The sequence below is a fragment of the Dermochelys coriacea genome, chromosome 7 (assembly GCF_009764565.3).
Source record: "Dermochelys coriacea isolate rDerCor1 chromosome 7, rDerCor1.pri.v4, whole genome shotgun sequence".
NCBI classification, from domain to species: Eukaryota; Metazoa; Chordata; order Testudines; family Dermochelyidae; genus Dermochelys; species Dermochelys coriacea.
In genome coordinates, this window is record NC_050074.1 from 116,605,689 (window position 1) to 116,677,777 (window position 72,089).

Consider the following 72,089-nt stretch of genomic DNA (forward strand, 5'->3'; position numbering starts at 1 on the left):
TGATCTGTATGATGATAATACTTAACAGGTGTTAGGTGGATAAATCCACAAAAACCGGGGAGATGCTTTGGTACCCAGATAGGGGTTTCTTGAAGTACCCAGAAAAATATTAGAATGAGCCTACAATATATTACAAAGAAGATTGCCAAGAATCTACCTACTGTGTACATAATATTCTATGATGTCTTTATGTTAAAGATCTTGTAATTAATGCATATTGATTCAAGCAGTTCAGAATATAGTGCAAGAGCTAATCAATCCAAATACCCTCATGAACAATAATTCAGTCAACTGGCAAACTAATTGAGTGTAGACAAGGAAAAATGAAGACTCCCTACTTTTGTGAACTATTAGCTGGGTTATCTAATTTGCTTTTAATTATCTTTCTCTCCTGATGTATTTTAAAAACCAGCATATGATGAAATTTCAGCACATCAAGCATTTATTTATATTAGCGAGGTCTCGGAGTTGCTGTGTTCCTAAAGTTTAAGATCATTTCTCTTCAGCTTTTCAGCTACGTTATCATCCTTAACATTCCCTTTGTCAAGCAAATGGTAGAGTCACACTGTATTGTTATGACTGGCAACACCTTGGGAACCTTGGGACTATCACTGAGATGGTTCGAAAATAATAGTTCCAGACACAACTTTCTGTTGAGGACTTCAATAGCTCAGACATAGGTGAGGTTTTTCGTAGGAGTGGATGGGTGAGATTCTGTGGCCTGCGCTGTTCAGGAGGTCAGACTAGATGATCAGAATGATCCCTTCTGACCTTAGTATCTATGAATCTCTGAATTGTTTGCCTAGGGCCAGGTTATCCCTGCATCAGATACAGTCCCTTGAGCAGCTTCCTTGGACTTTAAAGAACTTCTGCTCTGTTTCTAGCCCATCCTGTGGCTTTTGATCATGAGTCCGGCTTGCGGGGAGAAACAAAACTTAGCTTGGTGCCCCTCTGCAACTGGAAAAATCTATTATAATTCTGAGTTGACTTCCCATTTATTTCATCTAGGGGAAAGCTATGGGCATGGAAGAGGTCTGAATTGTACTGTGTATCTTTATATCCACAGGCCATATATTGTTTCATAACCAAGAAAGATAATCTCTGCTTTAAACTTAATTACAGTCTGTTCATATATATGATTAATTACTTGACTCACCACTCATTTAATTGGTGTACTCTGCTGTTGGCTTCATCATCCATTTTAGCACAATCCATTTTAATGTCTTATGCGGGTAGTTTCAAAAATAAATCCTATAACTAATTGTTAAGGCTTGTTTTGTGGAACAGAGATATGTGTGTGGTACAAATTGCTATGATACAGATACCAGCTAATCCCTACTTTATGCACAATGTGATAATATCCCTGCAAATAATTTCACATTTTATTGAAAGAGACACAAAGAATTGGTTTTAGATTGCATTAAAGAAAACTATTGGGTGGGGAGAGGAGAAGAGAAATGAGTAATTGGCTAGTAGATACAAATGAGCCAAATTCATCCCTGGTGTTTCAATGACATCAATGGAAATTGATTCCATTGGCATTAGGAAGCTGAATTAGGTAACCTAAAGATGGAGAAAAGCTTCTTAACTTCTGTGATTCTTGCACCAGGGACTAATTTGGTCCAAACTCTTCATTTAGAACCTTTAGACAGCGTTAACTACAGCACATCCTCCTAATTAGAGCACATTATTATAGTGAATAATTTGCAATAAAGAAATGCTGAGACCTTACCAAGATTGAAGTCCCTTTGTGCTTAACACTTTATAAACACATAGTATACCCTGCCCACGGGAGCTTACAGTGTAACAAAATGAGATGTGAGAAGGGGGGCAAAAAAGGGAAAGGGAGCTGCCCAAGGTCACCTAGCAGACCAGTGGCAAAGCCAGAAGCAAAACTAAGATCTCCTGACACCCAGTCAGGTGCCCTTCCTCTAGACCACACTGTGTTCTGTGAACTTGAATGTGATTTTTAATAATCCTAGTATATATTTTAGAACAAGACAAGGCTAGTTAATTCCTGTGTCAGGTTCAAGGAAATATAAATTTCATTATAAACACAGTCATAAGTAGAGTGGTAGAAATTTTTGTTGACCAAGACATTTTGCCTGCTGAAATATCGGGTTTAGTCTAACTAGAATTTTTTTGTATGTGTGGAAAAATGACAATTGAAAACTTTTTGTTTTTTTTTAAATGGGAAAATTGTAAAGGAAAGATGAAATGCTGAAAGGTTTTGTTTTGACATTAGCAACTTGAATGTCTTTGAACTTCTTATTCTGGAATTTTTTCCGTATCTCAGTTTGTCCCATTTTGGGATGAAAACAAATGTCAAAACAACAGATTTTTCCCATTAGATGGAAATTCCATTCTCCAGATAAGTCTAGTCATCAGAGTCAGAAAATTGACTTGGGTTACGTCTCTAAATCCAGTGATGTCTGAACTGTTTGGATTTATCCAAGATGTCCCACACCTCTGAACATGAAAGCATTTAGACAGATGTGTCCCTGAATCAAACTAAGCCTGGTTTTGGGTTTTCAAAACCAAAACCATCAGTGGACTCTTCCCTTCCATTTCTGTGGCTTATCTGCAGTTCTGAATGACTGAGAGATTCACAAACCTTCCAGCAAAAGTGGGCTGAGTCATTTGCTATACAAATTGATTAGCTTAACATATAAGTATCTGTGAGTTTCAACATATGGATATGCACAGTCCATTCCAGTGTCCATGATATACATAGCTGTTGTGGCAGATAGTGATCCCCAAGAGGTAGCCTGAGATGTTATGTGAGATCAGGACTACACCAGGGCCAGGTTCTCCACTGGGGTAAATCAGTATCATTCCATTAAAATCAATGGAGCTAGGGAGATTTAAACCAGGTGAGAAGCTGGTGTCCGGAGCTGGCGTGATTAACGGAGCACAGAGATACATTCCCATTGCCTGGGCTTGTTTAAAAGGACTATTGTGTGCTGTGTCTTTTAGAGCTGCTGCTTTCATGTGTCCCAGCAGACAGGCTATTGCAGTAGTCAAATTTAGAGACGACAAATGGGTGGATCGTGGCAGCCAATCTGCCCTGTGACAGGAAAAAGGCAGCCAAAGTTGATGCTAGGCATTTCTTTGTGAAAACATTGGGGCAAATGGAACCATAGTAACTCCCTACTGTTCTGTGATTGATTATGTACTATGGGTTGAGAAGTCTTTATGAGAAATGGGCTCACTCTGCAAAATTCAAGTCTTCATCTGGATATCAGATGCCCCAAAGTCCAGAAGTATTTGAATCCATTGTTTACAGTATGACTGATTGTACAAACAGGGACCAAATGCAACATTCTGGGGTGTCTGTGAGTTTGTATTTCCAATGTTGCCTCTCCTGTTGAGAGAGGCAACCCCTAAAATTTGAGGGCAATCAGATGCATTTATGTATTTTGAAACATTGTTTTATTTAAAACTTAAACAATAAGAACTATATGTGTATATATATATATATATATATATAAAAAGAAGGAACAGGAAATGCAAAAATCCCAGGTCAGTACATAAGATGTAAAGTTTTTATTTATAAGTCACTGTACTGGTGTTAATGAGTTTTGTTAGCGCTTTAGCCAGTTCACTTTAATTCTCAAATTTGTTTTACAATTATTAAGTGAAGCACATCTTTGCCAGGTGATAGAATACAGAAAGCTATTTAGCTGAAAACAGCAATAAAAATATACAGTTGAGCTTCTGTTTTTTAATTAGGCAAAGAAAGAACTGGGCAGAACATAAACTATGAATTCTGGCTGGAAAAGACAGCTGAAACATTCAGTGTCAGTTATTCACAAGGAAGAAGCATGTGGTGCAAAGCGTGGGCTATGGGGGAAAGCCCCGCAGCAAGTGTAGGGAGAACTTATTCATGTTAATAGGGAAAGTAATTTTAAAAAAGGGATGGGGGCAGCATTAGAAACCAGAGGAGGGGTGTGTGTCTGGGGCAGAAGAGACTGGTAGAAGCAGTGAAAAGAAATGCCATGTTTAATTGTTTTGTAGACTTTCAAATACTATGGATCAGATTCTCCTTCTGCACTATAAAGTAGACAAACTAACCCTAGCTGGGAATACCCCTGGCATGGAGTTCCACAGTCTTTGGTGAATTGTTGCCAGCTGCTGCAAACTAGAGCAGCCCCCAGGCTACTCTAACTTGAATCCAAGCCAGGGCTGAAGCAGATAATGAGAGCTATAATGAGCTTCCTGATGCCCCCTTTTGTGTAAACAGCATGAAGTCTGGCCCTGTATCCCTTCTCCCACAAGGCCTGGAAGGGTTAAGATGGCTATGTGAGCCAATTAACTGCCCGGGCTGCACCTGGAGAAGGAGACAGGGAGCAGGGATTTCATTAGAAGAGGCTCAGCTGGATGGGAACAGGCAGGGCCTATATAAGCCAGGGAGCTGGCAACAGAAAGGGCTGCAGGGAAGGAGTCTGCAGTCACTCCCTGGGAGAAGGGAGGTGTGCCTGGGGCCTGAGGCAAGTAGCTTACAGTTACTCTCTGGGAGGAAGGAGCTTAGGCTGGCAAACCCAGAGAAGAGGGAGAGCCAGAGAGATGAGCAAGGCTCAGGGGCAAAATCAGCAAGGTATGGGATGGGTAAAACCTTGGCTGTCAACAACAAGGCCCCTGAGCTGGGACCTCAAGTCAAGGGTAGGCCCGGTCCTCACACCAGCCGCTGACAAACTAGTACTGGTGGGGCAGTGAGCAGAAACACTGCCAGAGCACCTTTGCCAGGAGGGACTTTGATACCCTGGAAGGGGGACACACGTATGGTGACCCAGCTGGAGGGCCGGGTCACGAAGAAGAGGCTGCAGTTCCTGGAGTGAGACTGTTCTGCAGGGCAGGATGACAGGATGGGTAAAGATGCAGCCAGAGAGGATGCAATGCCTGGCTGGAGCTAATCCCCAGAGCGACCAGGAGAAGGTGCCACCAGTGGTGAGTGAACCCCGTGACAGGGAGACAGTATCAAAGAAAAGAAACTAAGTTTCAGATAAAAGGAGTAATTGTGGCACCTTAGAGACTAACAAATTTATTAGAGCATAAGCTTTCGTGAGCTACAGCTCACTTCATCGGATGCATTTGGTGGAAAAATCAGCAAGGTATGGGATTTTTCCACCAAATGCATCCGATGAAGTGAGCTGTAGCTCACGAAAGCTTATGCTCTAATAAATTTGTTAGTCTCTAAGGTGCCACAAGTACTCCTTTTCTTTTTGCGAATACAGACTAACACGGCTGCTACTCTGAAACCTAAGTTTCAAATGTCTGTGTTTATAGTGACAAAGTGGGTGTTGTTGGACCAACTTCTGTTGGTGAAAGAGACAAGCCTTTGAGCTATACAGTGCATACTATAAACACCCAAAGAAAGACACTATCTTAAAGCCCTGCGTTTGTGGAGTTGCAAGGAGAGGGTGGGAGAAGGCTTCTGTGAGTTTGAGTGGGCAAAAAGTCACCGTTGTCTTAGGAAAGTCTGCTTCCACGGACGGGGGTGGGGTTCACTTCTTGCATTGGCAGCTGATTGGGATGAGACCTCTAGAGCAGACACTAGTCTTCAGTGGAAACCTGAGTCTCTCACGAGTGATACTAAACATTCTGGGTGGAATCCTGGTCCCACTGAAGTCCATGGGATGTTGCCATTCCCCTTCCATAGGGCCAGGACTTCAGCATCTCACAAAAATTGGGGACAGAGCCTCAGGTGGTGTAAATCGTGATAGCTGCTCACTTAAAATCAGGGCAGCACTGACCTTTTATATTAGTTGAAGATGTGACTTCATATTTTAAAGTACTGTGTAAGGTGCCTATAACAACCACCAGATGGGGAAACCTTGCTACAGTGTGATTCCCCAGCACTGTTCTGTCCTGCTTTTGTTATCTGAAACAGACGTGTGTTCCTGAGCTCAGGTGCTGAAGTGAGGGGCACTATATAAGAACCCAAGTAGAATAGCTCTTCTCTTTCTGAAGCTGTACAATTAGTCTTTATCTTGCATAAGTGTGTGTGGACATTGGGGACAATAGAATCTGGAAGTTTAGAGCCCAACTTTCTGAAATGCTCAGCGTCCACTGCTCCCAATGACATTCTCAGCCTCTCTGCAAATCAGATCCTGATGGAGAACACATCATTTACATTTGAAAAGGAGACACTTACAGGGGTGCTGGAACAACTTGTATAGTGGGGGTGCTGAGAGCCATTGAACTAAACTGGAAACCCCCTGTATGATGGAGACCACCTCAAGCCCTGGGGGTGGGCAGCAGCACCCCTAGTTCCAGCATCTATGGAAAATTATGTTTTCAGGATCACTCCCTGGGTTAGCAGACCTGGAAATCTAAACTCGCTCAGACCAGCCTCCACACAGAATTTCTGCTGCGTAATATCCTTTAAATATTAATAAAACAAACCCTTTAAACATCTTATTGGCAATATGCAGAGTCTCAGCAATGATTATGCTATTAAGCTATAATTGCAGTTAAAACTCTACATCCAGATTGCTCATTACTTAGCAAAGCTAAGTAGACAAAGTATTTCTGCTTATATAACTGCAAAGATTTCAAGCATATGTAATTTTGCATGCTGAACTGAATGGGAAGATATCAGCATGGACTGAAGAAGCCAAATTACTAGCATCAGCTGACATAAAACAATATTACAGAAAAAGATAACTGGGAAAGTTACTAACAGCTGTGAATCATTATCACCTTAATAATTCTGATGCGGTGTTTGTGTGTATAGGATGGGACATAAAGGTACTCCCTGGTTACCTGCCTGGTTTCCAGCTGGCACAGAGGCCTGGGTGTCTAAGTCCCATTGTTTGGCACCACTGTGATCCACCAAACCTTTGCTCAACTGCTGCCTAACCCTGTGGATGCCCAAATTCAATACCTGAGGTTTTGCAGTAGAAGTTCCCTATGTGCCTAAGTTTCTGCCTCTGGGGGATTGCACTGTTACCTCCCTCTAGGCATCCAGATGCCCTGAGCAATCCACGAACCAGGGGAAGACAGGTGTAGGTGTTCCTCTGCCTATCTTGAGTGCCAGGCCTGATCTGATGGACAAGCTCAGAGGCCACCCAACTCCACACAAAATAACAAGCATTGGGGAAGAGGAAGCCCTCCCTTATAACCTTTAGCCCAGTGGTGTGGAAGATCCCAGGTTCAAGTCCCCCTTCTGTCCGATGAGAAGGAATTTGGATAGGGATCTGCTATCTCTCAGCTGAGTGCCTGAATCGCTTGGCTAAGGGTTATAAGGTAGTGTGACCCAGGGACCTCTCGGTGTCAGCTGGCAGAGGGGTTCATAGGGCTTTACAAGAATCACCGGGGTTGGATATATGCATAATGGTTCACTGAAGGGTGGCATGTGAGGTCTCTACTGAGAGCCAGTATCCCACTGGTCCTCATAATCATTGTGAGATGTATGTACAGATAATAATTAAGGAGGTATGTATTATTCTGAAAATGATGTTAAAGTCTTGGAGTTAAGACAGGTCACCAGGAGGTGACCTACCTCAGAGGCTAGACGTAAGACAGCTATTTCCCTGCCTGGTTGTTTGAGAACCGCTGTGCTATACAAACTGTGGGTCGGGACCCCAAAGTGCATCAGGGCTGGCATTAGACTGCTCGGGGCCAAAGCCGAAGCCTGAGGCCCACCACCTGGAGCCAAAGCCAAAGCCTGAGGCCTACCTCCTGGGATCAGACTTAGACTACAGCCTGCGGCAGTGGGGCTCGGGCTTTGGCATTTCCTATTGGCTAGTTTAGGCAAGGAGCTGCGGAGCATGCTGGCTTTTGTGGCTCATACTCCAAAACTCCTGTGTCTCCCCATTCATTGTACAGGAGGCTTGGGTGCCTAACTAAGGCTTTGTGGATCATAGTGTTGTTCTGGTGACTTTTTTTTTTTAAGAAACCTAAGAGCTAGCCATTGCCATACTCAGCATTTCAATACCCATGTTCCTTTGTGGATCTAGGCCAGAATGACTTGCTGGACCCTCTTTGAGGGTTTAATATCAAAACTGAACCATTCATTCTGATTGTATTGTAAAAAGTTAGGGAGAGGTTGGAAGGATCTCTATTGGCCAATTCTCTCTCTCGTGCCTAATCTTGCTCTGCATCTTCCTCTGTATGAGTATGAATGTTAACACAGGAGGTTAGGGCCTAACTTTCAGCAATAAACACCTGTGTCTTGTCTGAAACATAAAAATAGTAAATGTTATTTGTTGAGCATGAACAGTAATGGTTGGTGCTTTGCAAATATGTGAGAGATGCAGTGGATGTCCATGTTACAGGCAGTGTTGTATAGAGTCTAGAATATTCAGATGCATTGGGTTAGTTTATTCCTGGTGTCAATCACAATGGATGAAATAGGCTCATTGGGACGTATTCCATCCTTAGGTCAATGTACATTACAATGTCACCTGGAAATACTTCATTCAGTTCTGGTCAACCAACCTTAAAAACGAAAGAGCAGAAATAGATGGGGGTTTTGAAAACAGTCCAGGAAGAGGATTAGTGATGGGGAAAGACTGAATAGCTTGGGACAGCTCAGTTTACAGAGAGACTTATAAGATGGACCAGGATAGAGATATATAAAACAATGAAAGGAAGAGAGACTGTAAATCCGGCATTTCCATTTACCTTCTCCCTAGTACAGCAATGAGGGATCACTTGTTGAAATTGAAAGGCAACCAATTTAAAAGCAATAAAAGAAAATACTACTTTGCACCATGGATGATTGGCTGTGGAAGTCATTTCCATAATATTTCATTGGGAATTCAAAAAGATTAGACATTTCCATGATTATACATTCACAGTGGATAATTACAAATTAAATCTTTGCTATTTAGAGCACAAACTGATCACTAATTAATGAGAATTAGGACGATTGTCCACTAGTGTTTCTTACATCTTCTTTTGAAGCATCTGGTTCAGAGGGGACAAGATGAGTGCCCTGGTCTGATAGCCATTATGATGTTCCCCTGTATTGTATTAAATCAGCAGGTTACATTGATCTCTGGCAAATGCCCATTCATGTCAATGGCGGGATGAATCTAGCCCAGTGGCTCACCAGGGGAAGGGTATATGTGGGAAGGATTAAATCCTGTTAGAACAAGAGGAACAATTGTGAATTTGAGGTGGTGAAAGTATCCTGTAAATATTGTTCTTGAAACGATGTCCATAATGATTGCATGCACAAGTTAGTGTCTGCATATACAATGACATATTCTTGCCTACCTGTGCATATTTTAAGATTGAATTTAGGCATCTATTTTGCAAATGTGGCCTTGATTAGATTTACTGTGGTTTCAAGTGTCATGTACTCCTTTAAAGGGAATACATGACCAGTCTGGATTTGCTATCATTTTTACATATCAATTTTTGAACTACAATTCAGTGCTACACCTGAGACACAAGGGCCATTATTTTCTACAGCTGCATGGAGCAATTAACAAAAATGAGATATCAGTATTGTATTGCAACTGTGAGATGATATCTACAGCAGCATAAAGGCATCTAATTAACATTCACTCCTTTTAATGTACAAATTCATCAGGCTCTTCAAAAACAATTCAATTGGGTAAATATTTAAGATACCTCAGATGTAGACTGCCCTTTCCACACCATATAATGGCATTGATAAATAATTGACACCCTTTTCTTTTCAGTCCTTACAACCATCAGTTTTCTTGGAGACTCTCCCACTTTGAAGTAGCAGTTTTCATGCAGAAGAATGTTCAATATCTATTTTTAATGAACTCATTAATATTTCTACCTCTAATTTTTAACTTATAGCTTTAGTTTAAAAATATTCTATTCTCCCACTTTTGGCCCTGAGTCACCAAGCCAGCAAAGCACTGAAGCAAATGCTTAAGCCCTGCTGATTTTAATGGGACTTAAGCATGTGTTCAGCTTTAAGGATGTCCTTAAGTGCCTTTCTAAATTGGGCCATTGTCGTACTGCACAGTTAGTGCAGCTAAAGCTCAGCAAGGTAATGATTTGTAAAGGGTTAAAAAAAACCCCAAAAACTGCAGAAGTCCTGATCCTGCGAGCTGCTTTGCATGGGCAAACTCCTGCAACTATGCAGAGTCCTAATGAAGTCATTGGCACAGGGGTCCATCAGCATTGAACAACTTGCAGAAGTGGGGCCTTCCATAGCATTGTCATGCTTTACAAAAGTGGGTTATTATCCCTCTAATGGTTTCTTTGGGCTCTAGTACAGTAAACTACCTTGTTATCCATCTGCCTCAGTGAGAGAGATTTGTTGCTGCTAAACTGTGGGTCAGCTCCCTGACACTCTACATAGGGTGACCGGATGTCCCCATTTTATAGGGACAGTCCTGATTTTGGGGTCTTTTTCTCATATAGGCTCCTATTTCCCCCCACCTCACTTAATATAGCAGCACAGAGATGAATTTAAAATAAAAAAGAATGTTTATTAATAAAGAACAGAGATTTAAGTGATACTGAACAGAGATAGTAGAAATAGGAAATGGTTACAAATAAAAGAAAAATGTAACATGTTCCTAAGCGACTACACGTAAGTTTAGTAAGCTTCAATCTTTGTCTAAAGCAGTTTTTTTTTCCACCTACAGCTACTTCTCAGCATCTCCAACTCAGATGGCTGGGGATCCACTGTTCATAGATGCAAAGAGCACGGACCTCTTTGTTCACTCAGTGATGGATAATCAGATGCCCTTTTGTTTCTCTTTTACTCCCCAAAGTTCATTGTTTCTGTCTCCAGAGTCTGGAGGACCCCCGGCGTTGGGATTGTGGTGGTTCCTCCTGTGTGCTGAAAGCCATGGTGTTTCCTGATCCTCTAGATAACTGGTGTTTATCTCAGATGCAAATGAACTGCCCATTGTCTCTGGCGTCACCTTTTTCAATTTACATTAAAGACGCAGGCAAATAAACATTCCTTTGTTTGGGACAAATTTGTTTATCAAGTCTTCCCCCAAAACTTTGTTTAGGAACATATTTCCAGCATGCACAACTCTTTTGACACTCTGCACACATAATTACACACTGTTATTAATGACCGGTATGTCACCAGCAGAGGTTAATGTCTTGTCCAAAGTCGCACAGCAAACTGGAGCAGTCCAGAAGACATGGGTCGCTCTACTTAGTTCATTACTAAGACTATTATACCATGCTACCTTCCTAAAATGGTTAATCAGTGCAAAATTAGCACTTTGGGAATCTATAATTGTTTACTTTAAAGAAACCATCATTTGGGTGCTAGGTATGGACAAAGAGATTGATAAAATGAAATCCACTCACTTTCAATGAATATTCAACCACAACATGAACCAAACCTCAGGTTAAAAAGAAAACAATCATGTTGCTGCTTTGTTTGTTTTGTTTTCTTCTGGTTTAAGCTGGAAGTGGCAGCACTGGGATACATGGGTCTTTCCATGGTGTTTCAGCTCAGCCAGAACAGGAAATAGTGCAAGTCTCATGAGTAAATCTGCTTTTGGATGGATCAGCCAAATTTTGCAGATCTGAGGGCTTTGGGTATTTCAGATGAGGTTCATATAAAGCAATCAAACATTTGGATGCTTATCTGAATGGAACCTCTGAAGTCTGCCCATCACTAATACACTTCAAGCTACCACTACACTTTAAGCATGGTCATAAATTTTGACACTATCTCTTAATAGCCATATTCCAGAGTTTATAAATGATGTTCAGAAATTGTGACCCACAGAATTCCCCCCACCAGCCCCCCTTACCATTAAATTAGCCAACCCTAGCTTACATGTAATAAGTAGAGTTTGTCAAAAGGGCAGAAAAATCTTTTTGAAAATTTTCATGACCATATTTTGTCAAATTTTGACTTCTCAGAAGATGTTCACTACTCCATAAGCTGGTTGCAAAACACCAAACGTTATCTGCCAAAATACTTTTGAAAATTTTGCAACTTTTTTTGTTATGTTTGAAATTTTCCACCAGCTCAAGTAATAAGTAATAATAATACCTAGCTCTTACATAGCTAGGTCTATATGTGCTGTCCGAACATGAGGAGCTTACCAAGGAAGAAAATAATAGCTTTAGTTTATGTGCAGCATACGCTTTCCTTAATTTAGATCATTCTCTTCATAGTTGAAGGGTTAACTCAATTTGAGGGGCAGAAATCCTCTGTGGGTAATAATAATATCTGGCTCTTACATAGCACTTCTCATCAGTACATCACAAAGTGCTTCACGATCTTTAATAATATTTATAACTAAAGTGTTTCTGAATAACACAGAACTATTACATAAACTTTTTCATAAAAGCTATCAATTCCTTTTGGTAGCCAAACACTGGGTATCTATGGAAATAATGGGTAAAATCTTTGCCTTGCTGAAATCAATGGAAGTTTTGCCAGGATTTCATCCAATATTTATTGAGTACTGTTTGCATACGTGGCAAAAGACCACACGACCATAAAGGCAGACCTTGTTTTCTGCCCCAGGTTGCTTATGTGACGGCCACCATGTTGCTCCACAGCAGGGATCGAATCAGCGACTCGAGAGCTAGAAGCATAAGTCTTTACCAATTGGGAGTTAAAGAATCAACCAGTGAGTTATAACAGACTCGTATCTGGGGAGTGTGGGCACAGAGAGGGATACACACATGCTGACCAGTTTGTGATGCTGGAAGCTCAGCCTGAAGTTCTGAGTCCTATAGTCCCTCAAATCACAGGGAAGAAAGGTAAGCAGCAGGATACGGACCCTGGACTTCAGGAAAGCAGACTTTGACTCCCTCAGGGAACAGATGGCCAGGATCCCCTGGGGGACTAACATGAAAGGGAAGGGAGTCCAGGAGAGCTGGCTGTATTTCAAGGAATCCCTGTTGAGGTTACAGGGACAAACCATCCCGATGAGTCGAAAGAATAGTAAATATGGCAGGCGACCAGCTTGGCTTAATGGTGAAATCCTAGCGGATCTTAAACATAAAAAAGAAGCTTACAAGAAGTGGAAGGTTGGACATATGACCAGGGAAGAGTATAAAAATATTGCTCGGGCATGTAGGAAAGATATCAGGAGGGCCAAATCGCACCTGGAGCTGCAGCTAGCAAGAGATGTCAAGAGTAACAAGAAGGGTTTCTTCAGGTATGTTGGCAACAAGAAGAAAGCCAAGGAAAGTGTGGGCCCCTTACTGAATGAGGGAGGCAAGCTAGTGACAGAGGATGTGGAAAAAGCTAATGTACTCAATGCTTTTTTTGCCTCTGTTTTCACTAACAAGGTCAGCTCCCAGACTGCTGTGCTGGGCAACACAAAATGGGGAAGAGATGGCCAGCCCTCTGTAGAGATAGAGGTGGTTAGGGACTATTTAGAAAAGCTGGACGTGCACAAGTCCATGGGGCCGGACGAATTGCATCCGAGAGTGCTGAAGGAATTGGCGGCTGTGATTGCAGAGCCCTTGGCCATTATCTTTGAAAACTCGTGGCGAACGGGGGAAGTCCCGGATGACTGGAAAAAGGCTAATGTAGTGCCCATCTTTAAAAAAGGGAAGAAGGAGGATCCTGGGAACTACAGGCCAGTCAGCCTCACCTCAGTCCCTGGAAAAATCATGGAGCAGGTCCTCAAAGAATCAATCCTGAAGCACTTAGAGGAGAGGAAAGTGATCAGGAACAGTCAGCATGGATTCACCAAGGGAAGGTCATGCCTGACTAATCTAATCGCCTTTTATGATGAGATTACTGGTTCTGTGGATGAAGGGAAAGCAGTGGATGTATTGTTTCTTGACTTTAGCAAAGCTTTTGACACGGTCTCCCACTGCATTCTTGTCAGCAAGTTAAGGAAGTATGGGCTGGATGAATGCACTATAAGGTGGGTAGAAAGCTGGCTAGATTGTCGGGCTCAACGGGTAGTGATCAATGGCTCCATGTCTAGTTGGCAGCCGGTGTCAAGTGGAGTGCCCCAGGGGTCGGTCCTGGGGCCCGTTTTGTTCAATATCTTCATAAATGATCTGGAAGATGGTGTGGATTGCACTCTCAGCAAATTTGTGGATGATACTAAACTGGGAGGAGTGGTAGATACGCTGGAGGGGAGGGATAGGATACAGAAGGACCTAGACAAATTGGAGGATTGGGCCAAAAGAAATCTAATGAGGTTCAATAAGGATAAGTGCAGGGTCCTGCACTTAGGATGGAAGAATCCAATGCACCGCTACAGACTAGGGACCGAATGGCTCGGCAGCAGTTCCGCGGAAAAGGACCTAGGGGTGACAGTGGACGAGAAGCTGGATATGAGTCAGCAGTGTGCCCTTGTTGCCAAGAAGGCCAATGGCATTTTGGGATGTATAAGTAGGGGCATAGCGAGCAGATCGAGGGACGTGATCGTTCCCCTCTATTCGACACTGGTGAGGCCTCATCTGGAGTACTGTGTCCAGTTTTGGGCCCCACACTACAGGAAGGATGTGGATAAATTGGAAAGAGTACAACGAAGGGCAACGAAAATGATTAGGGGTCTAGAGCACATGACTTATGAGGAGAGGCTGAGGGAGCTGGGATTGTTTAGTCTGCAGAAGAGAAGAATGAGGGGGGATTTGATAGCTGCTTTCAACTACCTGAAAGGGGGTTTCAAAGAGGATGGCTCTAGACTGTTCTCAATGGTAGCAGATGACAGAACGAGGAGTAATGGTCTCAAGTTGCAATGGGGGAGGTTTAGATTGGATATTAGGAAAAACTTTTTCACTAAGAGGGTGGTGAAACACTGGAATGCGTTACCTAGGGAGGTGGTAGAATCTCCTTCCTTAGAGGTTTTTAAGGTCAGGCTTGACAAAGCCCTGGCTGGGATGATTTAACTGGGACTTGGTCCTGCTTTGAGCAGGGGGTTGGACTAGATGACCTTCTGGGGTCCCTTCCAACCCTGATATTCTATGATTCTATGATTCTATGAATCTGTTACACTTTAAATTACAGAGACCCCCCTCTACTGTGAAGTGCTATACACAGGGCACTGTATACATATTAAACAATAATAACAACTTCCTGACTATTCCTGTGTTGATGTGTAACTTATTTTATTAAGACTGTGGGGGCAAATTGAGAGATCACATTGAAGTTCATCTGAAAATTCCCAGAGGAAGGTTTCAGGCTTTTATCAACTGTGGTGATGAAACATACTACAGGTATAAGGCACAACATGGATGTTTAGCTATAAGGCTCTTCTCCTCCAGTGGGACTTGGGTGGGCACAGTGATCCATGCTGGTGGATCTGATTGCAGGATTGAGGCTATATCTTGAGTAATGATGCCCAGAAGTGAAATATAAAAGCATCTGAAAGATTCAGGTTAAGTGAATTAGCAATTAAAAAGAAAGCAACCCCCACCCCCAACCTTCTAGGCAGCACATAGGATGAAACATTAGATTAAATATAGCTCTCTTGCTTTGAGTTCCAAAGCAAGGGGCCAACCTGACCTGCTTTTTGAAAGAAGATACCTGCTCAGTAATCTCATGGCATGGGCAATGTGCTGTCATCCACTTGTGTTTACTGTCATAGCTCTGCTCAGGTCATGAGAATGAACGTGTGTTTAGTAGATTATGGCTATTGATTAATTAAGTGTACAGGGACTCTGTTAAATGTCCCTTTATGAGGGGAGCCCAGTCCAAGTTTTAAGATCACTGCAGTATTTGTATCTGGATCTTAGTTGTATATCCTTTAACATAGGCTACATATAAATCCATGAACTATATGTATGCCATGGGGATAGCTATGAAAAGACCTCAATCGTATGTGCTCTGCAAAAGGTGTTGAGTGACATCTGTGGCAAAATGGAAAGAGGGTTAATTAGGATGCTTGTAAAGGATTTCTTTTACTGTTTTTGCAGTTCCCTGCTGTTGTGTTTAAACAGGTGAATTCAAAGGACAATGAAAAGAAGATAGATATCTTACCTGAAAAGAGTCACTTGAGATTAAAGTCAGTATATGTTGAGAAACAGTAACTTTTTTTTTTTTTTTAGGGCACTGTACTTTAAATCTTTATGGTCTCTGCTCTCTGTAGAGGTAGCTATTCTGTGTTCAGGTGAATACAGAGAGTCATAAGCCAGGGGAGGTTGGAGCTGAGCCAATCCTTAACTGCTGTGGTTTTGCCAGATCTAAACTATACCTATGATTTTGCTATGTGGTGTTTGTTTTGGAGGGGGGAAGTGCAACAGTTTAAAATATAAGCATCCAAAGTCAGCTGTGATGTAACTCTATTGACTTTGAGTCACATCAGGGATGATGTTTAAGATAACGTATGGTATCCATTATCTGATAGACACTTTGAGACAGCAGAATGTTAGTAAAGAGTAATATAATACTTCTCTGCTACATTTCCTTTTGTCAGTAGCTATCTAGCTATTTTAACCTTTTGAAGTTGTGTAACGTAACCATCTTTATGAGCTCATGAAGTGGTGAGCTGGACCAAGCATCCGTATCGTGTGTATGCCAGGCACTTCATCCAACCTATCTGTGGGATCCCTAACTAACTTTTCCAGGATCTGCTTAGACTAAGCTTTTAATTCTTCAGAGTAGCAGCCGTGTTAGTCTGTATTTGCAAAAAGAAAAGGAGTACTTGTGGCACCTTAAAGAAATTTGTTAGTCTCTAAGGTGCCACAAGTACTCCTTTTCTTTTCATTCTTGATGACCTCTCCCTCTATAGATCTATGTCCAAGGATTGCAAGCATTCAGTTCTGTAACAATTCACTGAAGTCTGTATGTAATAATGTTATGAAACTAACAATAATGTGATCCTATATTTTACTTCTCTAAGTTAATTAAGTCTTATTTAAAGCAAAAATTTAGTATAGATTTTTTTCCAGGAGGTATAATTAAAAAATGAAGCTTATTTTCAATCCTTATAGCCATCTATTTTTCTTGTACTGCTTCCATTCATTAAAAAAGAAAACATGCCTAGAAGAACTTGTAAATTACACTGAAGACAGATATTGGATCTCATAAATATTTTCTTTGCATTAACAATTGTGATGTGTTTAAATGCATTTTCCTTAAGAAAAGTCCTTTCTTCATTAACTCAATTATTGCAGTCCTGAGGGTTCTCAAACTTTTCTGGTTTTACACCCAAAAGTACGTACGGCTTTTCACTAAAGTATGTTATCCTCTGAAAAGTGACACCATCCATAACAGAACTGTGGAGTTCTATGTTTACCATCTCGCTGGTTTTGTACCAGTATGGAAGTAAAAGGATGGTCCTTTTTTAAATAGCTGGCAATCCTTCAAATTCTGGCTCAGCTGTGAGAGTCGCACTAGGTTCTTTCCCTCTTGTGCATCGCCATCAGTTAATTAAATTAGTTCTAACTTCTCTCTCTAATAATATTTGGCACTTCTAACCCTTCCCTCCCTCAGATGGAAGTTTTACATATTCCTGTTACTGGAGTATTCTGTTTTTATCATGGTACTTTTAAATTGTGGCAAGAAGTGCTGAGAGCTGAGTCTAACTCATTATTATTTTAGGTTTCTTGGCAGTTCTGAAAAATAACTTCAGTGCAACCCAAATAAAAACAAAATTGGCAAACTGAAAAACGCTGGAAAAATGTTTTGACTCAGTTCAAATGTTTTGTTTTGGGTACATTTAATAAAAGCAAAAGTAATAAAGGGCTCGAGTCACAGAAAAGGAGCTGGTGCTGCTGCTACTCTCCTTCCATCTCACAGCCCAGCAGTTGGGGAACTCACCTGGGATATGGGAGGCCCAGATTCAATTCCTCCTCCCACTTTACAGCAGGGAATTGAACCCAGGTATCTCAGGCAAGTGCCCTAACCATCAGGCAATAGCATACGCTGGGGAAGGGCGCGCTCAGTCTCTCTTGTTAAAGCAATTCCACTTGCGTAGTCATTGAGCAGAGAGAGAGAGGATGTCTACACAGTGAAGAAAAACCTATCCTGTGCCAGCCCACTCAGGAGCAAGCTGCAGGGCTGCTTCATTGCTGTGTAGATGTCTGGCCTCAGGCTGCAGCCTGAATTCTGGGAACCCTCCCACCCTGCAGGGTCCTAGAACCAGAAGGAGAGATTGAGATCCACCACAGATCTGAGTGTTTGGGCGCTCACTTGGGAGGCAGGAAGCATGGGTTCAAGTCCTTACTCCACAGTGGGGTTTCAAACTGGGGTCTCCCACATCCCAAGTGAGTGCCCTAATGACTGTACTAAATAGTGGGAAGGGCGTCCCTCTTCTTTCTCCTCTTCCTCAATCCCTTTGTGAATCTAGCCCAAAAAATTAAAATGTGTTTTAATGTTGTCCAAATGGTACATTGCAATACTTTCAAAATGTTCTTTCTTTGTTTTGGCCAAAACAATTGGCTGAAAAAGATGCACATTTGTTAATGTTTCGGTCAACCAGAATCTGAATTTTTTTTTTAATGAAAACATAGTTTCATCCAAAATTAATTTCATTCTACCTGGAGCAAAGGAATTAGTGTACAAATCAAAATGCACACATTCAGTTTTTCATGTCAGATATGACATGGAAACGCCAAGGGATTTGTTCTGGGTCACACAGAAGTCTGTTGTGGAGCTAGGAAAAAGAAATTGTATCTCTGCATTAGCCATGAAACTATCTTATCCCAGTTTCTACTTTCCTTTGCTGGGTCCCATCACACTATCTCCTGTCTACTCCAACATTTTCTCTCTCTTTGGAAATGGAAATTAGTTGACCCTTGCTATCTTATTTATTTATCTTTTCATACCACCTAGGAGCCTTAGTCATAGAAAAGGACCACATTGTGATACCAGTGGTTCTCAATCTTTTGTACTGGTGACCCCTTTCACATAGCAAGCCTCTGTGTGCAACCCCCCTTTTAAATTAAAAATACTTCTTTACATATTTAATACCATTATCAATGCTGGAGGCAAAGTAGGGCTTGGGGTGAAGGTTGATAGCTCGCGACCCCCCATGTAATAACCCTGTGACCCCTGAGGGGTCCCGACCCCCAGTTTGAGAACCCCAGTGATAGGCGCTGCATGAGCTTGTCTCCAGATTTAGTTATGGGCTTTACAAATACATGCTCAATTTTTTTGTTCTCTCCTAGCCTTTAAGATTTGGTCTCGTTTTCTTGATATACTTTAACTAGACTTGAAATGTTTGTAGGTACTTGTGCATGAGGAGTCTGTTCCAATTCAAGCTTGCAGAGATAGAGTGAGTCTCTATGTTTGCAGTGAAGTTTGCTCTCTGCTTTGATGGGGGTTTTGTTTGATGTATGCTTCTCTTATATTCCTCTGTTGGCAATGGGCTTTGTTCTCAATGTTCTTTCCTCTGTGAGTGTGCAGTCAAGACAAATACAAGGAGAGTTTTTGCTTTTCTCATTAGTTTCTTTCATCTGTATCACAAATATTATATGATTATGCAGATATTCCATTGCCAGAGCCTGGGTAGATACACTTTTGTGTAGTATGCAGAGTTGAGGGAGCTTTTTACATAGTTACAAAAAAATAAAGCATCTCAAGCTGAAAGAAAAGAGCTAAAGTGTTGGATATGCAAAGAGAGAGAGAGAGAGAGAGAGTCAGGAAGAACCTGGTTTATACAAAATACTTCAAAAAGGGTGGAAGTGGACCATGACTCACCATGTGGTCACTGCCCTGGTAATGGTAAAGCTATTTGAATGTCAGACTGCTGTGGTCAGAGAAGGAGATATTTTTCATGTCTGAGTATTTGCATTTCAGAGTGTAAAATGCCAATGATGGTGTTTAGAATCATGGGCCTTTCACAGTGAAGTGCTTTATTGAGTTGTTAAGTTGCTTATCTGTCTCCTGGCTATATACCCATGACTCATAGATCTTGTCCAGTGCTTCCGTTATTTTCTATGCTTAGCCAAAGCCAAGGAAATACTGGAAAAGCTATTTAAAAATCCTGATATAATGAGATGTTCAAATCAAAGATGAGCTTTGAATCTTAATATTTCTCCAAAATCAACCTCTAGATTCTGAACTTTGGTCATCACTGCCTGTCAAGGCTGATTCCCCACTCTGGCACTTCGAGTGCAGAAGATGGAGGCCTGCAAGGATTCTAAAAATGAATACTGGCCACTCCAAGCTTGTATTAAACTCCAAGATTACAACTTTTCTCTGACCTTGGATGGGTAGATGCTGCCACCACCCACATTCAAAAACCCTCTTTTGAGAACCCAGGAAGACGCACTTGGGAATTCCTTCCTGTGGGGTACCCTCAAGCCCCTTCCCCTAGGGGAAGAGCTGAGAAAGAAAAACAATGGAAATCAGCTGTTCCCACCAGCTAATTAAACTACATATGCACAAACCTCTTAGGACACAAAAATCCAATCCTGTTCTTATAAAAAGTATATTTTATTAAAAACAAAAAGAATGAAAATATATTTGGAACTTAGGCTTTCGGCTAGATTAAAAAAAAAGCAATTACAAAAATTAAGCATCAAGAGTAGCTCTCTTGAGGTCCAGCTTAAAGGTTACAAGCAAAACAAAAGCACCTGGGTTTAGCACAGAGGAGTCCACAAGCCATAAAGAAATAAGAGAGAGAAACCTAATTGCGTCTTCCTAGACATTCCGTGATCTACTTACATATCTGGGGTTTCAAATGAGTAGTTTCTAGGTGTGATCTGATGATTTTCCATACCAGGCTCAAAGCTTCTTACAGCATTGCTGCTCTGTGTCTCCTCTCTGGGAGACAACCACAGACAGACAAAAGGGGAATCTTGTTTCAATTTTAAAGAAGTTCTAGCCTTCCCATTGGCTCTTTTGGCCAGGTGCCCACTCACTTCCTTTTACGTATGCATGCAGTCAGACTTTTTAACTCTTTACAGGTAAAGCAAGTAGAGAACAGCTACCAAGAGGGATTTTATAGCTAACTGGCTGGCTGGGTGTCCATAAAAGGGAGCTACTCCCCACCCCTTCATTTATCACACGACCATAAGTAGTTATATACTCCATGGCACAGAATTTTTAGTTTAGTAGGGAAAGCACTTCTTATGATGACTAGATGTGTTTTGATGATGATAATCAAGCCCTTTTTAAATTAAAACACAGCTCAATACTGTGCACCAGATGTATATGAGGCATAGCAACAGATTTGTATCAGGTTTCAGAGTAGCAACTGTGTTAGTCTGTATTCGCAAAAAGAAAAAGAGTACTTGTGGCACCTTAGAGACTAACAAATTTATTTGAGTATAAGCTTTCGTGAGCTACAGCTCACTTCATCGGATGCATTTATATCAGTGTAACAGAACAGACTTTTGCCTGTGTATCTGTTTCTGTTGTATCTATTAGTGATTTACATTTTTATAATGATGCGTGGGAAAAATTATAGGTATACTGCAGATCGAGGCCAGTGAATCACTGAGTAAAGGTACATAGTTCAGATGACCAATAAAAACTTGGGATTGTGTGCTAGGCATTACATGTGTGGATTTTCAAAAGTGCTGAGTTTTCACCTGATTCAAACCAATGGTAAACCTTCATCAGTTTTAGTGGGTGCAAATTAACCAATACTGAATATTTTTTGAAAATCCCATCCAATGTTTTTCTTTTCATTTTCTGTTCTGGTTGGGTTCCTATTCCACATCTGTTACTGTGCTATTTGAGCCCCTTCCAGTGATGTATTAACCAACATGACCATGAATTAAGCAACCTGGTAATGCACATAATTGTACATGAGTAATCTAAACTACACTGGGCAGACAACTGATCTGAGTCATCCGTTTTAAAAAAAGATTGCCATCAAGCGTCACTCTTGTTTTCTAACCAAGGAATTTGCCTTCAATGCTTCTATCAAAGCACTCAGTCCTTCTTCTGACTAGCATCCTGAAGGAAATGTTCCTTTGCAAAAGGGTCCTTAAGCACATCCTATTGCATATTTGTTCTATGTCTCAATCCCCACAGCAAACGAGGAGCAGTATTACATGCATGGTGATGCGAGCTGCCTTCTGGCTTGCTCTTTAGAGACTCCTGTGTAGAGTTATTGTTGACATTAAATTTGTTGCAGCAATCATGAACTGAAAACACAGAAAGCAAAGAAGAGTGTCTTGCAATTATCTTTGGAGCACAGACACATAGCAACACCTAATTCACTTGTAAATTAGAAAGGAGCCATTCCACGGATCAGAAACATACCCGCATATTTCAGCGATATGATGAATTGCTAAGAAGTCCTCGGTGTAGTGTCATTTGTAGTGTCAACGCAAATTGCACAAGGTATTTTAATTAGCACGAAACAATTATTAAATGGCAACTATGAACACTTTATCTAACAAGCATAAATCTGTATATAATTTATATGCCTTACTATTTTCCTCCATGGGAAATGGTGCAGAAAAATATCTTACTCACTGCTTCAGAAAAAATACTCTGTTTATATTTCTAAGCAAGCTTGTCCATCTCTATAGGGGGATGTATATCGCTGCCCCCTACTGGATGGAATGTATCAAACGGGCTCGTACTTAGTAGATTGATAGATGCAATCAGCCACATTGTTCACCAACCTAGCTGTGCACTGGAATAGAAGGTAGTGTCTCTTCCCAAATGCGGCCTATGTACAATTAACAGGCACCTGTTCATGAATGCAGCTGCAGACTGTTGTGATGCAAGTATAATAACTGCGCTGCCTCTATTGTGGTGAGAGACTGTGTTCCCTAGCAGTGATGCTTTTGTTGCTTAACACATTTACAGTTAAAGCCCAGCATCTGACATGTATGTCATCACCAGGCATCCCTGGGTCTCTCCTTTTTAAAATGGTGAAATGTCATTTTTCAGTTTTGGGGGCAATAGTGCAACTGGGTAAAATGGGGGAGGGGTAGAGAAGGGAAAAGAAAAGTATGGGGCAGGGGAGAAGGGAAATTGATCTCAAACACAGATGATGCATGTGCATGAATCGTCTCTCTCTGCTGTATTCTCCCTCTTCTGCTCCGTGATTACAACTCCTATTCAGATACGGCTGATGCTGAGAGATGCTGAGCACCTGCACCTCCCAAGGCTCAAACCCCACCCCTATTCATCACAAAGCCCTTTAGAAGTCACTTCATCCGCATCTTGAGGGAGATAAACCAACTGCTCAACACAACACAATGAGGATTTAGGTAGGAAGTTTGCTGTTTGGCCAGGACGCTCCTGTTAATAACCTTACTTTTTTGAAAACTCCTATGGGGTCTTTAATGACCACAAAAAGTTGTTTCCTGTTTGGTATCTCACCAGAAAGGCAGCACCTTTTAATAGTGTGGTGCCCCTTCATTACATGTGAGGACCCTGGTTCTGGACTGACTCCAAAGAGTCACTAACACCATTTCATGCAGGAAACAATTTTTGTTTGAAGTCTCCCAGGCAAGAACTGGAAGTTGGATCAACCCAATATTGCTTAGTTTGTGAGGCAATCCAGGTTGATAGTACAGATGCTCAATTCAGGTTTACACTAAACCATCTCACCATCAGTTCTTGAAATGTTGTAAGCTCTGTTTCTGATTATCTCCTGTACGTTTTACCTCTACATGAATCTGAAATTCCTTTTGGAATAATTTGTTTTGAAACCAGCATGGTCAATACTTTAGTTATTGTGATCAAAGAACATTAGAAGGCATTATGTTCATCCAGTGATTAGGGTCACTTTAGGAGGTGGATTGGCTTAGGGAATAATTTATAGAATTGACAAACTAGTGCACTTGCAGATAACACTGCAGTTTAGAAACACAAATGGTTTTGCAGGAAACTATAGATTTGCCTCTTCAAAAAAAGGCACCAGAGAAATACAGTAGTTACTAATCCCCTGTGTGACAGTTAATTCTAAGGTTGAATTTGAATTACCAAGAAACAATACCTGAGCATAAATAAATAGACTTATAATATAAAGCCACTTCTTGAGCAATTTAAAATAAAAGATATAATACTTAGTTCCCAGTTTCAAAACATTATACAAACCTTAGCTAATTTTCTTTCTCCTCATGAACTTAATACTGAAGCATTTTTTTCATATCCACCTCTGTCATTTTGTGTTAAGAATTTCAATTATGTACACAAGCAATACTTAAGCACTTAAATTGTACATAGAGTACTGAGATTAATTGTTTGGAACAAGTGGCTTAGGGTAAATAATTTTGCAAACCCAAACCAAATACATACATAGTGTTTCTGTAAAATAAACCATCTGGAATTCAGGGATATTTGCTCCAACAATTTCACTACCTCTTTGTGTTTTAATATTCATGATTCTGCACATTTTCCAGCTAAAAATTCAGACTTTGTTTCACACTATGTTCTTACCACCGTAGATTTAAAAACATAGAGCCTGAGTCTCCTCTTACTTAGAGCAATTTTACACCAGTGTAACTCATTAATGGGCTAGATTCTCAGCTGGTGGAAACTGACACAGCTCCACCAAAATCTGTTGAGTGTCTGAGTGTCTGAGCTATCAGTTTCAATGGAGCTACTCTTGCCACTGTGAGAAGGGATTGGGCCTATCCAGTGCTTCTGTCAGCAAAATATATGTCTGTCCCTCTGAGCCACACAGGATGCCAAAGGCCACGGATACCAGCTCCACAGCTGACTGATCTATTCAGGAGAAAGAAACATGGAGCTACTCTGCAAAGTGACACATGCTAGGAAGTATTGTAGCTGTCCTAATAGGCAGAGGAGGAACATAAGTCCTTCACCTTTCGTGCCCCACTAATACTGGTTCTGAGGTTGCCTCTCGTACCTTGTCCCCTTGCAGCCTGCAAGAGCTCTCAGAAGAATGAGGTTGAGTGGTCTGAGCCGCGGCCCAATTTCTCAAAGAAAATTTCTCTTATTATAGGAGTAGGAGGCCTTTCTCCCCTTCAGGTTGCTGAAAATGAGTGGTTAGGCTGCCTCTTATCACTTCTTTGGAGAGAGAAAAGGATAGGAACATCTTTGGTTTGATGTATATCTTTGGACTGACTTCTGGACTTGTTTCTCCCTGGTTACAGTTCACAAACTGTCTAATAGGGGTATTCAGGGTTGCTGTAGCTGTTTTCATCCCAGGATACTAGAGATATAAGGTGAGTGAAGTAATATCTTTTACTGGATGAACTTCTGTTGTCTCTCCCACCAACAGAAGTTTGTCCAATAAAAGATATTACCGCACCCACCTTGTCTCTCTAAACAAGGATATGATAAGCATTTGGGTCACATTATCTGAACATCTTACCCTGCCAGTTCTGGAGTTAGTGAGTCTCTGTGTGTGGTATCCACAGAAGTTAATCAACATTCAGGAGTTTCTCAGTACGATGAGCCAATGAGATCACATAGGACCTGTTCCACAGCCCACTGAAGTCAATGGGAACCTTTCCACTGATTTCACTGGGTTGCATCAGGCCCATAATGATTCTACCTTGTGTTTCACCAGACAAAAAAAAATCATTCCCTTTTCAATTTGCATATGTAGCCACATTAATTTAACCGAATAAGTATACCTTCCCTTCCCCACACCCTAATATCCCTTTGGATTCTTATATATATGTGGGCTTTGACAGCCGGCATGTATTTCGTGGTGTCAACAGGATCCTTGGAAAGAGGCTGTATGTTGTACTGCTGCTTCTGTGCAGACAAAGACCCAGTAAGATTTCCACTGTGGAGAAATTTCTGAGGAGGATGTGGTCAACTTCTTTCATGGCTTGTCTATTGTTTGGAATCCAGGTCCAATAATGGTTGTTGAGGTGCCTAAAATAGGAGCCCATGACAGACAAACCCTCAACGGTGCAGAGTGTCAAAAGCTGAGTGGTATTGTCATTTGGGGAACCTGGACTAAAGGAACCTATCATGGTTTCATCCCCAGTTTGATCCCAGCCAGTCACAACATCTGAAATCTTGGAGCACTAGCAGTGTATCATGCAATGGAGATGATTAGATTTTTGCTGGTTTCAGAGTAGCAGCCAAGTTAGTCTGTATTTGCAAAAAAGAAAAGGAGTACTTGTGGCACCTTAGAGACTAACAAATTTATTTGTTTTTTTATTTTTGCTGCTAGCTCATGGTAGAATGCATCCTTTTCCTCATGTGTTGCGTCTTCTGTTAGCATGTAGGCCACTGTGACACTACACCCCATATTCATCATAGTAATATTATAAGATTATGGCATAATTATAATGCACTCTGTACAAGATGGGTCATGTGATGTGTCATTGAAAAAGTTATGATTTGCTGAATATGATTAACCTATTTGTGTGCATGTATCCTTTTTGGATCTGAAGTTATGAATATTGACTATGTGTCTGGATTTCAAATGTGGTTACATCTGGGTAACACCCACTAGGCAAAATGCTTCCAGACTAGACAGCTGGTCGTGAAGGGCCTATTCAAAGTAACGGGCCATTAGGGGAAACAATAGGCCTTAGGAGAAGCTTATCCCCCACTTGGTAAGCCTTCCTGAGAATGCTTCAGCCAGCCTATGAATAATGGCTGCTATGACTCAGCAGGGCATGTGACCAGACCACATGACACTGCTCTCCATTTTGGGTACCTGTATTTTTCTACAAACTGGGCTGGGAACTATTTTTGGAACAAAGGGTTCCCGCCATATGGTAAAGCTATATAACGTGGGGTGTGACATCATTGAGGGGCCTCATTCCCCACACAAGGACACTCCTGGAAACACCTAAGGAACAAAGACTGAACTGGGGGAAGTGTTGGTCCGAGGCTAAAGGGATTTCTAGCCTGTCTATGGAAACCTGGTGGTCTGCTTGTATCATCAGCCAGGGTGAGAAATTGTTAATTCATATCCAATCTTTCTAGTATTTTATGCTTAGTTTGTAGTTTTGTTTATTTACTAGGTAATTTGTTTTAATCTGTTTGCTCTCATTTATAATCACTTAAATCAATCTTTTTGTAGTTAGTAAACTAGTTTTATGTTTTAATCAAAACCAGTGTGTCTTTAAGTGAAATGTCTGGGGAAAAATCTCAACTTGGTTAATACAAGTTTGTTGCATATTCCTCTCCACATTGAAGGAGGGGCAAACCTGGTAATAAATTCATACTTGTCGGAGTTTCAACGAGGGCAGGGTGGTACAGCTCTGGGGTCTTACGCTGGGAAGCTGGGGGTTATTTTGGCTACAGCCTCTCTATTGTTGGTTCATACAGTGGTTGGTCAAAGCCTGCATGCAACTCCCGCTGGGTGTGTCCCTGCCGATGTGGATGCTGGTGGGAGTGGAGGACTGGGAGCGGTCTACAGCTTGTCACAACAGCACAGTGTGAGAGGGAGTCCAGGCTGGTGAGTGAGAGGGCTCAGTGGTACCCCAGTTCCAGGTGGCACCCCGGGGGGAACCCGTCACAGCCACAGTGGCAGATCAGAGTCCTAGGTGGTGTTGAAGCCAAGCATAAAGTAGGTGTGGAGAGATGGCGTTCCATGGGGTTAACGTCTGGTTGTCTGATAAGTTCCACTCTGTGAATTGAGAGGAGTGGAGGAAGGTTGCTCTATCCATAGTGACTTCCACTTTATAGCAAGTGAGCTTCTGTGATGCTGGTGATGATAATCTTGTAGCAACTGAATTCTTTGAATGGCACTTGGTACAAGACCATGTCAACACTGGGTACAAGACCATGTCAGCACATATAGTGACGTGGAACACACCTCTGAGGTCTGGTTTGGACTTCTGAGGAGTTTCCCCTCCACCGCCCAGAGTGCGTTTGGGTCATGCCCAGTATATGCATGCAAAACACATCCCTCCTTATGGGGTTGGTGACAACTGGCTCTAACCCTGCTGCTGTTGTCATGGTCTGTCATAGCTGGTTTTTCCTTCATTTCACTCTGCGTCCTTGAGAGTGGGAAGATGTTGAGGGTTTTTTTTTATTTTTTTGTGGGGGAGACCATCCCCCTTCCCAGGAACTCTTCTGTTAGATGCTGTTGGTTCCTGAGGGTGTGGATGACCATTTCATAGATTTAGCTCATTTAGATCATATACGTAACCTTGGTATCCCCTTGGACAACATGGAGATCACCTGCGTTGATGCACATAATCCTATATCACTTGCTGCTACTGATGCAATCTGTTTCAGGTGGTCGTGCAAGAAACCTTGTCTTCCTGAAGAGGGCTTTGATATGTTAGCAAAAAAGGCAGAAGCATGCAAGCAGGGAGATGTCCAAGAACATAAACAGTTGAAAGTCATTCTCCGGTGAAGGCAAAATGTGACCATGAGATATACATCAACTTCCTGGCTGACAAAACATAGACGATGATCTAAAGCACAAAGATTTGCATGCTGCCTACAGACCTGCTGCACACCTAGCTGGCAGTTATAAACAGCCTTCTAATATTCCCATGACAAAACCAGATAGCTGCCCCTACTCATCAGTGGACGAGGCCCTGCACAGATGGAAAACAAATTGTGAAAGCATACTGAACCCTGCGCCTTCTGATGATAGTCTAGAGCTATATAACCTGGCAAACCATAAGGCTTTAGACTCGGAAACAAACATTGATCTTCCATTACTTGAGGAAGTATGTAAGGCCAGTTGGAAGTTACAGAATGGATGTACTGCTGGACCGATGGTATTCCATCAGAGCTGCTCAAAGGTGACTTGGGACCACTGAGCATTGGCCTACATGAGTTGTTCTTAAAAATGTGAGCATCAGGCACAGTGCCAGCAGAATGGAAAGATGGCATCTTAGTGTCCCAGTACAAGGAAAAGGATCCTGCACCGAACGTGGCAAGTATAGACCTATCTCATTGCTATCAGTCCCTAGAAAACTTTTTGCTCATGTTCTGTTTAGAAGAATGCAGCCGCTCCTCAGCATTGTCGTCCATAGCAATCAGGTTTCACTCGGCGATGAACAATGGACACTGTTCTTAATTGCTGGCTTCGAGCTGAACTGCACTGAGCATTTAACTATTTGTTTCACGTGGCATATTGACATCAAAGTGGCTTTTGACCAGTATTGGGTTTACAATGGCGCTGTGGGGCAGGGGCCCACATTTGGGAATGGGCCCATAATCCTGGGTGGTGTGTGTGGTGAGGGCAGCAGCTGTCTGTCCCTCAGCTAAAGGCAGAGCATGCAAAGGTAGCTAGTGGGAGGTGGCGCAGTGTGTCCAGCCCCACCTCTCCGCAGCAGCTCATACCACTTGGCAGAACGGGGGGGCCGGGGCTTAGCAGGCCCAGTTCAGGGGTTTCTGGCTGCCGCTTGGACAGCTGGGCTCCCCATGGCCCCTGCCTTGTCCCTGGGCTCTTGGGCCCCCTCTGGGCCTGGGGAAGCACTGGTGGGAGGACGCTGGGTGACAGAGCTCCACCACCCATTCGCATGTCCCGGCCCCACCATTATTCAAATGCAGAGGCTGGGGAGCACGGGGGTCCTGGTCCATGCTGGGCAGGAGGTGGCTGTGGTGCCTTGCAGATGGGAACCCTGACCAGTGGATGTTCATTGCACCAGGTAACCCCTCTTGGCCCGGGCCCCGCAAAGCAGCTGGAGCCCTATCATGCCATCCCCCCACCAGCACCCCAGGAGAGACCCAGCGCCCCCGCCCCATCACCCCCACCAGTGCTCCTGGGGGAGACTGGATCTCCCAGAGCTCCCTGTCTCATCCCTCCCCGACCAGCTCCCCAGGGAGAGATTGGGCATCCCCCTATCCCCCCACCAATGTCCATGGCGGAAACTTGAGCTCCATGCCCCCATGAGCTCCCCTAGCCCACCTGTGCTCCAGGTCCAGTTGGGAGCTGCACCTGGCCTAGCTGCATCCAGGTGAGGCCCAGCCCGGTTCAGTTCAGAGAACAGGGGCCAATCAACTGCAGGGGATGGCTCTGGAATGGGCTGCCCAAGAGTGGTCTGGCTGGGGATTTGGGGGTGGGGTCTGGTTCGGGAACAGAGGTTTGGGAGGAGCCCTGTTCTAGGAGGCAGTGGGGAGATTTGGGTCAAGAGGGGTCAGTTCATAGAGGAGTCTGATCCAGTTCTGGCTGGAAGAGGGCCTGGTTCAGCTTGGGGGTTTAGGTCTGTGGAGGGATGCGGATCTGGTTCAGTTTGGGGGGGTCATTCTGCGGAGGGATGTGGGTCTGATCCCATGTGGAGGGTTGGCCCGGTCTTTTTGGGAGCACAGCTGGTCCTGATCCTCATTTCCATGCATCTCCACCTGGAAGGAAGGACAAGCAAAGCTAGTATGAATAATGACACTGTAAATAAAATGTGTTACATTTTTTTCATATTTTTTAATTTTTAAAATGTTTTAAATCCGCTCCAATTTCATACAAAGATGTAATTCAAACCCTAGTAGTTCATCTGAGAAATGTGAAGGATGAGCTAGTGTGAAGGTTCCTTTTTAGTGGCAGCAGCACATAGCTGGTGTTTTTGGCGGCTTTGGCTTTTCTTAGCTTTTTTTACCAATTGTGTTTTTTATTTTGTATTTTTTCTTGTATTATTTATTTTATGTGCACTTGTGTGTATTCTTTTTGCCCTTGGGCTACCATTGCTGGTACCCTAGTGACAGCCATCTCCATCTGTAACTTAAACTTGTAAATATTGTAAATAAAATCTGTGCATCTGTGTGCAGTGTCAAAGACAACTTCTGTGTTGATCTCCTGTCTTTTACCCTTGTTCCCCATAGAGCCCACAAATATGTTTGGCACCAGGCCCACAAAAGGTTAATCTGGCTTTTGGCTCAGTTGACAGGTCAGCATCTTAGCTTGCACTGAAAAGAGATGGCATCCCAGATGTCCTGCTAAGTATAGTACACAGTCTTCACCCTGGTACCAGTGTTAGATTGCGTTTTGGTTCATATATTTCTCTATAACCTCAGATGTGCAACAAGATGCATTTTCACATCAGCACTATTCTGTTGAGCTATCAACTGGATATTAGCACTTGCCGCTCCACGTGTCAGAATCAAGGTTAATCAAGAAATCTTCATTGGCTGAGACTAGGCTAACAACGCTGCCTTCATTGTGGAGAAGCGGAGAATTTTATCTCTGTCCTTCAAGGTTTCCAAGATTCTGGCTGGACTATGAGGTTGAACATTTTGTGGCAGAAGATCAAGGTCCAGAACCTCTGAGCTGGGCCCCCAAACCTCTGGTACAGATGGAGTCAAGCAGCATGGAGGGCATTGATGTGTTTATCTACCTGCACAAGAAGCAGAAATCAAATGTTCACAGCAAATGGGATGTCCTCCAAAGAATATGGCTCTCCACCATCTGTCTTGCTAATGGATGAAAAAGCATCTCTGCACTGAGACTGGTTTGATAGATCCTGAATTTTGTCTATCTATCAGACTGGTGTACTGCATGTATTGACAGACAGACTTGGCGTATCTAGGGGAATTTCATATGTGCTGTCAGTGCCAAATCCTGACAGTCATATGGTTTGACTTTGTGTGAAATGCCATACTCTTCCTCCAGTCACTCACTAGATTCAGGAGCAGCTTTGCATGCTCTTTGGTTATGTTGCCAAGATGGACAAAAACACTCTAGCACATCATGCTCTCAAACTGTCCATTGACATATGCAGGGGTTCATACCTTCGCTCTTCCTGGCGTCATCCATGGGGCTGCCCCAGAGAGTTGTGGATTTTCAGGATTGAGCCAGGTCTGGGAACTTCACTCTTTGAAGCCTGGTGTGATGCCATCAACTCTGGTCACTCTGACTGGTCCCCTGGCTCTCAGTAGACTGCACACTAAATGATGAGTTTACATACCCTGCTATTTCTCCAATCACAATAGGGAAAGGTGTGGTACTCACTAATGCCACCCACTAACATAACATCCCTGATTCCAGTTGTCCTACACACAGCAATCAGGCATTGCAGAGCTAGCTGCTAACAAATGTGGCATTTAGCCACTATCTGCCAAGGATTGTGGACAGGAGGAGCCCTGCACAGCTCAAGAGATCAATGAAGTCTGTGAGTCAGAGGTCATGAGAGCTGCTTTTCACTTTCAATTTTGACTGTAGGCCATTTCTTCTTTGAGTGATATCTGAAAAAGAAGTGGCTGTAGTTTGGGCTTGGCCCCAAGCCCAGAAAGATACTTTCCTCCAGCAAACTGATTGGAAATGACACTCAGGTGGCACAGCAAAATGTTGTACAACATCAAAGCGTCGTTTCCATGAAAGTTGTTTTTTACTCGAGACATTTCAGATGTGAAGTTAAAGGAATAACCCATGTGAAAAATAGACCCAGTCCCAGTACAACAAGTCCTTAAAATAAAAATGAGAGGACAAGTGTCTCTCTGGTTCTTCCCCTGGTGGAGTAATAGACAAAATGCTCTCTTGATACCTCTGTCAGATCAGTATTATGCCATATTCTAACATCCTGGAAGGATGAAACCATTTTCTCTGACTGTGACTTGAGTGATGTCTCAAGCACACACTCTCAAAATATGCCTCCGATTTACACCTCCGTTCTGCTGACTCAGAAGTTTCACGTGCTGCAGAGCAGAAACAAAGCAATACTATTAACCCCCAACAGTGGGGTGTATAGGTGTTATATGCAGTACTACTGCCAAGTCTTCATGTAGAGTCTGGCTCCTTCCTTTATTGCCCTGTCTACACTAGGGGGATATTGAAATTTTTTCCCCATTGTTGGTACCAGTGGTTCAGCTCCTCTGGAGGTACCTATGTTGGTAGCCCCAGACTAGATTGGGTGCCATCTGCCACCGGTGTTGTAAACACCACGTCAATAAAGACCACTTTGAGCAGGGTTAGATGACATGGAGCTTAAAATGCCAGCAGCAGATGGTGACATTTGTATATGATTCTCATTGTTCTTAAACAATGGGGGAAGAACTGGTGTTGGCAATGGCTTGAACGTTTAATCTTTCGGCTGGCCTCAGGTATTCTGCAATCAGGAGAGGGAAGGAACCAATTATTTCCATCTCTTAAGACACTGCAGCCAAGACTTCCATAAATTACTAGTGATTTTGGGTGCCCAACTTTGGAAGCCTTTAAAGAAGCCTGGTTTTCAGATGTTTCTGAGAACCCATCCTCTCAATCTTCTCTGTAGTTTCCTACCAGTTATGGAAAGTTGTTTTTTTTTTTTGCAGGGTGGGGTGAGGGGGAATAACAAAAAAAAATGTGTTTGAACTATTGTCCCTATACTAGTCCCCTGAAAGCTCCTTTCAGACTGGAATCCATTCATCCATAAGAATAAATAATGGATTTCAGTCCTTCAGAACTTCTTATTTCTTCATTTGGGTCTCTAAATCAATAATGTAATTTACACTGAAAATACTTCTGCAAAAGCAGGGTCATTACTTGTCAGAGAGAGACATCCCTCCTGTATCTCATTAAACTAAATTAATGGTTAAATTTTTTTTGAGTGGGGAGGGGTTAAAAAGTTGAACAACAATTCAAGGACAACCTTTTAAGATGTCTCCCTCTCTCCTGTTAAGTCTGACAAGAAGCAACTGGCTGAATGAGCTCAGTAGAAATGAGCTAACTGATGAGCAGGATAAAGTAAGTATTATACTAAACTTTCAGGCACATTTTGAGATGAAGCAGAACATTTCTGAGGTTCCAGCTAGAACTTTTCACATCCGTGTGCCCTTCCTAACTTCATCCACCAGGAGAAGCAGAAGCACCACCAGAAATGCTATTCTAATAATACTCATAACCTGTTAGAAATTACTAGCCATTTCATGTGATAGCCTGAGCTTGTGAGCTAAAGAGGTCTGAATAACCATCCAAACTTTGGGATGTTTTCTTTGCTGGAACACTGAACATTTTGAAGACCATTATCTATTGCTAACTCTATGTGAACTGGTCTTTGGGGCCAACATAGCTAGATGATAGTAGCAAACTACATGCTTATTGCTAATTATTGTGACAGGTGCAGATTCCAAAGTGGGAATAACTCTGAACTACAGTAGGTTTCGGTGGTGTAAAGCCAAATGATTTACAGTCTCCTTAGTTGTCCTGTTTTCACTTATTATGGTAAGTCTCCAAAAAAGAGGAGATCTTACAAACTGTACAACAGGGGTACAAACATACTGACCCTCTGAGACATATATGACTATCTTCAGAAGTTCAAGAGCTGATATGTGCCTGCCAGAGCTTGGGGCTTCAGCCCTGTGGGGTGTACCTGCTGGGGCTTGAGACTTCAGCCCTGCTGCTGCTGAAGCCCCAAGCCCCTCCTCCCTGCTGGGCAGAAGTCCCTACCCCACCGCCTTGCTGCAAGGCCGAAGCCCCGCGCTCCCCCACAAGTCTGGTAGGTGGAGAATGGAGAGTGGGTTCCACCAACCTCACTTTGACTGTAGAAGAGCTGCAAGTGGCTCATGAGCCATGGGTTGGCTACCCCGCTGTGTAACGTGTTGTTCATCTAAAAAATGAGGTGACAGTGACATGAGAAGAGTTTCTGGGACTAGATATGTGTTTGTAAGTTTAAAACATAGGCAGATTTAGCTGAGCATCACTGGGTCATAGAATGAACAGACTCTAATATCCAATGCTTCTGTTACAGGGACAAGCATCATGATGCTTGATCTAGATCCTTCATGGGCTTAATCTGTCTGGTTGGTCTGAATCATTCACGCTACTTTATTACAACTTTCTTAAGGATGCTGATTATTGCTGCAATTTTCAAATGGTAGGTTTCCAGGCAAATTCCAGAGATCCAATTACATACTCCTTATTACGTAGGGGAGCGGTGTCTTTCAATGTCCATTTGGGCTAGGCCAGCCAGTCTTTTTGTACTAAGCTTCTTGGTTTCCACTTTGTTGGTAGGGCTTTCTGTAATGAGACAGTATGTTTTTCCCCTTAAAAAACAAACAAAAACCTACTGAATTATTCTACAGAAGAAGCCTCAAAACCCTCTTTCAGGGCTAGTGTAATCTGTTGTATCCAGAGCCAATCATGTAAAATACTTGAAATTTCTCTCATTTTTTTAGTTGATCCAAAACACAGCTGGTGCTGCAGATCTAATTATAGATCTACCACTTTTGATAATGTCCCTTCTTTAAAAGGGGGAAAAATAAATTGAAATCATTAAGAATAATAGCTGGCATGCAACAGCACAACTTGTTCAGCATTATAATGAAAAATGGAGGACAATATTTCCTTGGAAACACTGTGAAAAGCTGATATTTTGCTGATCTGCTGTGTACCATTCCATGATAAGGTATTCTATCTCACAGACAGCGCATAACCACTAGATGCACTAGTTACCATGGTGACTATCCTCTTTTTAATAACAATAAATAATTATGTACAACTGATCAAATATATGGTTGCTATTGTTTCAGTTCTGTAGAAGCTCTAAATCTCTCTGGCTTCTTTACACAGTCTTGTTTGATAATGCTCAGGTTGTGCCCTCTCCAGAATCTATATCTATATCTCCAGGAGAAAAATCCACTGGGTGAGTTCATACGGGAGATGCAGTTTAACACAGCAGGGTTGTGACTGTAGGCATAGCCCTGAGCAATGTGCGGTGTGAAAGCTGCACTACCCCTAGGGTCACCCTGGGGGAGACATAGTGCCTCTGAGACACCCCACTGAGTCACAGTTCCTCTCCTGATTTTTTCCTTTTCCCCAAAGAGTAGTAATTTGTTACTGGCTATATAAGAGATGGTGGAGTGTGAAAACACTTAAATTCCATCACTAGTTGGCTAAATGACACACCTCAGGCTATACTGTTCCTAGCAGCATTTGTATAACACTGACAAACCATTCTCATATATGTACCTTTCTGTTAAGTTTCCTAGAATCATAGGAATGGAAGGGACTTTGAGAGGTCATCTAGTCCAGTCCCCTGCACTCATGGCAGGATTAAGTATTATCTAGACCAGTGGTGGGCAACCTGCGGCTTGTGGGTCGCATGTGGCCCATGAGGGTAATCCGCGGGCGGGCCATGAGACACTTTGTTTATAGATTCATAGATATTAAGGTCAGAAGGGACCATTATGATCATCTAGTCCGACCTCCTTCACAACGCAGTCCACAAAATCTCACCCACCCACTCCTACGAAAAACCTCTCACCTATGTCTGAGCTATTGAAGTCCTCAAATCGTGGTTTAAAGACTTCAAGGAGCAGAGAATCCTCCAGCAAGTGACCTGTGCCCCATGCTACAGAGGAAGGCGAAAAAACTCCAGGGCCTCTTCCAATCTGCCCTGGAGGAAAATTCCTTCCCGACCCCAAATATGGCGATCAGCTAAACCCTGAGCATATGGGCAAGATTCATGAGTAATCTGCTGGCAGGCTGCATGACAGTTTGTTTACACTGACCGTCCATAGGTGAACGGTGAACCGTGGCCACTGGGAGCTGCGGGCCGCTGTGTCTGTGGATGGTCAAAGTAAACAAACTGTCACGCGGCCTGCCAGCAGATTTCCCTGACAGGCTGTGTGTGGTCTGTGGACTGCAGGTTGCCCACCACTGATCTAGACCATCCCTGACAAGTGTTTGTCTAACCTGCTTTTTAAAATCTCCAATGATGGAGATTCCATAACTTCCCTAGGCACTTTATTCAAATGCTTCACCACCCTGACAGTTAGGAAGGTTTTCCTAATGCCATCCTAAATCGCCCTGTCAAGGTTTCTTCCCCACTCTGAACTCTAGGGTACAGATATGGGGACCTGCATGAAAGACCCCCTAAGCTTATTCTTACCAGCTTAGGTTAAAAACTTCCTCAAGGTACAAATTTTGCGTTGTCCTTGAACCCTATGCTGCCACCAATAAGCGTGTTAAACAAAGAACAGAGAAAGAGCCCACTTGGAGACATCTTCCCCTTAAAATATCCCCCCAAGCCCTACACCTACACCTTTCCTGGGGAAGGCTTGATTAAAAATCCTCACCAATTTGCATAGGTGAACACAGTCCCAAACCCCTGGATCTTAAGAACAATGAAAAAGCAATCAAGATCTTAAAAGAAGAATTTTAATTAAAGAAAAAGTAAAAGAATCACCTCTGTAAAATCAGGATGGTAAATACCTTACAGGGTAATACGATTCAAAACATAGAGAATCCCTCTAGGCAAAACCTTAAGTTAGAAAAAGACACAAAAACAGGAATATACATTCCATTCAGCACAGCTATTTTACCAGCCATTAAAACAAAAGGAAATCTAATGCATTTCTAGCTAGACTACTTACTAATACTCCATTCCTGTTCTGTTCCCGGCAAAAGCATCACACAGATAGATAGACCCTTTGTTCTCCCCCCACCTTCCAGCTTTGAAAGTATCTTGTCTCCTCATTGGTCATTTTGGTCAGGTACCAGCGAGGTTATCTTAGCTTCTTAACCCTCTACAGGTGAAGAGGTTTTGCCTCTGGCCAGGATGGATTTTATAGTTCTGTATACAGAAAAGTGTTTACCCTTCCCTTTATATTTAAGACATGCCCTTACTGCAATTTAAGCCCATTGCTTCTTGTCCTATCCTCAGATATTAAGGAGAATAATTTTTTTCCCTCCTCCTTGTAACAACCTTTTAGTACTTGAAAACTGTTATGTCCCATCTCAGTCTTCTCTTCTCCAGACTAAAAGAACCCGATATGCAACATAATAGCAAATAACTGCACCTGAATCCTGAATGAAGAAACATGCAGAGAGTTATTAACTATTATTATTTAACTTTATTATTTAACCCAGTCAACATAATGGCTTGTGTTTCTCATGGTTACTCCAGTAGAATGTTTACCTGGCTATTTCCATCTTATTTTGAAAATGTCTGATGCTTTGAGAATCTTGGCTTGACAGAGCTAAGTGACTTCTAAAAAGAATATTTTGGGGAGAGGAGAATGCAAACAAACTACTTTATTTGTAAAATCTGTATGCCACTTAAGTGTATGAATTCCTATGAATGACCATATATAATGTAAAGGTAGTACATCTCATTGGGATTTTTTTTTTTTTTGCATTTTGGTTATACTATGTTTTGGCCCATCTGAGCATAGCCAATCACAACTCCCACTGAAAATAGTGGGAGTTACAGCCACTTATGCCAGGGCTGAATTTGGCCTTACGTGATCCAGAAATAGAGGACCAGATCCTAAGATGAAGTAAACTGATGTTGCTTCTTTGATTTAATGAAGCTACACTGATTTCCACTAGCTGAGGATCTGGCCCCAAGGATCCAAGAAACAAACATTTAGAGCATTGCCTGGCACTTAACTGATAATCTTTCTCAATATTTTCTGAGGGTCTCTCTTGTGTTTCCTGCAGGCAGCAAATTAAAATTACAGACAAACGCGCAAGCTGGCATGCATTGTTTCCCTGAATCAGAGTAGAACATGAGCTCAGTGAACCAAGAATAACATCACCTGAGAGGATTCTAAGGCAGTTTCTTACCTGGATGCTCTTCAGATGCAACTATAGTTTGTTCTGCTGTTGACAGGGTGACTTGTTTACTGAAACTGTTCAAATCAAAATCTTTCTAGTGTTTTCTTCCTTCTATTTTTTTTGTCATTACTACAGAACATTTTTCCTGCCCTGGTCTTTAATGAGCTCTTCCAACTTTCCAGCAGACCTACCTAGACTGTGTCATAGAAAAGGCTAAGAAGATTTACATATATTTGTATACAATTTGCATGCTAGCAGTATGGAATTTTTTTCCACTTTCACCATCTTGAAGGCACAGATGGTAGCTCAGTCCTTCTCACCTCAAGATGGTAATGGACCTCCACCTCCCTCTAAAGTTCCAGTCTCTGTGTCTCTCCTTCTCTTCCCAATATCTGAGCCACACAACATAGAACTTTTCCTTCTTTTTGTCTTTTTTTTCCCCCTTCAGCTTTCTCCCCTCCTCAGGATCATGCCTCCATAAGAGAATGAATCCTCGGGGTTGATTTTGCTGCTTGGCTCTTCTATGGACAAGCAGTGACCTCCAGGAGAGGGTGGTAGATGATCATTTAAAAATAAAATCTTTGCTGCTAGCCAAGAAAATCCAGAGACACAGATGCTGTGCCAGGGAATGGGAGAACTACGTGGACACCTGGGTCTTCCTGCCAAAAAACAGAGATCTGCTTTTTATGGTCCGTTGTCACACTGACCGAAGAGAGGGATGGATGGAGCTCTCATTGACTTGAAAATCACACAGACATTAACAAACAGATATGCTTAAAAATTCTACAACTGCTCTGTGCATGGGATCCCAGGAACCTGATCTACAGGAGCTTTTGTTGGTACCAGGCTTCGGTGCCAGAATGCACTTAGTTCCACTTGAAGCTGGATGAGGCAAAGAATCAGCCCTGTGAATCTGTCCAGGGTGATAAGGCCTTGGGCCTGTGGTTTAGAAGAGTGTGGAAACTGGTAACATTTGTGGTTTAATGTATACCTTTCCAGGGAACAAAATAAGCATGGTGAGTTGCCCTTAGAGTCATGCTGAGCTCTGCCTTGATATGAAGGTGGTACTAGTCTCCAGCACCTGGCATCAGTTGGATATTAAACTCTGTTTTTAGACTGAAGATGGCTGGCTGACTGAGTTGCAGACCCTTTCTGAGTACCGGCAAATGGAGCATTCAGTGTAGACTCCCTACTTATAGAGACGGCTGAAGGAGTGGGATCTCAGGGAGCAGAGTCAGAGGAATGTTTTTCTGAATCAGATGCTTTCCTTCTGGACTTCTCCAGCAGGTGGAGCTTGGGCTGGATATCCCCAGAGCGGGGAGTTCTGGTGGAGAAGGAATGTGACTGGAATGTGGCTCTTGACCAAACAGAACTGTGTCCATCAGTTAAAGGAATAGGTCAGTCACAAAACAGCCATGGCTTGAAGCCAGAGAGTTTAGGCTCCGCCATTCGGTGGGAAGGTGCCAAGTTGTACTTGGATGAAGGAAGGAGAGAGACTATTTCAAGAAAATGAAAGACGGGCTGTTAACAAAGCAGAAATGTCTCTAAACTAGTTATAGTAATTACGACTATGTACAACATTGATTTGATTAAATGATATTATGGGGGAGCAGGTGGCCACTGCCAAGTACCCTGTTGCTACCACAGGCAATAAGAAGCAACACAGAGATCTTTGAGTACACTCTGCCCTCGGATGTTGGGGGCACAAGTCCATGCAGGGTACAGGCATGGCCCCGATAGACATGTGCACCATTAGTGTGGTTTATGTGGACAAATCATCTGGAAGAACCAGTTACTGGGGTTTACATGGACAAAATAGATTTAAGAACAACAGTTACTGTAAGGTAAATAATTGTTCTTTTTCAGCTACTGAATATTGAAACATTGGCTTTTTTTTGTGAGGGGAGGAGAGGAGGGTTTTATGAAAATCTAAAAATTGTCAACATATTGCTTCCCTCCCCAAAAATGTCCATTTAATTGAAAACCCATTTTTCATCAAATAAGTTTCAATGAAAAAATTGCAACCAGATCCATTTCGGTACCTGGGCTCTAGCGCCCTGGAATGGTTGAGATGAGGAGTGACGGAGGGGTACCTACAAGCATGTCCCTTGTGTGACAAAATGAGAATTTTAGTAATAATTCTGATTCCTATCTATGCCTCAGCTTCCCTCTGTGCTTTGCATTGCTCTGCACAGTGTGTAAAGGAGGGAATGAATGGGCTGTTAAAGACAGGCTGGAACCAACCCATATCAATGGAGCGTCCGGAAAGACAATGGGAACCCCGGTGACCTGGATGTTCACTCCTAGCAACCAACCTCCTGGAAGAAGGAGTTTTCATCCCCCCTCACTGCAGGGCGAAGCAGAGCAAAGACCCAGAACTGGAGAACAAAGAGGAAAGATGTCAGGTGGCTGGGCTAAGAGCTGGCCTTGGGAGACCACATGCGTGTTCACGCCTATATGTCTTTGATACTAGCATGGCTCAAAGGAGCCCTGGCCTGGCATTGGCCAGGCAGGCTGAAATCTATCTTAATCTTTGCCTCTCTGTGCTAACCTAAGGACTTTCCGAATCTGTGTGCCAGGTGACTAATTGTTACCTTGTTTAGGAAAGGCTGTCTGGTGTCACTGCAAATGCTTACTGAGAGCACAGTGCCCTTATGGAATACAGCACAAGCCTCCTGCAGGAGTCTGGCTTGGCTGGATTCATTGCTGGGAGCCATGGAGAGAGGCAGGGGTTGCTGGTGCCTGAAGGCCCAGTTTCAGACACTTGTAGGCCAGGGCCTGCCCCTGTGCAACGGTGTGATCTTTGGGGGCTGTAACACTAAAGATGTCACTCCCAAGGGACTGATTCCTAGCTGGGCATACACCAGATCCTGTGGATCCGTGACATCTTGCAATAAAAAAAGCACTGGGAGTCAGATACTGCCACCCTTATGCAGGTTGAATAGTACCCACCTGACTCCTCAAGGTGCCCCATTGGGTACCACGCAGTCTGAGTAAGAGTGGCAGAATCTGATCTGAAGATAGGAAAAGTCCCATGAAGGTATTCCTGGTTTTTAAAGTAGTGGGTCAATATTTGAAGTTTGGCATTTTATTTTCTGAGTGTTGTCTTAGCATTGTTCCTTGCATTTTAGAGTTTGCATCATTGCAAAGAAAAACACCAGAACAATTTTGGCTGTAAATTCATGGAGAGTGGAGTGTGTGGCTTTTTTTAAAATTGGAAATATATCTATATATATAGAGAGAGAGACTGCTTCCTCCCTAACGAGATCTGTCCCAGTACACTGCAACACTGCACTAATGCCTTATCCACTGTAAACTTCAGGAAAAATGTGAGTGGTTGTAAATTGCTCCATTACCAAGCTGGAAATGAGACAGGACATATAAAATAAGATCAGGATATATTATTCCCTTATGGCGATAACTGGCTTAATTCCTTGAGTCTATTCTGCATATCTAGGAAAGGACCCATTTCTCGTGTTGCCATAGAGCAGATGGAGACTGAAATGGGACATCTCATCAAAGGAGCAGGGAGAAGGCACAACAAAAATAATTAATTTTTCTTCTTTTACTTTCGTTTGGCTGAACGAGGGTAGGACAAAAAAACAAGATCTAGAGGCTGTCATGCCAAGTGAGTAACAAGGATGATTGCAATGAATACCTGCGTGGAGCTGTTTTTATGTAGTACTTCTGTGTTACTTTGATGGCTATTTGTATCAGGTTTTAATTCATGGGTCTAAGGCCTGGTTTACACTAGAAAATTAGGTTGGTATAGCTCTGTCAGTCAGCTGTGACAATCGACACCCCTGAGCAGCGCAGTTAGATTGACCTAACCCCTGGTGTACACGGCGCTAGGCTGACAGGAGAATGCTACTGCCTCTCGGGGAGGTGGATTACCTATGCCGACAGGAGAAGCCCTCCCGTAGTGGAAGGCAGTGTCTTCACTCAAGTGCTACAGTGACACAGCTGCAGCAGTGCAGCAGCACCCCCTGCAGCATTTTAAGTGCAGAGAAGCCCTAACGCCTAAGAGTGGTGGTGTTGCTCATGGCTATTGTTTTTCCTATAATGGGTTTTTTGTTTTTACAAGTGAAGTGCAGGCCTGCCTCCGTTCCACTTGCTTCTAAGTCACTAGTTATACAGCCCCTCATTTTCTATTGCCTGAGGTGAAACCTAACTCTGTCAAATGAGTATCAGAAGCCCTGACAACTTTGTGTACTCCCCCCCCCCACCCCGCACTCACACACCTATTTCTGGCTCTTGATGTGACCAGCTAATGAGAATAAAGACAGGGAGTTAATCCTAATGACTTCTTTTTGATTGCAAAAATTCCTCTTACACCACACTCTGCACTCATACACTGGTGGCTGGTCACCAGAACGCTCTCAACAGATTATCAGAATCCCCTCTATAAAGGGTGAATTCACATCCTGCTCTTTGCTACTGCCAAAGTTCAAACCAGAACCCCTGTGGTCCATAGGCAGTGGCCTCCTCTAAGTAAGCCAAAAGTAAGCCCCTCGCCTTCCCCCTGAGGAGAAGAGAGCCGGTCTGCATTAAAGCAGCTTGAGCTGGGAGCCTGCCTCCGATAACAGGAGTAGGTAGACTGAGTTATGCAGCGTACGTCAATACAGTCACTAGTCAGAAGCCCTCTCCCCGTCATGAATGAGGGAGGCAAGCTAGTGACAGAGGATGTGGAAAAAGCTAATGTACTCAATGCTTTTTTTGCCTCTGTTTTCACTAACAAGGTCAGCTCCCAGACTGCTGTGCTGGGCATCACAAAATGGGGAAGAGATGGCCAGCCCTCTGTAGAGATAGAGGTGGTTAGGGACTATTTAGAAAAGCTGGACGTGCACAAGTCCATGGGGCCGGACGAATTGCATCCGAGAGTGCTGAAGGAATTGGCGACTGTGATTGCAGAGCCCTTGGCCATTATCTTTGAAAACTCGTGGCGAATGGGGGAAGTCCCGGATGACTGGAAAAAGGCTAATGTAGTGCCCATCTTTAAAAAAGGGAAGAAGGAGGATCCTGGGAACTACAGGCCAGTCAGCCTCACCTCAGTCCCTGGAAAAATCATGGAGCAGGTCCTCAAAGAATCAATCCTGAAGCACTTAGAGGAGAGGAAAGTGATCAGGAACAGTCAGCATGGATTCACCAAGGGAAGGTCATGCCTGACTAATCTAATCGCCTTTTACGATGAGATTACTGGTTCTGTGGATGAAGGGAAAGCAGTGGATGTATTGTTTCTTGACTTTAGCAAAGCTTTTGACACGGTCTCCCACAGCATTCTTGTCAGCAAGTTAAGGAAGTATGGGCCGGATGAATGCACTATAAGGTGGGTAGAAAGCTGGCTAGATTGTCGGGCTCAACGGGTAGTGATCAATGGCTCCATGTCTAGTTGGCAGCCGGTGTCAAGTGGAGTGCCCCAGGGGTCGGTCCTGGGGCCCGTTTTGTTCAATATCTTCATAAATGATCTGGAGGATGGTGTGGATTGCACTCTCAGCAAATTTGCGGATGATACTAAACTGGGAGGAGTGGTAGATACGCTGGAGGGGAGGGATAGGATACAGAAGGACCTAGACAAATTGGAGGATTGGGCCAAAAGAAATCTAATGAGGTTCAATAAGGATAAGTGCAGGGTCCTGCACTTAGGATGGAAGAATCCAATGCACCGCTACAGACTAGGGACCGAATGGCTCGGCAGCAGTTCTGCGGAAAAGGACCTAGGGGTGACAGTGGACGAGAAGCTGGATATGAGTCAGCAGTGTGCCCTTGTTGCCAAGAAGGCCAATGGCATTTTGGGATGTATAAGTAGGGGCATAGCGAGCAGATCGAGGGACGTGATCGTTCCCCTCTATTCGACACTGGTGAGGCCTCATCTGGAGTACTGTGTCCAGTTTTGGGCCCCACACTACAAGAAGGATGTGGATAAATTGGAAAGAGTACAGCGAAGGGCAACAAAAATGATTAGGGGTCTAGAGCACATGACTTATGAGGAGAGGCTGAGGGAGCTGGGATTGTTTAGTCTGCAGAAGAGAAGAATGAGGGGGGATTTGATAGCTGCTTTCAACTACCTGAAAGGGGGTTTCAAAGAGGATGGCTCTAGACTGTTCTCAATGGTAGCAGATGACAGAACGAGGAGTAATGGTCTCAAGTTGCAATGGGGGAGGTTTAGATTGGATATTAGGAAAAACTTTTTCACTAAGAGGGTGGTGAAACACTGGAATGCGTTACCTAGGGAGGTGGTAGAATCTCCTTCCTTAGAGGTTTTTAAGGTCAGGCTTGACAAAGCCCTGGCTAGGATGATTTAACTGGGACTTGGTCCTGCTTTGAGCAGGGGGTTGGACTAGATGACCTTCTGGGGTCCCTTCCAACCCTGATATTCTATGATTCTATGATTCTATGATTCATGCTGAGCTCTTAGTTCAATTTTTACTCAACTTTTAATGAGGCAACTGTCACTGAAGTTAATGTGGGGTTTTCCTGCAGGAGTAAAGATGGAGCTAAAAACAGAATGAGGGCCTCAGGCTTTGGCCTATGGGGAAAAAGTTGGACGATGCTGATTGCTTTTTGCTAAAGTCTGAGGAAGGCCAGTAGGGTTGTGAGCTTTGCTAGCTGACTGGTAGCAGCAGAAGAGAGAGAGACTGCTGCAGTCCCTTAAAAGAATGCTATCATAAAGTGTTTATTTGCAATGACAGCTGTGGTTTCAAGGTGTTAAATTGTGACGCGTAGGGTAGAATGCAATGGGACTGGAGAAAAAGCAGAGCATTGCACTTACTGATTTCCTTTATGAGATTTATTTCCCACCCCACAAGGAGAGGACCTGCAGTTGGTGCTAAACTGATGGATGTGAACGTGGATTATTTCACTGGTAGAGTTGCATAGGCTGGCACTCCTAGCAAAGCCACATTTGGAGCACTTAAGAAATCTAGTGAGTAAAATTCCATGAGAGCATGTGGAAGAAGGTGGGGAATTCCTAAAGACACTCTAATTAAGGCAAGGTTTCCCCTGAAGAAGAAGAAGAATGCCAGAAACAAGAGGGCAGCCAGAGTGGCTTCAGAATGGACCGCTCCAGGGTGAAAGGTTAACCAACAAATAACAGAACAAAACCCCGTACTCTACTTGGAAAAATGTGGTGGCAACCAACAGCAATACACAACTAATCAAGGCTTCCAATAGAAAGAGAAGACCATCTAAAGAAGCAGAATGAGATAATACTAGCTAAAGGGGTTAAGAAAGACCACGTCTATGTCTTCATTGTCAGATAGGGTGTGTTTTTACAACAAGATAGCTGTCTTGCAGTAAAGTCTTAGTGGAGAAAAGGCACAGTGTATTTACCTCAGTGTAGCTAGTCACGATCAAAACAATGCCCACTCAGCCACCCATCCTGTTTGACCTTACCTAGCTTCATCGAGGTAAAATCTTCAGTGCCTTATTTTCATTAGGATTTTACTGAAGCTTTGTCTACACTGGACTTTCTTTGGTAAAACTTTTGTCGGTCAGGATGTGAAAAAAACACCTGCCCAAACGACAAAAGTTTTACCGATGAAAGGCACCGGTGTGAAAAGTGCTTTGTCAACAGGAGAGCTTTCCTGCCAACAAACAGCAGCTACACTGTACAGCCTTTTAGTGGCACGGCTGTAGCGCAACAGCTGTGTCGCTAAAAGGTGCGTAGTGTAGACATAGCCTGAGAGAGCTAACTCAAGCTAGTTTTCTCTGTAAAAAAAAAAAGTCCCTCATTTTTGGCACTGAAGACATAGCCTACGTAAAACTTTTTATAAATATATGTGTGAGGAAAGTGTGGTATTAGAGTGAAAATAAGTCTGCTACTGAGGACTAGATTCAGATCCCCTTACTCATGGTGAGTAACACCTTACTCTGTGAGCAAGGTCCTTGAAGTCAACGGGAGTATTTGTGGAATAAGATACAATTTGTTATAAGTGAGGAAATCAGGATCTGATTCTCACTGGGGAGTGGGAAGATGCTAATAACTCAAACAGATGAACTATTGAGTTCCTTTAATAAAAAATCCGTTTACAACTACTAAACTAAAGGAAAGAAATCTGTATATTCAGGGGATGAGGACAACCTGGTAATAGCTTTGGGGGAAAGACTGTCACTTTGTTTGTATCACAGGTTTCAGAGTAGCAGCCGTGTTAGTCTGTATTCGCAAAAAGAAAAGGAGTACTTGTGGCACCTTAGAGACTAACAAATTTATTAGAGCATAAGCTTTCGTGAGCTACAGCTCACTTCATCGGATGCATTTGGTGGAAAAAACAGAGGAGAGATTTATATACACACACACAGAGAACATGAAACAATGGGTTTATCATACACACTGTAAGGAGAGTGATCACTTAAGATAAGCCATCACCAACAGCAGGGGGGGGGGAAGGAGGAAAACCTTTCATGGTGACAAGCAGGTAGGCTAATTCCAGCAGTTAACAAGAATATCAGAGGAACAGTGGGGGGTGGGGTAGGAGGGAGAAATACCATGGGGAAATAGTTTTACTTTGTGTAATGTTTGTATGGTGCTTAGCAGAATGAGGCCCCACTCTCTAGGTGCTGCTGCAATATAAACGTTAACCAATAATAATAGCTGCGGATAAAGCACAAATAAGGCAATAAAAGTTAAACATATAGGGCTTTGCCATAACCCTGAAGCAAGTGTTAGCACAATGTTGTACTTCCCCTGGAGCAGACTGGATCTGCCACTTAGGTTCCCCCTTGAGTAGCCTGTGCTGGCCTATATCTGACATAGTACATTGACATGGCTAAGCTAGCGGGGTCATAGGAGGGAACAGAACAAGGGATCCTCCCACTCCCTGCCCTGTCTCACCCACTTGCATGGTGGCATGGCATAGTTGCAAGGGGCTGCTCTGCTCCCTGTTATCTGTGCAAGTAGCACAAAGCAATAAGAGGTCACTTCTAGCCCCTTCTCCTTGCTCCCTTGCATGGCTGTGCAGAACAGGAGGGAGATTGGCTCATAGAAATTGGCTTCTCTGGATGGTAAACATCCTAAGGGACTTGGGAAACTAACTGCACCACTGATGATTGTTCCTGAAAAGTCATGGAAAACTGGGGCAGTCGCATAATTTTGGAGAAAAACAAATACAATGCTGAGCTCTTCTGTGCTGACTGTTGTTGTCTGACAAAGCTAACCTCTTCCCTGGCATTTTTTTTAATGAAAAAGGAATAAATGCTGAGAGACAAAATGCATTAAACATGTGCAAGCACCAAGAGCAATTAGCATCATGTGCTCATAAAGACAAAAGACTGGTTATTGCTTTTGGTAGAATTCAATATGAGTGGATAAAGGAATAGCCTTTGCAAAGCCTAGAGAGGTAATGCAGATTATCCTACCCATCAGTAGAAGATCGGTGGTATCACCCTGATTCAGCAAAGTACTTAAGCATGTGCCTGCATTTAAGCATGTGAGTAGTCTCGTGGGCTTTAGAGGGATTACTTATATGCTTAAAGTTAGGCACATGCTTAAGTGCTTTGCTGAACTGAGGCCTGTTTAAGTAGAACAACATGAGTCCACCTCAACTGGTCTGAGTAATAAATTCAGGGAATTGAATTAAATCTCTGGTGTAACACCGGATGAATGATGATGAGTGGATAACGTGATTGTAAATTAAGTGGCTCTGTTAAAAGTGAAGCTAATGGAAACACAGTGGATTAGAATCAGTGTAAGTGTGATCACAATCAGGCCCCCCTACATAATGAGTGGCAGAACTGCAGCCTTTAAAATAAAATAGAAAAGATGGGTGAACAAAGTTGTGTGTATGTGCTGGGACTAGGCCCCAGTTTGCAATTCAAATGAATGGTTCCTGATTGGCATCTTTGCTGCATGTTGCCCTGTGCCTCACGTTGTTACTACTTTCAGTCATCCTAATGACAGAATGGGCAAGGCAATTATTGGCAATTTTACTATCAATCGTGTGCTTTGAATTTGAAGCCATTTCGCCTGAGATTTCATCTGTAATATGTCTGTTCACAAGTAAAGGCTTGCATGCAGAGGGGTTTTGTTTTTGTTTTGTTTTTATTTAAACCTTTGCCATTGCCAGGCTGTTATTTCAAGGCAGAGGTTTTAAGAGACTCCTGTGATCAGAATCCAGCCCCACTCACTGGTCATGTCTGTATATTGAAAAGGATTGTCATGGGTGGATACAGGACATTTAAAGGCAATCGAAGTATCAGTTCAATCACACTGGGGACAGATACTGTAAATTTGGCAGCTTAACTCATTTACAAATACCTAAGAAGTTACTGTACATGTCCTTTAGCCTTGAAGCATGTGTTGAGTCAAAATATTTAAAAAAGAATATTCCTAGTACTGATTTATATAGTTTCTCTAATTTTGACAGACCATGTGAACAGCTTGACCCTGAATCTGTTCTGCTGTGTGAAGCAGTATTTTTGTGGGATGTAACAAAACTTTTAGTGGGAGGCTTCCTGTAACGAGAGAGCAAAAGGAAATGTTGATAAAGGACTAATTAGTGAAACAACTATATTAATGCTACAAAAATTACGAGCTCTACTGCTCCTTTTAAAATAACATGATTTTAAAAAATGAAGGAAGGAGGATTGGCTTGAGGAGATCTGAGTTCAATTCTCTGCTCTTCCATAGGCTTCCTGTGTGACCTTCATTAAGTCATTTAATCTTGCTGTTTGTTTCCCCCTCTGTAAAACGGAGAGGATGGTATTTCCTTTCTCCCACCCTTTGTCTTGTTTGCTTAGTTCTTTGTGTTGGGGTCAGCTGCATGTGTGTCTACATGTGTACAGTGGCTAGCACAATAGGAACAAAAGTTGGTACCTCTAGAGAATACTATCATGCTTATACTATACAACAATAAAAATGATTACATTGCAAAGTAATATATTTTGGAAAGGGTTTTAGTAGAAAACAGTTAACCAAATAGCACTTTTGCCATTTAACAAGCAGATGTACTGTAACTGCTTGTAATAGAAGGTTTGACAATAACTATAATTAGCCGCTTTTGCTAGAATAGACCTTATAATTGGTCTGATTTAAGTGTTTTTCCTCCAAAAGCATCCCTGGTGAATTAATGAGCACAGAAAATAGAAGTACCTCAAAGAGGTGACTGTAAATTAGTGTCATCGAGATGGTAGCAGCACACCCTATGTCTAGTCTTGAAAGAAATTAAGGTTTATTTTCCACAGCTGACAACCCATCATCTCCCACGTTGATTATATCCATCATGCAAAAGAGACCTTCAGCCTACAACAGCTGTGAAAATCAACCCTGTCTTTTAGGCTTGGCAAATTTGTTGATCTAAAGTCACAAAGCAGAAATAATTAATGTAAGAGATTTTCTCTCACTTGGTGACTTATTGGAGTACTGAGGCTGAGTCTTTTCCTGTGGTTTTAAGAGGCATAGACCGTTTGACTAATTATGAAGCTCAATTGTATGTCTATAGTCTACAAGGCTTGAGCAATCCCTGCAGACCTGCACCCTTTCCCCTCGCCCCATGATCTGCCGATTGAAGCATGGTCAGTATTTGGAAAGCAGACCTGAAAGAAAAGCCTTATAAGTAAATACAAAGCCATGCTCCAGTATGGCATTGGGAACATCACTTTGCTGGATGAAATCCTGACTCTACAGAAGTCAATAACAAAACTCCCATTGAATTAATTGGGGCCAGGACTTCACCAGTGTGTCTCAAGGAGATGCTAATCCCAGGCCCTGCATGCTTATCATTAAAGACCACCTGGGACTTTTCATAAAGATGGGCCTTTGTTAACCCCAGTATCCTGGCCAAATTCCAAAACAGACTCTCTAAATTCCTCCTGCAGTTTTATTTAGACACAATTTACAGCTTAACTTATCTTTAAGCTATTGTGTAGTTCTGTCGTGCACTGTCTGTCAGCTGTTTTGTTCTGTCCCAGAAACGGGTGAAATTATTTATTTCCTTTCCTTTCTTAAGTACCCATCCCAAATTTAGGGAATAAAATCCTGGCCTCATAGATATGAATGGCAAAACTCCCACAGATTTCAGTAGGACCAGGGTTTCCCCTTAGAAACTCAACACCAACTTAATGGGGAAAAAATTAAAATATTTGTACACACAAATTCTAATATGATGTCTGGATGAGGACAGAGTTATAGGCATTATAGAAAAAACTAAGAAGATAAATATCCCCTACCAACAATACCTGTTTCTTTTGTGTTCATGTGCACACACACACACAACAGCTTCTGGGTGGGTGGGGAGACACCAGAAATGTCATCCTGAGGGATATTCAAGATTTCAAATTTTGGCTTAGTCCCAAATGAGGACAAAGTCAGTCTTGGAAATTTTTGGAAATATTCTGAAATGTCTCATTTCAACCTTATCAAAATGTTTCCTTTTTATTCTTGCTATAAATTATAGTATAATTAAATGAAAAGAAAACATTGTCACCTTATCACTATTTTGTTTTGATCGCTTCCCATCAATTTTTTTTTTTTACACACAAAATCAGTACGGTTCCCACAAAACATTTAGATTTAGTCAAGTCAGATTTTCAGATGGAAACGTGTTCTGTTGGAAAATGTTTGACCCACTGTAGTGTACACCCACTGGAATTCAGTGTAAAAGGGGTGGGGTGCACCATTCAGTTCTCTAGTTTTTTGTGTGTACTCAGGGATGCCGCCTCTTACTTAGGACTTGCCAGGGAACGCAAAATTGCAGATTGGCTTTAATAGTTAAAATTATGGAAACAAAAAGTCCATACAAGAGCGAGGGATGGGTGGGAAATGGGGGGGGGGGGGGGGAAGCGGGGCGGGGAAAAGGCCTGGAAAGGCAGAAGGAGCTAAATCGCTGAAACCAAAATGCGGTTAAGGAACTATAAAGCTAATCTCCAGCTCTTATGCAAGTCAGTTTAGATGCCTGTGTATACAGGAACTCAGTCCAAGTTATAGCTTTCCAATATAACCAGCTCTGTGGACTTCCTCCCTTCCTTCATTGACCTAAGTGAATCTATGACTCATAATCCCCATGTTATTGTTGTCTTAGTTCATGTTCAGGGTTAATTGCTGTCGCAGCAGGTCAGTCACTCCTTTAGTGGGGGTAACAATGAGGGCGGTACCTCAAAAGTTTAGGGTGAAAGACAGAGTTCTTGGTTCAGGCAAGGCTCCTGTGGTAGTCGTCTGGTGTCTTGGGGTGGGGGTGGAGGTGACATGAGGGCTGAAAAAGAATGTGCAATAAAAATAGAAGCCTATGCCTGTACCCCCTGACTCCAATCTTGTGATCTTCTGTCCTGGTGTGGTCTCTGGCCAATATTGAATCTGAAGGGAAGTGAAGGATACAGACTTTAACACCAAGTGAAAATGTTTATCACCTCCTTGTTCTGCCTCAGGCCATGACTTTAACAGGAAGTAGAGTGGAGTTTTCCAGATGCAGCCAATACTTTGTTTGCTTTGCGCCTCTAACTATCTCAGTTTACTAGACAATCTAACTGTCACTCTACAGTGGCACTTGCAGTAAAGAATGAATGCACAGAATGAAGTGATAATCGACTCAGGAGGAATATAAATGGACAGGAAAATTAAAGCTGGAAGATACCATGAATCAAATAATTATATGGCAACTGAACAGTTTGTCCAAGCTGTTTTGCTCATTACCCAGCTTTGGGTTTAATTCTCTAGATGTGCCCAACTGATGAAAAGTTCATGGCAATGCTGGCACCAGTGACAAATGGTACAAAATCTGTGTGCTTAAAACTGAAGAGAGATGGGGAGAGGGTGGATCAATATACTTTTTTCTGTTGATTTAAGTATATTACAAAGAAAAAGAGGAAGTTAAAAATAAGTACAAAGAAACATGAACATGCAATTCTAGATGTCACTCCAGAATTTAAATGGAGCTCAAGGCTTCTTGCATGCAGAGCATTTATCATTGTTTTCATTCAATTTTGGAAAGTTGTTTCTGGAAAATGTAACCATTTCCACCAGAGTAGGAGATCAGAATCGAAATTGTACTAACTGTGCAGCAATTTTATTTTTAATATTCATATATTTCACTTACAACAGCAGTAATTACCCTGATGTAGGGCAGTTACTTGAAATGAATAACTAGCTGGATTTTTGTAGCCTAGTGAGTCATAAATCTCCTGGGAATCTCTCATCACCTTGATGATTATTGAGTCAGTCAAGGGCGACTGCAGGAAAAGATCATCTGCCACCAGCAGCGTAACCAAACTCATATGGGCCTGCCTCATTTACACAAAGGCCCCTTAAAGACCACTTAAGACTCCTTTGTACTACCAGGGACCTTGGTATAAACAACTTTCAGACCATGTCACTTCAATGTCCTAACACAGGCTAGTGGATAGATGTGCTATGATATGCATCTTCCTGTGGCATTTAGGCGCAGTGCTTCTTTCATCAGAGCAAAGATTCTGAACCAAGAGTCAATTTTTGCAAGTGAAACAATTACAGTACTTGAATAGTCATGGGATAAGAGGGAAGGTCCTCTCATGGATTGGTAACTGGTTAAAAAATAGGAAACAAGGGATAAGAATAAATGGTCAGTTCTAAGAATGGAGAGAGGTAAATAGTGGTATCCCCCATGGGTCTGTACTGGGCCCAGTCCTGTTCAACATATTCATAAATGATCTGTAAAGGATAAATAGTGAAGTGGCAAAATTTGCATATGATCCAAAACTACTCAAGATAGGTAAGTCCCAGGCAGATTGTGAAGAGCTACAAAAGGATCTCTCAAAACTGGGTGACTGGGCAACAAAATGGCAGATGAAATTCAGTGTTGTTAAATGCAAAATAATGCACATTGGAAAACATAATCCCAACTATACATATAAAATGATGGGGTCTAAATTAGCTTTTACCACTCAAGAAAGAGATCTTGGAGTCATTGTGGATAGTTCTCTGAAAATATTCACTCAATGTGCAGTGGCAGTCAAAAAAGTGAACAGAATGTTGGGAATCATTAAGAAAGGGATAGATAATAAGACAGAAAATATCATATTGCCTTTGTATAAATCCATGGTACATGCACATCTTGAATACTGTATGCAGATGTGGTTGCCCCATCTCAAAAACGATATATTGGAATTGGAAAAGGTTCAGAAAAGGGCAACAAAAATGATTAGGGGTATGGAATAGCTACCATATGAGGAGAGATTAATTAGACTGGGACTTTTCAGCTTGGAAAAGAGACAACTAAGGTGGGATATGATTGAGGTCTATAAAATCATGACTGGTGTGGAGAAAGTAAGTAAGGAAGTGTTATTTACTCCTTCTCATAATACAAGAGCTAGGGGGTCACCAAATGAAATTAATAGGCAGCAGGTTTAAAACAAACAAAAGGAAGTACTTTTTCACACGCACATTCAACTTGTGGAACTCCTTGCCAGAGGAAGTTGTGAAGACCAAGACTATAACAAGGTTAAAAAAAGGACTAGATAAATTCATGTAGGATAGGTCCATCAATGGCTATTAGCCAGGATGGACATGGATGGTGTCCCCAGCCTCTGTTTGCCAGAAGCCGGGAATGAGCAACAACAAATGGATCACTTGATGATTACCTATTCTGTTCATTCCCTCTGGGGCACCTGGCATTGGACACTGACAGAAGACAGGATACTGGGATAGATGGACCTTTGGTCTGACCCAGTATGGCCGTTCTTATATTCTTATAGTGCCTCCAAGATTCCAAATATTTACAAAACAATGCAGAGACCATTGCATGCAATAGGCTAAAAAAGGAGGACACCCTGTTCATCTAGGCATGCCTAATCTGAAAAATTTTAAATTGAAAGATAAACATTTTTATTTAACATGTAAGCTTTTCTGTGGCCTATAGTATCAGAGTATTTCAGATCCATTAATCAATATAACCTCTTGGCACCCCTGTGAATGTTGTTAACCACAATTTTACAGATGGGAAACTGGAACACGAAAAGAAAACTACGGTAGTTGAGTTGTGGGGACCTACTTTCCTTAGGCTTCTTTTGAAAATCCTACCATAAGCATCAACTTCTTAGTTCACAAAGAAATCTGAGGAATACAGCATAGATTCATTGGTTCTCAGTCTGGGCTTACATGCCATATACTCCGAACAGTCTAATGTAACAATGAAGAGGAGCTGCACAAAGGGAACAACATACTGGGTAGAAGAAAAAAAATACTGGCATGTTCAATAGTTTGTTATCTGTGTCTGAATGTGATAGTTAAAAGTGGGGAAAGCCATGTATATAAAACTGTCTGTTACAAACATCCTAACCTGGTCATTACTCTAAGGTGTTCTGGAGCTGTATTTGTTATTCCTGTTTTCCCACAGGAGGAAAATTCTTGACCTTATAGCCTCCCTACACATGCAGCTCTTTCATTAGTCTCAGCACTGCTGCCAGTGCTGCAGTGTTGATGCCTGACAAAGCCCATTGTGCAGTTCAGCAATCTAATTTGCACAGGTTAGGATTTGGAATGTGGAGTGTAGTAGGGTCAGTTGCCTTCCATGTACCCCCTAATGGCCAAGGGTGCCTCTGAGGCATAGGTGCTGGAACTACGGGTGCTGGGGGTGCTTTCATACCCCCTGCCTTAAAGGGGTTTCCATCATATACAGTGTTTTAAGTTTGGTTCAGTGGCTCTCAGCACCCCCCCTGTACAAATTGTTCCAGCACCTCTGCTGTGAGGTGACGTTCTAATAATTCCTCCCCTCTTGAGAGTGTTCGGGGCTCTCCCATTACATTCACACCAAAGAAACCAACAGTCACACAGGCCTTTCTGGCCAGGCTTCTATTCTAATTTAGTTTTCCAAATACAGCAAACTAAAATCAAAAGCAACATAACAATTACCCTGTGTGTCGAGTTCTGTCCTCACGGTTCTCTCTTCCACAGCTTACTCTCAGGCCTTCTACCCCTCACAGTCTCAGCAGCTCTCACAGGCCCTCTTCACTGCAACCTTTCTTTCTTTCTCTCTCTTTCTCTGCAACTTACTTCTTCTTCTTGCTGTTCTTATAGTGGAACAACCTCAGCCAAGTCAGGACTGGCTCCTTTGTAATGAGGATTGGCTAGATGTAAACCCTTCAGTCCCAAAGGGCAAGCCTCCCTCCCTGTTACATGGAAGTATTTCAGAAAAAATGAGACATGAAAATTGGAGGAGGCATAGAGAGGAAAAATAGAGGAGGAGAAAAGAGCACAGACAAATGATTTTAAGGTAATATAAAGCTGAAATAATTGATGGCAATATAAAGGGAGAAAAGAAATGAAAAGGACAGAACAATCTTAAAATGGAAGTGGAGTACATTAAAAATCCACAATTTTCTGGGAAGCAAAGGCAGCACCTAGACATTAAGAATATGGGGGGGAGGGGGAAGGGCAGAGAATTAAATTAGACAAAACTGCTGTAAAATAATGTTAATGATGTAACCTTCCTCGTCCAGAGAATTCAGAGTTCATGTTCAAAATCTTTCCAAAGGGCCCTACACCCAGGCTTTGATTGGCATGAATGGCTCCTGCTGATATGCAGGCAAAATTCATCAGACTTACAGGTATCAAGGCAGCCACTGTGGAATGGAAGACAATAGCTGTAGCACCTCACCAGCACTATATAGCGAATTAGTGTGCTCAGTACAAGATTTGGTTCAGGCTTTTATCAAAGCCCATCTCTATTTTTATTAATCTCAGTTGACACTTAAAATATCTTCCAATGAAAATGGAGTGGAATCGATGGGATTAATTTTTGGCAGTACAGGGCTTGATACAAAGCCTGCTGAATTCCATGTGAGTCTTTTTCCATTTGCTTTGATGGGCTTTGGATTAGGCTCATGATGAACCAATGATTCGTTTATCAGACTGGTGTGAATTGGGGGAAAGCAGAGAGGGAACCTAGCAACGTCTTCGCTGACCAACCTCTTAACTGCAGGGCTACCAGAAAGCTGCTTTATTCTGGAGAACACTTCCGCTAACATAGGTTATTTATCCCATTGTGATAGTCTTGGCACCTTGTTTGCAATTAACCCCAGTATAGTCAGTCAGGTTGCTGCATGACTAACCTTTTTCTTCATAAACTTACATCTACCAGAAATCAATTTGTTGGTAATAATTTTGAAAGCATGTACTTTTATGGATAAGCTGTTTTCTGATTTGCCAAAGCAGCTTGGTAAAGGTATGAATCACAATTATTGTTCTACATCTTTCAGAGAAATGAATAACTCTGCAACAATGATTTGTCATGATAGAAATCAAGACATTATCACTTAAGTTCCATTCAGGAAGGGACTTTTCTTTCTTTCTTTTTCTTTTTTAGCACAGTTAATCTTGTATGAGGGGTGAGAATTTTTACAGTGCTATATAAATAATAATTGCAATAGAATATTGTCACAGATCAACATCACCTGCAATGAAAATTGACAGCTCTTGCATGGACAATAAACCAAGTGTGGTTTATTAATAAGCCAGATCACCAGTTGCCAGCCAGGAGCTCTTGGTGAATTGGAATTGGGAAATTGGAACACAAATGTTCCCCAATCCCAAAGCTGTTCTGTGCCATGGCTGGTCCCAAAATGTATATAGAAGAAGAACCTCCTTATTCTGGAGTGATATGCCTTTCTATCAGTGCCCTGAAGTCTGAATCTCCACTTTATGAGATGTCAGTAAAAATTATGCAGCTGGAACGCTGTATTATACACTGTTCACACATCAGTAAAATCTAATCTTTGTTTCTTTTAATAGAATAGACCAGATCTTGGGCCATACTAATTCCATTTTGTATTGCTCTAGTGGTTAAGCACCACCATAGGTGCTGGAACTAGTGCTGCTGGGGATGTGGCAGCACCATTGGCTTGAAGTGGTTTCTATCATATACAGGATTTACAGGTTTGTTCAATGGCTTTCAGTGCCCCCACTATAAAAATTGTTCCAGCACCCCTCAGCACCACCAAGATTACATACATGTTTAAGTGCTTTGCTGAACTGGGTCCTTAAAGCTGTCCTTTGGGGATGTCTACACCCCATCTGGGAGCAAGTCCGTTAGCCGGGTCCACAGATTTGTGCAAACGGTCTAAAAGTAGCTGTTTAGATACTGAAGCTTGGGCTGAAGCTGGAACTCAGGCTCTGAAGAGTGGAGGGGAAGAGGTGGACTTGAGATCCTGAGGCCAAGCTGCAAAGACCCAAGCAACATCCACACAGCTATTTTTAGAGTGCTAGTGTGAGCCTGGTTAACACAAGTCTGTGGACTCAGCTGGGAGACTCACTCCCAGAGGCAGTGTAGACATGCCCTTAGCAGCCAGCAGATTCACCTAGCAGGAGAGAAGTTTGACTAGTATAGAGGTGGCTTATTTGGCTGTGTGGTCCCACTGGCCCTCTGGCATACAGAGCATGTGAGAGCAGGAGGATTCAGTGACTTCTAGGGCTTCCAGCTAAAGTAATGACCCCTAGGCAACTGTTCCAAGCTGGCACAACTTGGAGCTGCGTTAAAGTGTCTCTAAGTTACATAGGAGACCCAAGCAGCCCCTGGCCTGCTGAACCCTGGGGTTAGGGGATTCGCTGAAAGGTGGTATACAATTATTAGTCACATTTCCTTCCCTTTCCCCCTACTCTTCCCAATCCATGTGAGAACCGAGCCCAGTGTATGTGGTGTTTGTCTATAAATTTAATCTTCATAAAATCTTAATAATTTAAGAAGAAACCCTCGTAGAAATGTACACATTCATTTGGGATGATCTTTGAAACCATTTCCTTCTAGCAGTGGATCTGATCGTGAAATTTCCTTATCTCAATTCACTTTATTTTATTTTGTTGTAATGATATCTGAATTCTTTGGATGAAAACTGGAATTAGAAATCAGACACAAAATGTACGCTGCTTATATTCTGGGGGAAACAGTTCATTAATTTTTATTAAATGCCAAAGCCTGTTTCCCTTCAATGTCAAGCAATAATCTATTCCAGCAAATTAAGATGAACCTAGTTTTACATGACAGTGAGGCTAACATGAAGGAGTCTAACGTCACTGAGCTAGCATTACAGAGCCTGTCTCTGCATTAATATTCTTGGAGACAGGTTCCGTTCCTCCAATGACTAGACCAGTCTAATTTCAGTTTTGATACATTTCTAATTACCAGATACTTTAAAGCTGAAAATTGCAGAAGTTCCCTGGAGAACTATTATTTTTTGTTAAATTTCTGTGAAATTCCTCAACTTATTATCTCACACTGATCTTTTGTTCCGTGAGTACAGTGAAGCTTTTCCCTGCATGCTAGGATATAAGACTTTGATAACTAATCCAGCTTACTTTACTTACTTGTCAATTATGATAGTGCCACTTACATGCCAATTTTGTTTTAGTCAGGTTGAGCCAATATGATAAGAGGATATTTATGTAAATGAGCTTATTATTTCAAAAAATAGAGTATTGTGTTTTTGTAGCATTTACCTGTTTCCCTAAGGTTGTATTGGCCTGTTTTTTAAGCACACGGGGAATGAGGGGAGTAGTACTTGACATGCAAGGTTGTGTGATAAAATTGCATAGAAATGTAGGCTGTTAATTGAAACTAGATCAGGTTCATTAGGTGGTCAACGAAATAGAGGACCTACAATTTTCCATTAGCAACTTGCTAATAGAGAACTATAGAGCAGTAGCTCAATGTTGACCTTTGGAGGGATGATGTAGAAGATGACAGCCTTCCATTTACTTTTCAGAATCTGTTGTTCTCCCCTTTATGGTAGGATATTTATTGGTAATCCACCCCCAACGCAATTTCATGTGAATGAAATCAGAGGTACATTTTTACTTATGGATAAAGAGAAGTTCATAGTTTCATATTTATCCTCTGCACCAGCTGATGCTCCTGATATCGGTATTCAAGGATGGATAATGTACGGTAGTAACAATATTTGATGGTGACCTAAACTTTAATGCAATGAGTTGGGATAATGCAGCTGGCAGCCTTGTTTGAGTTTGGAACCCGGTCCTGCATTCCTGTTTAGGAATAATTCCTATTGAAGCCAATGGGAGCTTCTCTTAATGACTGTCCTGTATCTGTTTAAGTAAAGCGAGCTGGGCCAGATCACGACAACCTTACTCCTGCTGAACTGCGAATGAAAACTTGAACTCAGCAACTGGTACATTGGACCCATCCCGTCATGTGCTGAGCAATCCGCACAAGGTGCTATGTAACTTCAACCCTGATTCAGGGCACGGGTTTCATGGGCATTTAGTACTTTACAAAATTGGGCCCTTAGACACAGCCACATTAAAGGTAGGAAAGATTATCATTGCTATTACATCTTTTCATTTTGCTCCTTGTCACAGTTCAGGGCAGCAGCACCTGTATTTCCCCTCAGTGGCTCAGCAAGGCCACTCAGCCCTCAGGCTTCCAGCTCCTCTCATGCATGAAGTCATCTCTCTCTGTGTGTGTCTCATCTGCCCAGGGTATTTCCAGGCTGGCCAGTTCCCCGCCTTCACTGTGTAATTCCCAGCACAGATAATCTGGCTAACCAGATCTGCTTGCTTTCTCTTCAGAGAGGGAGAACAGATTAATTGCTACAGATATATTACCACACAGTCCATTCTAAGCAAGCCTACATTATTATTAACAAACAAACATTAGAGAGAACATATTAAGAACAATAAAAGAACCTCCCCGCTTGCTAATAAATTTACCAGGCATCGCCCCACCCTGGGGGTTTCTTTCAGAGATTCATCAGAGATTCAGTTCGGAACAAACACACAATTTTATGGGGCCTCTCCAGGCCAAGTCTTTCCAATCCTCCTGTAAAGACTGGGACCCACTATGGACCCTCCAGGATTGTCCTGGAGTCTCCAGGAATTAAAGATGAATCTTTCATTAAAGATTGTCATGTGATGAAAACTGCAGGAATATGTGCAACCAAAATTGGCCACCCTATGTGGACCAGGGTGTCCTATCAATTTGCTTATTCTAAATGTCTTGTTTTGATATGATGCTTAGAGAAATACATTTACAGAAATATTATGTTTATTGCAAACTGAAGTCTGCACCCCAAGATTTAGAGGTGGACAAAACAATTCAGTGATTATTCTCCTTTTAATCTGAGTTGTGATTTGACTCTCTATTGTCCTTTCACACACACTTTCCACAAATATTTGAGTTTTATTGATTCATACTAGTATGCATCTAATGTATGTGAAAAGTGTGTGTTAAGCTTCAATATTTATCCAAAGTGAACTTCAGATTGCAACTTTTGCAATCTCCATTACGTTCATTACATATCCTCCAATCAGGAATCAAAAACAATACTATGTGACTGATGTAATAACAGTATTTCCAATCCCAGTCATTCAAAAATCATAAAAACACGAGGAACTGGCTACCAAGAGGCAGTATGCTGGACTAGATGGACTAACCTAACCCATGGTGGGAGATCTTATTTTCCTTAAGAAAATCTATAGATGCTGGAGTTTAGTTACAAAAGTCTGGAAGCATTTCATAGGAAAAAAATTAATGCCAAACCTGGAGATCCTTCTCCGAAGCTCTCACTAAGGGTGTGTTTACACTGCAGGATTTATTTGGGGGTGTGTAGTATACATACACACATAACCCTCCCTAGCAAGGGTATAAACAGCAGTTTAGATGGTGAGGCATGCATTAACACAGCAGGGTAAAGTTACACTTGAAGGGTGTGGGTATGTACCTGGAGTTGTCTGTATCTGGAGTACAGGTATGTACCTGGGGTTGTCTGTACCTGGAGCTGTCTGCTGGACCAAGTCTGCCTCCCATCTATTATTTTTAGCAATGTAGTGTCCTGCTATCTTTCACTGCTTCGGAAAAGTCCTTAGGAAAAGACTCCAGCAGTGGGGGAAGGCTGCCATGTCCTTGGTCCTGGAGCCCTTCCCCATCAGAGGGAAAAGCTCTGGCTGTGGGGAAAGGCTCCGGCAGCTCCCCTCTACTGGAGCCCCACCTCACCACAATAAAAGGCTCCGGCAGCAGGGAGCAGCTGAAGCCTTTCCTTATTGCCTCCCCTCTCACCGATTATGTGTAGCTATGCACTGCAGTGTGGACATGGTGTGCTTTTGACTGCAGTGTGTAGCTACACAAACGACACGCTGCCAAAAGTCGTGTGTAGTAGCCAAAAGTGAACGAGACTAACACAGATAAATCCTAGTATCTTTTTTAGCAGAAGTTACCTCGTCTGAAAGCCATGAAGCTTTTGCACAGGATAACAGCCTCCTATGAGTGTTTGGTGTGGGCTCACAAAGCATTTTCATTACTTCCCTTGATTTAACAGTGAAACTGGAGAAGTAAACAAATTGAGGAAAAAACTGTTTCACTTGAGGCCCCTAATCACTACCTTTATATTCAGTGAACTGCATTTGGAATGATTCTACAGTCTGATTAAGAAGTCACTGGTAAAAAGGACTTTAAAATTACCATAATTGGTCAGATCAATGGTCCATCTAGCCCAGTATCCTGTCTTCTGACAGTGGCCAGTGCCAGGTGCTCCAGATGGAATTAACAGAACAGGGTAATTAGCAAGTGATCCACCCTCCTGTTGTCTAGTCCAAGCCTCTGGCTGTCAGAGGTTTAGCAATACCGAGGGCATGGGGTTGCATCTTGATCATCTTAGCTAATAGCCACTGATGGACCTATATGCCATCAATTTACCTAGTTCTTTTTTAAACCCAGTTATACTTTTGGTCTTCATAACATCCCCTGACAATGAATTCCACAGGTTGACTCTGTGTGTGTGTGTGTGTGTACTTCTTCCTTTTGTTTGTTTTAAAGCTTGGTCTATTCATTTCACTTGGTGATGCCTGGTTTTTGTATTAAGGGGTAAATAACATTTTCCTATTCGCTTTCTCCATACCACTCATGATTTTATAGACCTCCATCATATCCCCCTTAGTTGTCTTTTCAAAGATGAACAATCAGTCTTTTTAATCTCTCCTCATATGGAAACTGGTCATCTAATCATCTTTGTTGCCTTTCTCTGTCCTTTTTTTCAGTTCTAATATATCTTTTTGTGAAATGGGACAATCAAATTGCACACAGTATTCAAGGTGTGGGCGTATCATGGATTTATAAGTAGCATTATCATAATTTCTGTCGTCTTATCTATCCCTTTCCTAATGTTTCCTAACATTGTTAGCTTTTTTTAACTGCTGCTGCACACTGAGCAGATGTTTTCAGAGAACTATCCATGATGACTCCAAGATCTCTTTCTTGAGTGCTAACAGCTAATTTAGACATCACCATTTTGTATAGTTGGGATTATGTTTTCTAATTTGCATTACTTTGCGTATAACAACCTGGAATCTCATCTGCCATTTTGTTGCCCAGTCACCCAGTTTAGTGAAATCCCATTGTAACTCTGTAAAATTACTCAAATAATTTTGTATCAGCTGCAAATTTTGCCACCTTACTGTTTACCCCCCTTTTCCAGCTCACTTATGAATATATTGAACAGCACAGGTCACAGTACAGAGTCTTGGGGGACCTCTCTCCATGATGATGATTTATTCCTAACCTTTGTTTCTTGTCTTTTAACCAATTACTGATTCATGAGAGGACCTTCCCTGTTATCCCATGACTGCTTACTTTGCTTAAGAACAAAGCAGGACCTTGTAAAAGGCTTTCTGAACGTCCAGATACACTGTACCAACTGCATCACCTTTGTTCACATTCTTGTTCACTCCCTCAAAGAATTCTAATAGATTGATGAGGCATGATTTCCCTTACAAAAGACGTGTTGACTCTTCCCCAAAAGATCATGTTCATCTATGTGTCTGACAATTCTTTTCTTTATTATAGTTTAAACCAGTTTGCCTGGCACTGAAGTTGGTCTTACCGGCCTGTGATTGTCAGAATCATCTCTGCAGTCTTTTATAAAAATCAGCATTACATTAGCTATTCTCTAGTCATCTTGTACAGAGGGGAAGGTTACGTGCCATAGTTAGTAGTGCTGCAATTTCATATCTGAGTTTCTTCAGAACTCTTGGATGAATATCATCTGGTCCTGGTGACTTATTACTGTTTAGTTTATCAGTTGGTTCCAAAACCTCCTCATTCCTACAGATGCTGCACAATGGCTCTGAAATGGCTGTGAAGTGGGAAAATGTACTTTTAATGATATTGGTGCAAAGTGTGAAACCCTCTTTAAACAAGCACGAAAGATTTAAACCTATTGAAAGAAGAGATTTTTAGTCATCATCAGGTCTTTGTGTTTTAGAATCTTTACACTCAGCATTCAGTAGAGCACTGCCCTTATCAAAGTCCCAGACCTGTATATCCCCAACCAGAGGATAGATTTGGATCTAGGTTAAGCTAGCTCACTATAAATAGTAGAGAAGCTGTGGTGATACAAGCCAGCTGCCTGAGTACGTATCCAGATTCCCATCTGGGCTTGTATTCAGGCAGCTAGTATGTGCTGTTGCTTATGCTGTTCTGGCTTCACTGCTGTTTTTAGTGAGCTAGCTTAATCAAAGCTAATTCACATATGCCTATCCATGCTGAAATCACACCTCCCCACTGCAGTGTAGACATAACTTAAGCAACCTAGGACAGAAGGGGAAATGAAGAAGGTTTATATTGAAGATAGCCACATGGTGTATCAGAATCTAACTAACATAGATACATCAGAGCCACAAAGTTTGGACCCAATCCTGCAGTCACACCTCCCCATTGCTGTATGGTTACACTTGCAGGATAAAATGTGTTTTTTAAAAAATGATCATCAGATTAAAGAAAACACTGTACCTCATTCTCTGTTCCTAAGTAATCCTTACAGAAAAATCTTTAGGAGCTTTAAAGTTTGTTTTTTGTTTGTTTGTTTTTAATCTTATAGAATAGAAAATTTTAATTTTTTGATATTGAATTATATAGACTGTTTCAAGAAATCTACAAAAAGGAATCCATTCTCTATTAAACTATATGAGGTTTTAGAATGATTTTATAGATCCCCATTGTATTAAATTCTGTATGAATTCTCCATAAGGGTAAAGCTAAACAAATAGCTTGCAAAGAATAACTCAGCTCACAAATCTAGCATCTTTTGTTCTGTTCATGAAATTTCTACAACTGGATCACAGTTTTTTCAATTAATCCAATATTTAAAAGTATTCTAAGTATTAAAGTATTAAAAGTAGTTTAACTTTAACTCTGTCGCTAGACTGAAAACACCTCTCTGTCCATATACCAAATGCTGCGTCGGCTGTGTTGGTTAGCTGTGAATGGTCAGAAGTCAGGTAGTATTGATATTTCAAGCTCATCTGGTATAAATGCTGACATGTACAATTCTCTCTCCAAACATTTGTATCAGTAGATCTTGATTATGCAAATGTCTCTAGAAAGAGAACGTGATGGAAGGAAGAGCATGGCTGAAACAAATTTAATTAAAAATTAGTGAATTTTGTGGCTCTTTTTTCGCCTTTAGTATTTGCTGGCTCCGTTGGTAACAGCTGCATCTCTCTGCATAGTTTCACAGAGAAAATGATGTGTGAGATCAGAATTCAATCTAATGACCTGAAGATTCTGGGCCTGCCAGTGGAGAATCTTCCATAACAAGTCATGAAATTCACTTAGTGTTTTTCTTTAAAACTCCATACATATTTTGCTCTTGAAGAGACCATTAGAAATATGCAGTGATGTATGGAAATGCAGTGAAAATAGCATGCACATTGTTTGGGGGTATGCTCACTGAACATGAAACACCCACATTCAGTTCTTAAAACTGCTGCCCAGAAACAAACCACGTTGTTCTCCATTATGTTCCCCCCTCCTTTTTTTTTTAAATGGCACTGTCTCACAGTAAAACCAGGTCCATTAAAACTTCACTATTTTCATTAGGAGGCAGAAAAACTCACTTTTTGCCAAAGGCAATTGCACTGGAAGCTTTCAGCTTCTTGAAACTGTAATATGTTTGAATTTCAGTGGAGGTGGAATGGATGATCAAAGTGCAAGCGCAGCATTTTCCTGATCTAAATGTTACCCTGGAGGTCTAAATGGCTTATAGCCACAAGAAAGAGACCTTGATGGAGGAGTGAAGTGAATTATTCTGGAACAACATGAGAAAATACAGCTCTGATCATCAGAAGAAAGGATGGAAGCAGGGGGGGAGGGAGGGGAAAAGGTGAGATAGGAATCTTTACAGAGGGAAAAATACTTTTCTTTATGAGGGTGTGGAGTGACCAAAGGGATGTAGAAGGAAAGGAAATTGAAGGATGTGGGTAGAGACTGAAAAAGGGAGGAACAAAAGCCACCCAGGAAGAAAATAAAAACATTAAAGAACTTAAATTGTTCTCGGTGCAAGGAAAAGAGCAAGAGACATGAAACAGATTGGGCATCAGAGTTTACTAATAACACCATTAGTAAATCTGTACCCATTAATGTCCTGTATAGCACTCTCTTCTCTGAGCAATGATACGGAGATATGGGTTCAAGGCAATGGCAGCAGTAGGTAGGAGAATGGAGTTGGAAGGAATTCCTGTTAAAGACATGAGGCTCCCTTTGAAATGAATGGTTTCATTCGTGTGTATGGGAGTTCTGCATTAGATTTTCAATACCCATCCCAGTTTATGGGCATGCATACTAAGGCTCTGACTTCATGAAGGTAGTCTGCCCTGGTATAACTACATACCACTGTGAATATCCTTAATATAGGCAGGGCCTAACTATCTTCATTATAAAAGGTTGTTCAAAAGTGTCTTAATTATTTCTGTATCTTTCACTCTCCTCTATAACCCTGATGTAAGGGTAACTGGAGAGCTTGGGGCTTGGGCATATGAGACCCTAGTGTAATGTTCTCCTTGGAGAGGGGAGAAACTACACATCTTTACAGCTGGTGAAGACAACCAACAAATAATGTTTATTCTCCTATTAAGGAAGATACAAGTACAAGTAAATGCTTTTGTGCATTTGTTTTATTTTAAAATCAATGGGAATTTTACTCTCAACTTCAGCGGGAGCAGAGTCAGGCTGAATGCTTTTGAAAATGCCATCCATGGTATTTAGCTTTAACCACCTGCAGGCAATATTCTACCACAAAAAGGATAACAGGTTGTCCATTGATACTCTCCCTAACAAATTACAATGCATTAGACACAACTATTTTTCTGCTGTCTAAAATAGAGAGGATTTCACTAAATGAAACAAACAAACAAAAAATGCGGAAACACAATTACTTTGGGAGGGATTTTGCAGTTTCGTTTTTTTGTCTCCCAGCAGCTGGGTGTTGCTTAGCTCACTTCCACCATTTAAGCCTTCCATCAATGCATTAAGCAAGGAATCTAAGGGAATTTTATCAGAAGTAATTGGTTGACAAAAATGAAACATAGTCATTGATGATTATGTATTCTGCTAATGCCACTCTATGATGAACTACACTGGATTCTACCGGCCATCACTCAGTTCACTGGACTCATACATTTTATTCTGATGAATTAAGTGGGCAATGTTCCCCTGTGACCTTGGAAATAATGCTGCTTTTATATCTGGAGAGTTTGCTGTGCATAAATTTGAGAAGCACTCCCTTGTTTATGACAGATCGCTGGCTTTTATATGTCAGAATTTTTTCTGGGTAGAATTGTGAGAAGACTAAACAGTATGATTTCAAAAAAATACTTCCCCAAAGTAGAGATTGTAAAGTTACAACCTAGCCCAGAAAAACTCAATCTTCCCTGAGCAAGAGGCAGTGTACAGCAGACCCAGTCTTCCCAGACCCAGACCCAGGTTCCTCCCCTGCTCCACCCAGCTAGGGTGATCAGATAGCAACTGTGAAAAAATGGGACAGGGTGTGGGGGATAATAGGCGCCTATATAAGAAAAAGTCCCAAAAAACAGGACTGTCCCTATAAAAACAGGACATCTGGTCACCCTACACCCATGGTTGATGAGAGATGGGGAAAGGGGGGACAATTGTACAGAGGCCCCAGGCTCAGCCTTCTCCTCCTGCCCTATCCCTATTTGCTTGCAGGGTGGGTGTATTGGGTGATAGCTCCTGCTGTTCCCCTTGTGATAAGAATCACAATCACGTATTGGCCAAACGGGGAATAGGGCAGGCTTTACTTCTCCTTACTGTCCTGTGCAATTAAGAGAGGGCACAATCGAGCCTTCTATAACATTCTGTGGGAGGAGAAATGAAATGCGCAGAAGGTTTTTGTGGCAGGTTTGGATTTGTTTGGGGGTATTTTTGTTTGTGATCAAACCCCTACATTACTTAAATGAAAAGCGAGACCGGAATGTAAGTATAAGTATTTTTGAATAACGCCATTAGCAAAACTAGGCCAACAAACTATAGGTCTGCTCCTCCAGGGGCTAGGTACTGTCTTAGACTGTAAAAGGGCCTAACTTCAAAGTCTTCATCTAAGGGAAAAACTTCTGTTGACTGCAAGATTGGGCAATACACTATGTGCATAACATCTATTAATGTGATGTACCTGTAAATATGTGAACATAACCTGTACGCATTTGCTAACAATATAGTTTAGAAAAACCTCCACTCTTGATTTAAAAATGGTCAGTGCTGGAGAATCCACCTTGACATACTCTGCACAAGTGGGCACCTGCAGTCATGTGAAGCCCCAATTTACTTGATTGGGGACTTTGAACTGGAGAGGAAGGATGGTCTGATGGTTACAGCAGTAACCCAGGACTCGCAGGAAATGCAGATTCAGTTCCCTGGTTTGCCACAGACTTTCTGTGTGATCTTGGGCAAGTCACTTAGGCCTGGTCTACACTAAAAAATTAGGTCTGTTTAACTACCTTGGTCAGGGATGTGAAAAATCCAACCCCCTAAGTCTCTGTAGACAATGCTAGGTCTATGGAAGAATTCTTCCGTCGATTTAGCTACTGCTTCTCAGGGAGGTGGATTACCGACCCGATGAGAGAATCCCTGCTGTCGGTGTGGGTAGTGTCTATACTGAAGTGCTATCATAGTGCTGCTGTAGTGATGCCACTGTAGGGTTTTAATCTCTCTGATGTCTGTTTCCCATCTGTAAAAAGGAGATGATAGTCTTTCCCCACCTCCCTAGAGCTTTTGTGAAGATAAATACATTAAGGATTGTGAGTCGCTCAGATGCTATGGTAATGCGCACTATATAAGTACCTTAGATGGAATAGGTGCAGAAGTTTGCCTGCATGGGTTCACTGCAGGACTGGGAACTCGAAGTTTAATGAATTCGAAGAAGTTTGTGATGGGGAAAATTCCAAAGGCTGAGACAGACAAGTATCCAAATGTTCAATCAGAGTAGCTTACAGGAATGTTTTGGATTTTATGGCCCGGAAATGAGATGGGGAAATCACATAACAGGCTTTCTTGCCTGACTGCCAGTGCTTCCTGGAGTAATTTTGGCTGCAGTATGTTTGTAGCTAGTCTTTGCATGTTTATACACAAAAATGGTTATCTGGGACCCAACTATGCCCAGTTGTATAAAAAGCAAAAGACACTACAATTTGTGTGTGTGTGTGTGTGAATGCATATTACATATGAAATATAAATTTTCATTTCAGTTAAAAAGGCATGAATCCAAAAGTTTCAAACATTGGAGCCTAAAGTTAGGATTATAGACCTTAATATATGGCTCCTAACTAAGAGGGCATGGTTTCAAAAATGGTGAAGGGCCATGAGAGCTGCTGGGTTCTTAGACCTTTTGAGAATCAACCTGATAAAGCAATTACAAACAAACAACTGAAGTAGTTTTTCCTCTGCTGATACCTTTGTGATGTTTATATAACTGCTTTATTGACTCAGCTACAATTTTGCTCTACCAAAGTGTTGATTCTGATTTGTTCATTCTCTTCCCAAGAAGTTCTTCTGCGTCGTGAACTTAAAGTTTTGATATTTCTGGGTTTCTTGCTGCCTGAGTTCTCATGTATAATATTGAATTATACGCACCATAGTGTTCCACTGAGCCTTTCTCTACAAGTAATAAGCTTCTGTTGCTATGGTCTCTTTTTTCTATGTAATCTCTCTTAGGGATTGTCAAAAGCACTCTGTTAAAATCCCAAATCCCTGGAATTTGAGAGTTTGGGACTTTTTGTAAATTTCAGTAAAAGTTCAAGCCTGTGTTGCAACAACGAGGAATCCCAAGCAAGTCCGGACAAACGGATGTGTGCCCACATGACATATAATAGTGTTGCTTCTGTGGCTGAGGCCATATCAGAGTTAGAGACTGGGAGAAAGCTAGGGAAGAATTGCTGTGAGATTAAAATCAAAATAATAATAATAAAAATTATTAGTAATAAAAACCTTTGTATATGTGGCAAGAGGATCAATTATTTTGGAGGGGAGCTGCAAAGCCTCATATCTAACATTTGGAGGGCCACTAAAGGCAAAATAGACAGTAACCATTCTACTCCTAGAAGACCCCAGGTGTGCTGATACTACAGTGATGAGGGATATATTGCAGATAGATGCCCCTTGTCTTTGGCCTAAGATGCTAAATGGAGTTCCAAAAAATTCAGTTCCAGCCCCATTTGCCCTGTCATTGCCAACTGCTATTTTTATACCTACTTGAAATAACTCTATATACCTCTAAGGTTCTGGCAAGATCCAATAGCTTGTGATTCGGGCCTTACACTGCACAGCATGTATGAATGGATGCATTTAGCTGCAGAATTTTATTTTCAGTGAGGGTGGGATGATGGAGGAAAACTGAATGAGTCCTGATGTTTGGGGAATCTTGAATCCAGATCTGGCTCTGAGCTTTCTGACTCAAGCCTGTCTCTACTGATGCTTTGGTGTTAGCTGTACCACCCTTCAATTTGCATTCCGTAACTCATACAGTCTGAGGCCAGAAGGGATCACTGTGATCGTCTAGTCTGACCTCCTGTATAAACAGGCCATAGGACTTCCCTGAATTAATTCCTGTATGAACTAGAGCATAACTCCAGCAACTGAAGTTTATCACATGCAGATTTTCTGATGTACACTCAATTTTTATTACTATTAAATATTATGTATACACACTGTACATAACATTACTGTGGAATACACATAATTCAGACAGGTTTAGAATGAAACCTCTTATCCAACCCTTCTCATATATTGGTGGTGAGGTAGGGTGGCCAACCCTCTAATAGCAGAAAACCAAACACCTTTGCCCCGTCCCCTGCTCTGAGGCCCTGTCTCTGCCCCGCCCCTTCTTTGAGGTCCCACCCCCCTCTCACTCCATCCCTCCACTCTCTGTTGCTTGCTCTCCCCCACCCTCACTCACTCACTTATTTTCATGGGGCTGGGGCAGGGGGTTGGGGTATGGGAGGGGATGTGGGCTCCATGGTGGGGCCAGAAATGAGGAGTTCAGGGTGTGGGAGGGGGCTCACCTCAGGCAGCTCCCTGGAAGCAGCCGGCTTGTCCCTCCAGCTCCTAGGCAGAGGGGCCAGAGGGCTCCACGCCATGCACTGCTCCTGCCAAAGGGAGCTGTGGAGCCGGCGCTCGGGAGGGGCAATACGCGGAGCCCCCATGGCCACCCCTCCCCCTTGTAGCCGGAGGGAGATGCCAGCCGCTTCCGGGAGCCGTGTGGAACTGGGTAGGGAGTCTGCCATCTCCATGTCAACCAGACTTTTAACAACCAGTCAGCAGTGCTGACTGGAGCCACCAGGATCCCTTTTCAACCGGGTGTTGTGGTCGAAAACTGGACACCTGGCAACCCTATGGTGAGGATGTTAACTTTTGAGCTCCTCACACAGAATCCGCCTTATAGTTTAAGTGTTGAGTCAATTCCAAATCCAGGCACAGCCTTGTTTTTCAGATCCAGCCTGGATGTGGCCCAGAATGGCAGAACCTTTGTAAGAGCAACTGTTGGGTCAGCCTCTGAGATTTTTGCCGCTGTCTCCCCTGAACTTGTACGCTAGCCCTGGTGTGGCCTTGAATCCAAACCTTGAATCCCTGCCAGAGCCCCATTCAGGCCTTTTTTCCCACTTCTAGTATTTCTGGATGATTTGGATTAATCTTGTCCTCCTGCTGTGGCTATTTAAAGAGTCAGGCCAGGCATTTTCTTCTCCTTTCTTCATGATAATGATGGTGTATAGTAATTGCTGGCAGATGTCATGCTCTTGGCTCCTTACTTTACTGAGATTCACTTCTTTCCCATCCCAATTCTGCCATTCTGCTTGACTCTAACCTGTGGACAACTGTCATCCTAATGCTATCCTGTTGACTCTATCTGTGTTTCTATCTGGGATATCAGACGAGGAGCCCGATCCTAGAGTCCTTTCTTATAAAATCCAGGGGAGTTTTGACTGTAAGTAATACAGAGTTGAAACTGGACCATTCTAACTTCAACCTCTGTATGGGGGAGGATTAAGAGAATGCAGGAGACCAATAAAGATGGCCTTAGAGTTACATTACTGCATAGGAAGCTAGATGATCTGGGTTCAGTTGCAAGCTGTGCCATAGATTTTGGGCAAACCATTTAATCTCAATATGTCTATTTCCTCACGTGAAATGGGGTAAAAAATACTTCCCTACCTCAGAAGGGTGTGGGACGATGGTGGTTGCGGGGTACTCAGATACTACAGTAACAGGGACCAGAGATGAACTTAGATCTGATGCAGAAGAAGATGCAGAGTACAAATGAGTCAAAAGCAGGACTATAAATCTAATACCACAGACATCTTGAGGACTAAACTAGGACACAGACAGCAAAATGTGGAAAGACCATGCTGGAAGGAGGATCTTCTCTTGGCAGAAATAACCAAAGAGTTCAACCACAAGTGACATTAAATTGCAGAAATTTAGTCCTTGAAAGTTAATCCATTTTATCGGCTTGCATGCTCAGAGAGTTTAATAGGAATATTTCCACCTTCTCAGGAAAACAGTTAGGAATTACTCAAGTGTTCCTACAATTGGAAACAGCAGACACTATTTGTTCTGGCTTCTGTCTGGTTAGCTGGTCTCTTGTGTCAATGTTTCAAATATAGGGTAATATTTCTGTTCACAAGGTGTTTCCTCCTGGCAGTCGCATCAAGTCTAGTTAATATTTAAAATGAAAAGGAGGCAAAATAATAATAATTAATAATAATAAAGGGAGCTGTAGACAAGG

The 72,089-nt window shown here is 42.2% G+C and overlaps 2 long non-coding RNA genes across 2 annotated transcripts; one reads left to right on the top strand and one right to left on the bottom strand.

The window, feature by feature from the left end:
• The first annotated feature begins 26,913 nt into the window (after positions 1–26,913).
• On the top strand, positions 26,914–49,686 carry LOC122460990. The gene is made up of 3 exons (XR_006282674.1): positions 26,914–27,211; positions 49,510–49,512; positions 49,676–49,686. It is a non-coding gene; the product is annotated as an uncharacterized LOC122460990 (long non-coding RNA).
• LOC122460991 lies at positions 36,222–37,208 on the bottom strand. Its single transcript, XR_006282675.1, has 3 exons — positions 37,182–37,208; positions 36,598–36,602; positions 36,222–36,362 (listed from the first exon to the last, which is right to left on the bottom strand). It is a non-coding gene; the product is annotated as an uncharacterized LOC122460991 (long non-coding RNA).
• Positions 49,687–72,089: the final 22,403 nt, after the last annotated feature.